Raw genomic sequence first — 70,777 nt, 5'->3', positions numbered from 1 at the left:
GTCTGGATTCTGTGTCCCACCCTCCAGGTCTCTGATTTGGAGTAGGACCCATTTCTAGCCACCTTATTTACTGGAAACTAACAGGGTATAGTGAGTAGGCGGAGAGTTGAGTCAAGCCACTGACATGCCAACGCAGGCACACTGTGCCTCTGACTGCAACCCTAGCCAGGGGCCCTCTCAGAGAAGTCAGCAGAGGTGGAGCTAAAGTAGAAACTCAGTCAACTTAACAATGTACCCACTACTGCTCAATAGTGCAAACACATGCACAGTCCCACTGGGCACATACTCCCTCCATACACATACATGCTCCCCCATCATGCATCCACAGATGCATGCCACACACGCTCTCCCACTGTGCACAAGTTCCTCCACTGCACATTCAAACACAGAGGCATGTGCATGTACACCTGTAACACTGACAGCCCTCCCCAGTCATTGGTGGACAGGACTGAACCTGAGGCTCTGGAGCTTAGTGAATGAGCCTCTACCGCGAGAGCTAAAAGCCAACTGGCTGTTAGCTAAGGCTGTCGAGCAGACTCGTGATCTCTCTCTCTAAGTGGTCTCCATGCCACTAGATGGGCCAGAACACCACACCCAGGAAATGTGTGGGTTACACATGCACAGCTCCTACGTCCATGTCTTCCCCCTCCCCCTACACAGCCTGGCCTTCTGCATCCATGGTCCCTTTGTGGCAATATGGTAATGGACTGACATTAAGGGAGCCAGCAGGGGGAGCAGCTTCACTTCTAAAGCTCCACATGAGCTCCACATTGTGTGGGTTTTTTTTTTTTAATCTTCTGTTTTAGTTCTCAAAAACTGATGGTTGTGGTTTTTTTCTGCCCTGGATTCTTTTGGAGTCGGATAAAGGTTCCATGGCAGCTGCCATCCCCCCAGCGTCGGGGATATTTGGCGTGGGCGAGGTGGCCTGCTGAGCGCTGGATAAAAGAGGCACTGGGAAATGTGGGCATGGAAGGGGGCTGGGGAATCACTAGGGATGGGGAGTAGGGAGCAGAGGCTCATTACTACCAGCGGACAAACAGGACAAACAGCTTTCCAAGGGCCTGAGCAGCACAAATTCCACCCTCAGGCAGATTGGCTTTCCCAGCCTCCTCTTGGCTGCTCCTGGTTTGAAGCTGGGGGGGATTGTGATGTTAATGTACCAACCCACACCTTGTACCAGGAGGCCTGAGCCCTCTTCCCACCCTGATACTCACCAGAAGGGGTTCCACCAGCAGAAGGGGGACAGAAAACGTGACTCCAGGGAAGCCGAAAAGCAGGGCCCAATCTTGCACTTTCCACCACCATGCATCAATGGGAGCTTGGAGGAGAGGGGATGAGAAAGGATCAGGCCCAAGTGTTCTGCGAAGCTAAGGGCCTTCTCTAACTTGTGCACAGGGCCTGGTTTTTCACAGCAGAGCCTGTAGAGCCCAGAAGAGGCCAGAGTCTGGCCACTTCCACAGCGAAACCTGACCCTCCGTTCACAGATGCATATAAAGATAGTTACAGCTGTGTGGTGATCTGTGACCCTCTCAGGGTGGGCTCTGCGTGTGGCTGCGAGTTGCCTCCTCACCAGGCTGGTGTGGACAAGCCCTGGCTGGTACCTTTGGCTGCCCCCTCTTTTTCACTCTCCGGTTTCCTTCACCTGGAAACCAGCTAGGGTTGCCAGTTTTGGTTTTACGTATTCCTGGAGGTTTCATCGTGTGACAATCTTGAATTAACAATTAATCTTCGATTCTTGGAGTCTCCAAGACAATCCTGGAGGGTTGGCAACTTAAAACCAAAGTCTGCTCACGTCTGGGTGGTGACATGCCCATCCAGATGTGCCTTCCTGGCTGGTTCAGAGAGGAGGTGACTGCCTTTTGATGTAGGCAAGACCTTGGGATTCCCAATGGTTTGTATTCATTTAGCATATGAAGGCTCTGCTCACCCCCCCACCCCCACCGCCAGCCCTCACCCCCCAGCCCTTCTCCGCTAGGAGCTGACTTTCCTCTTTGTTCATGCCTGTGGAACCCTGAAAGTCAAATCCCCTCAGGCCCCCTGCTCCTGATCAAGGTGGGTCTGAGGAGGCAGCATTTAGACTACACTGAGTTCCCAGAGGGACATGCATGCTGGACCCACTGCCTCATGCCCATAGGCCCAGTATTGAGGCCAGCAGCAGGATAAAGGGGATTGAGCTGCTGGAACACTGGGGAATTCATTATTGGAAGGGGGGCTGCTGCTTCTCACCCAGCTTGAGGGATAGGCTGGAGAGGGTATCTGGGGTTACCTTATCCATCCCTTACTCCGTAGTGGGAAGGACTCACCACTCCTTCTTACATGCAACTCTGTAACCAGAGGTAGCATCTATTTAAATGTGGCTTCAGCCACCCCACTGGGAGCACTGACCATCCAGCTTGAAAGGGGAGAATTGGGGTGGGAGCTGGATTGCACCATGGACCCTCTGCAGCCTCTGTCTATGTCTGAATGGCCCACAGCCTGGAGGGCTTGTAAGTTGGGAACACACAGGCTGGGGAGTCTGGCCCTGTCACACTCACTGTTTGTTGATCTGTGGTGGCAAGCCAGCCTCACTTTCCTCCAGACTACAGTGGCTGTCTGTGTCCCATCCCTGTCCCCAAGTCTGGCTTAGGAGCCTCCCAAATACTGCAGTTGGTGAGGCTCCCACTTGACACACACAGCCCTAGGAAGGCCCCTGACTCCCTCCTGCTAGGCCAGGACAAGCATTAGGGCTAATGGAGCTCAGAGTGGTAGTCTCTCCCTCATTTCCTGTCTCTCAGTCCCTCCTCCAGCCCTGGGCTTTGCCTAGGGAAGAGAGATCTCAGCTCAGAGTTTGGGGCTGCACGTTTCCAGCTCTGTCCTGCAGAGTGATACACTGGGGTTGTGAGGAGAGTCCAGTGGGGGCTGCACAGAAGAGAGTGACCCAGACACACTCCCCATAGCCCACGCAATCCTGCCCATCAGTTCCAGAACCACCTTCCCCTCCCCACCATCAGCCCCATGTCCTGCTCCTCACATGTACCATCCCTCACACCTGGGTCCTCCTAGTGCACAGGTTTGGCTTTCTGTGCTGATATATCTCCCTTCTTCCACACAGAATGCAGATCCGTGGGCTCTTCCTCCTCCTGGTGCTGATCCTCCTGGCTGCAGCCTCTGAGGCTGGTAAAAACAAGAAAGGTGAGGGGCAAACTCATGGCAGCTTAGGAAGAGAACTTGTCCCTCATCCTATACTCCATGGGGCTGGATATGGGTGGGGGCAGGGGATGTTCATGTCTCTGGCTGCAAGTGAGGGAGGGCAGGACTCCTGTCTCTGGGGCCAGCTGCTGTTCTGTATCCTTCGGAGTGACTGCCTGCTCCCTCCTCTGCCCTGCAGACAAGGTGAAGAAGAACGGCTCCGATTGTGAGGATTGGCGCTGGGGGCCTTGCACCCCAAACAGCAAAGACTGTGGTGTGGGCTACCGCGAGGGGACCTGCAAGGAGGAGACTAAGAGACTCAAGTGCAAGATCCCCTGCAACTGGAAGAAGGAGTTTGGAGGTGAGTGCACAGCCCCATTCCAGAGACTCACCAGGCTCAGAGGGCAACCAGGGACCACCAGCTTCCCATGGCTGTGGGAAACTGGCAGGACTTTTGTCCAAAAGCTGGAGTCTTTGTGGTTGTTGTCCCTTTAACATATAGGAGCCCCAATATTAGCCTTCTCAGGACCATACAAGCAGCTAGCCAGGAGCCCAAGTGTGGATCTATGACCTGACCTTCCACTGCCTTGCACCCAATGTGCTAATGTATCTGTGTGTCTCATAGAGCCTGCATGTCCCCGTATGCAATGGTCTGGCCTGGCCATTCCCACCTGGCAGAGGATTGCATGGTGGGACATGTAGTCTTTGCAGACCATACCTTTGTTAAAGGCTGGGATGGCCATGAGCTGCACAGTGGGTACTCCTGGGTTCAGCACGTCTGTGAGATAGGGTCTCTTTCCCTGCCGAAGGGAAAAGAGCAGTGCATTGTAGGTGCAATGCAATGGATGAAAGGCTAGACACAAGTCAGATTAGCTCTGCCATAGGAGCAATAGCCGTTGCTGAGCTCTCCACTTCCCAGAGAAGGTAGGCACCTGGCCAACACTGGGGATGGGTGAGGCCTAAATGAGCAGAGACTAATCCTAGCTGCAGGGTGCCAAATTCAACTGCTGCTATTGGACTCCATTTGGGAAGACCCTTGCAGAAAAGGTTCTGCAGGCCACATTAGGCCCTTGGTGACACCTAGGGATATCACGCTGTATGGGCCATTGATCTGACCCAGTGCATCAGGGGCAGGTTAGATACACCATAGTCTAATGCAGAATGGGGTTCACCAGACAGTCCGACCCAGTAGTACCACGCAACCGATCTTTGCTTTACACTTGCCCAGCTTGTGAGTCCTGCTTCCCTTTCCAGAAGTTCAGACCTGGGGACCATTCTTGCCAAGTCCCCTCCGAAACTATACTAACTGGTGCTGCAATCATCACTTGAGCTGGGGGATGGGGACTGGGGCGAATAGCCTTATCTGCCTTTGCCCTCCAGCTGCCTCACTGCAACTCACCATTTGGGTATCAGACTTTTGGAATGGCCTGTTCGTTGAGACGGACCCGTGAAAAACAGAGTTCAGGTGTCAAGTCCCCATGAGGGAGCATGAGAGCTATACAGATGCTATCAGGGTGTTGCATCCATGTGACATGGGGCAGTAGTGGCCCCACATTCTGCATGTGGCTGGTGGTATTCACTCAAGTGGGATGACCCAGTGTCTTGCAGGGCCGGAAGAGGCAGTGTGGTTGCTGGCTGGACTAATGTGAATGCAATATCAGGCTGTTAGATTGAGCAGCATGAACATAGTTTGGCCGCCAGCCCAACACTGTTCCTGCGGCTCCTAACGGGCAGCCATTTACTCTGGGCCCTGCATAGAACTAATGCCTCCAACCTCTCTTCCAGCTGACTGCAAGTACAAGTTTGAGAGTTGGGGCGGGTGCGATGCTGCCACAGGTCTAAAGGCCCGTTCAGGTACCCTGAAGAAAGCCCTGTACAATGCCGAGTGTCAGGAGACCATTCAAGTGACCAAGCCCTGTTCTCCCAAGACCAAGTCAAAATCCAAAGGTCAGTCCCCAACACTGGAAGTCCTTATTCCACCTCCGCGTGGGAAGAGCCGTTGTATGTCGGGTCCATGACACATTCAAGAGGAATGCAGCCATCCCAGCTGGGGATGCGATCCTGTTGGATCTCCCAAGCTAAACTGGGTCTGTCTGGATTGCACTTCCAAGGACAGCCCTACCACTGCAGAGTGGTGCTGGTGATTCATTAGGAAGGGCTCTGAGTCAGTCCTGATCCTGTGTGCTGGCAGGGTCTATGGAGCTCTCTGCAAATGCAAGAGTAATCTGTTGGAGGAAACAGAACACTCAGGTCCTGGATACATGGGCTCCTTAAGATCCTCGTTCTTTTCACAAGAGCTGGGTTTTTAACTCTACCCTGCTGAAATTCCTATTCAGATCATTACATTCCACAGGGCTCCAAATCCCATTACAGGAGTCTCTAGGTGAAATCCTGTCTCCAGTGGCAAAACTCCCATGGACTTCAGTAGAGCCAGGATTTCACCCTCTCTCGCTCCCTTTCTTAACTAGTGTGTTGCATCGCAGTGCACCCTACAGAGAGTTGCATTTCAATGGGGCTTAAGCAATTTCTGCTTATAAAACCTGAGAGGCATTTTGAGATCCTTCAAGGTGTGAAAGGCTCCCAGTCCCTTCTCACTGCTGGTCATTAAAGGGTCTTGATACAGTTTGCTTGTGCCCACTAGAGTCACAGCTGTAGCTGGGAACTGCCATCTCTGCTTGCCATCTACTTTTGAGTGCAAGATAGTGGTATATAGATTGAGCTGATTTCCCCAATGCCTGGGCAGGCCTCACTCTGACTGTGACCAGGACATGACCAGTTGTTGGATGTTCTCCCCTGCTATTGCCCTGCCAGCCGAACCTGGTCACTGCACCCCCAAAACACAACCCAGGTTAGTGCAAATAATACAGTGCCTCCTGGTATGTCAAAGGACAGGAGGTCTGGGTGATCCACCAGCAGACGGTAGCGTCACCTGGCTCTGGAGATGGCAAGCACTGTACACACTGAGCAGAGACTTTCCAGGCAAGTGCACTGACTAGCAGGGTTCACCCTCCCTTGGTCCTGGTTGGATTCACTGCAGCTGCCTGGCCTATGTGCCACTTCAGCCAAAACCCAAGCCAGTGGTGTGCAGGCAGCTTTGTACCAGGTCAGCTACAGACATGCTGAAGTGACCTCTTCAGATACAATGGGGTCATCCCACAGATGCACTAACTCATGTCTTGTTCCATTGTTTCAAACAGCCAGGAAAGGGAAGGGGAAGGACTAGAAGGGATGGGCCGACCCTCCCATCTCCTAGACACGGTGCCTGAACCCATCTGGACATACACCACTCGGCGCTGCAGCATGGTCCCTCCGCTCGGCGATGTTTTGCCAAATTCCATTCTTCCTCCTCCCCAACTTCATCCTTAACTGTGAAGCCTTTTTTAATCACTAGTTGTGTAGAGACCAAATCCGCCCTCGCCTGAAGGAGGTGCTGTTTACCTTCCCCATACCCGCTCTGTGCCACTGTTTGGCACCTTTATTTGGACCCCAGTGTTCCCTTTGCCTCTGTTTCCAGCTATTCAGTGCGATGTGTGTGGGGTGCTCTGGGCTGGGAGCAGCTAGAGCCCTTCACGGTTTTGTTGCAGCTAAGTGGCCTTTGGCACGTCTCTGGCAAGGTCATGACCTGTCTGATTCACAGTGGTGCTTTAAGGAAAAAGAAAAGCTAACCACTAAATTAGCAAGTAATCCGGTCACAGAAGGCAGGTATGATGAGAGCATGAAGGAATGAGCCCCAGTGCATGGCTGGGCTCATGTGCAATGGAAACATTTGGAGATGTGTCTTGTTATTTCTGGTTTCCTTGACTTCGCAAGAGGCATGATGTGTGCCTCCCAGCGGTGGTCTGCTGCGTGCCTTTAGCCTCCCCCACTTCACCTGCATTTGCTCACAAGTTGTTCACCTGAGGACTGGCCTCTTTGGTCAGGGTGACCCCTTCCTACTGCCTGCTTTTCCACCAGCAGGTGCAAACCCAAGAGTCCTGCAGCAACCAGGAAAGAATCTCCCCCACGTTCATGGGCCTTTCCCTTTTCTCTTCCTTTCCCTTCTATTTCTTCTAATCCATGTCTGTGCCGGGACACTGTGGCCTGTCCTTGTTTTCCACTCTCACACAGGTGTTGTGCCAGCCCTTGCCACTTCTGGAGTTTTTTTTTTCTTTTCCAATAAAAGTCTTTGAAAAAACAAACCCATCTCTAGTACACATTCTGCTTCTGTGCTGGGAACTCTGCCGTGGTGCTAACCAGGAGAGGCTGTGACATACTAGGTGCAGTGATGGTTATTGCTGGATCAGGCCAGTGGCTGCTGCCTAGCCTGGCTGGTTAGCCAGGGCTCCACTGAGGTGGTTGGGCCAGGACTCTGTTAAACTGAGCCTGACTTAGTTGAAGGAAATAAGCCAATAGTGAGGTAGGAAAGGGCAAGCAGAACAAGAATTTCAGATAGTCCGGCATCAAGCAGCTATAGCTACCTGTGGCACTGCAGATCTTGCTCTCTACCCATGGGAATGCTGGGAGCAAAGCTCCTACATGAGGTTAAACCTCCATGAGGGAAAGGTGCAGAAACCAGATAGTTACCAAGGGAGGCGGGCTTGGTTGCAGTTTACGGTGCCAGTCTATTACTTATTATGTTGGAGAAGGGTTGCATTTGAAAGGAGGCTTCCTGGCTTGGCTAAGCATTGGAACAAATCCCCCCCTTGGGGAGACGCATGAGCTGGCTGGAGTTTCCCCTGAGCTCCATTTGCTCAGGAACTCTTGAAGTCTTGAGATCATGACTGAAGGATGTCAGTGACTCAGGCAAAGGTTATGGGTCTATTACAGGAGTGGGTAGGTGACGTTCTGTGGCCTGTGAAGGGCAGGAGGTCAGACTAAATGATCATGCTGGTCTATGCATCTATGAATGCTGTCTGAGCTTTGTGCAAAGCTGGTAACCTCCCTGCACCCTGACAGGCCCTAAAAGCTTTCACAAGCCAGGTGACAGTCCAAGGTTCAGACTGGTTTTTCATAGGCACATGGAACAGTGAAGTCCCTTCTCTGATTGTCTAACCCCTGTTACAACTGGATGGAAACAGCTGGGTTAGGATGCTGGACTCCCACCTCCCCAGTCCTGCAGGTGATTAGTTACGGGACTAAAACACAAGATGGAGCCTACTACGAGCTATTCTGGTCACTGCATCTCCCAGCAGGAGGTGCTGCAGAGAATAAGGCAGGAGCACTTGTGGAGGAGCTCAGTTGTGCCGGTGCCAGTCTCCCACAGATGCTGTTTCAACCGGTGCTCTGATTCCTACAACGGAACACTGGACTAATCACCCAGGAATCCTGCTCCAGGGCCTGGGGAAATGCCTCAAAGTCACCATGGCTACGGCGCGTGGGGTAGGAGCCTGGCTATGAGGAAGCCACGGCTAGTCCAGGATTAGCCATTCCCAGCAAGCCTGGGAAAAGCAGCAGCTGAAGGGAAGTGACTGGAGGGGGTGGGTGGGACTTGCTGCCCAACTTGTTCCCGTGGCTGTTGTACACTGATTGAGGAGGACACACTGCTATGAGGATTGGTCTCTGCAGCCACTCAAGGCACGGCGAGGATGCAAATAGACTTAGGCTGCCAACAAGAGACTTAATGAGATGGTGTCAACCTCCAGAGAGATGGTGACTTCTCCCACTGCCCAAGGCCTGTGTTAGCCTCTGCGTGGCACAAGGCAGAGGGAGGCCTGCCAAGGACTTGGCATATGGCCAAGCCCCAAGGGGCTGCTTGTCAGACTTCCTGGCTCCTCTCTAGGAGCTCTGAACCCCGCTACAGGGTGGGTTGTGCTCTTCTCTCTCATGCTGCTGCCCAGGGAGTCAGAGACCCACCTGCCCCAAGAGGAGCGGCCCGCAATCTGCTCAAGCATGTCAGTCTGGCCTGCAGATGCCCAACAAGCTCCTGTCATGGTCCTTGGTTAGGCAGAATTTGGATGCCACATCCCCACCTTAAGAGAGCAATGAGTTAAATGCCATCAGCATCTTCTCTGCAGCTCCCTGATCTGCCGCCAGCTTTGTACTGAACTCAGAGGTACAGGACAGGAACCTGCTCCTCACTGTTTTAGTCTGTATCTAAGCACTCCAGCCTCCTACCGTCCCAATTCCCATTCAAAGGCAACACATCAGACGGGTAGCTGAGGAAACCAGGGGCCATTGGTACCAGTGTATCAAATGTTTCCCTTGTGCACATATTCTTTAAACCCACTCACCTCATTCCCCACCCAGTGTAGCTCTCTTAGCAATTATACTGCCCCATTGAAGAGGCTGGTGCCATCAGACATGGGGTTAGCTGAAGCCACTGCACCAGCCACTTGTGCTCACTGACATTCCTCAGCTATGGCAGAGTTATTGCTACCAGACCAGCACAGGGGTGGAGCTGAGTGAAACCAGCCCTAAGACCAATGAGAAGTTGCTTGGGCATATGCTGTGTATGGCATCCCCTAGGCAGAGTGTGCACTGGCCCCACAGGCCCCTCTGTGTTCCAGGCCCCCCCCACTCTTTGCAGCCCTGAGCCCAGACCTGACCTGCCCATGGTAGAGGTGTCAGGCCCTGTGACTGAGCAGCCCCAGAAAGCCTCTGAGCACAAACCACTGGAACAGGAAAGGACACATGTAACTGAATCAATTGACATTAATTTGCCTTAATGAAGCAGCTCATCTCCTTGCCAGCTATCCAACCAGAGCAAAGATCAGCTGCAACCCACTGGCCCATAAGCCAATTGCAAAGCCTGCCTCAGTCCAAATGCAGTTTTGTGTCTGTCACCAATAAAATAAAATGTACTACGAAGAGGGCATGTAGCTGCCTGAATTGCTGCAGCTGCAGCACAGACTGGTAGCCCAGAAACTCCACCCCTTGCCACCCCACCCCGCATGGTGATGAACAGCAAGACCACAGCTGCAGGCTTGGGCCAGCCTCACATGCAGCCCCTCCCAGCCCCTGCAAAAGGCGAGCATGAAACAAAGACGTAATAACATGGGGCACTGCTGCAGCAGACACATAGGGGCGAGGCCAGAGATGTCCTGGCCAGTAGGAGGTACTGAGGGAAGGAGATCAGGCTCTGTTCCAGGCAGTAGGGGCTGAAACAAAGGGGAAAGACCCTGCCCTAGAGTATAGAAGTTTGGCAACCGCCTTTCCCTGCTGGGTGGCCAAAGAGCCCATTGTGTAGGGACCAGAACCACCTCAGGCTTAGTGTTTCCTCTTTCGACCCTTCGTGTGCACCACTAACAGCATGTTGAAGGCTTTGCTGGCGAGGCCAGTGGGTCTGGGGACAGAGCCTCAACAATAGTTCACACCCAAGGTGCGTAAGGAGGCTGAACTCTGAAACCAGCTCCCTGAGAACAAATTACTCACTGAAAGGCCTTTGGTTTCAGGTTCGATTCCTTTATTCATTTAAGTGGGTTCCACTGGAGTTGTAAGGATTAAAAAAAAAAAAAATGCAAGGCATTTTGGGTAACACTATGCAAATTATCCTAAAGGCAGAGGCAGTGAGGCTGACGCTCTCGCAGGGCAAAACATCAGCCTTTGTCTAAGTTGCACAGTATTGCTGGGGTGGGGGAATGGAGACCCTCCATGTATTGACACACGGTAGTCCCGCCCAGCCAGTGATGGACATTACACACCTGTGTAATCCCTCCCCTGCCCCCCCCCCCGCCATGTAGGACAGTGCCTGTGCCCCACACAGCTGTCTGACTCTGCCCAAGAGGGACAGCGTTTGACTTTGGGAGAGGCTGAACAACAGCATTAATTGGTTTGGCCTGTACACAAATACGCTAGGATTTGGGCTGTACATTTACACTGAACCCCACATGCTGAGGACTCCATGACAACACTGATGAGAGGATTACATCCATTTACAAAGCTCCGTGGCCAGCTCCTTCTCACACCTCTGGGTGCTTGTCTACACCCAGGACAGTAGCCGTTGGGGAGGTCCACGTTGTCACGCCTTCCTGTCCCTTCCCCCATGGTCCAGAACCCCATAGGCGAAAGTGTCCCTTCTGCATCCACTAGAGGAACACACATGGTGACCAATATGACCTTAAGGGAGTCTTGGCCACACCAGGCAACTCCACGGCCTCTTCCCCACTTCCTTCTGATCCTTAGCAGCAGCATCTCCCCTCTGCAGGCTGCTCTGCACTGCTGTCCTCTGAGCAGCGCAGGCCCCAAGGACAATTATTTTTAACGCTGCCAGGCACAGTTCTCAGAGGTCACGTTCCCTCAGGGCTGTGGAGCTCAATCTCTCACACTGACATTTTTTTCTTTGCAGTATTAAGCTCTCTTGTTTTTCAGGGTGGCATTTGATTTTATGCTTATCACCTAGAAACAAGTCTTTCTCCGTGTGCCTCCTGCAGGGATGAGATGGAGTTCAGAAAGGGAACCCCAAGGATGAATCCCAGGAAAGACTTTCAGACCGGCAGATGGCTCAGGCTGTGGAGCACCACCCCAGGGGAAAGGGTGAGAACCCCACCCAGCCATGGGATGTTCAAAGCCGCTAGAGAATGCATGATCGGGAACAAGCCTGTCCTGGCCCTAGGGAGATGGTCTGGGTCATCTAACAGGCCTTTTCCATACAGTCCAAGTTGGTCCAAAAGGAATCAGCTGACACCTGATGTATGACAAGGTGGCTGATCTATATTTCTTTTTCTCTTGGGCAGTATGTGGTTTAAGACCCCGTTGAACCCCTCCTGACACCAGGAACTTTCTCTCCATGCACACTGCAAAGGCATCAAGATGCTCAAGGAGTGAAAGAAGGTATTTCAGTTACATCATGTCTCATTGTACAATGACACTTCACCCCACACACAGGTGTAATCAGCAGGACCCCATTTAGAAACTCCACGGTTTTACCTAGAGAACAAAGATAGCTGCCAATTCAGCCAACATCTCCAGAGGGGGGCGCAACATGGGGTTCAGGGTAACCATGGAATCTGTTGGTGGGGATACTCCTCTGGTGTTCCCTCTTCCTTGTTTTCTTCCAGTGCAGAGTCAGGGATTGTGTAGGAAGAGGAGCTGCTTTTTGATTTATGTATGTCTGAGGGCTCCTTAGATAATTCCTCAGGCTGAGAACAAGTGAAAGAGCTGCATCTTACAGCTGCTTTGGATTTTCTTCAGCACTGGGAGAAGGGCATCATGTGGACTCTCTGAACAGTCTGCATCTTTTGTGGGTGGGGAGCAGAGAACCCCCGAAAAGGATAGGCAAAGGAATGAGTCTTTGTAATCCTGCCAAGCAGAACCTCAGTGCCAACTTATCTAGCTGTGCCAATGTTCCTGTACTGGCACATGAGAAGGTGCTTAAAGGTCTTCTTGAAAGTAGCATTACAGAGGGCATAGCAGGCTGGGTTGATGGTGCTGTTGACGTAGCAGAGCCAGTACCCAATAGACCATACTGTCTCGGGTACGCAGGTCTCACAGAAGGTGTTAATAAGGACCATGACATTGTAAGGAGTCCATGTGAGAATGAAGGCAAGCAGGATGGCGAATATGGTTCTGGTGACTTTTTTCTCCCTGGCTGCCATCTGACGCTTCTTCCGCACCTGACTTCTGGCAATGCTAGCAAACTTTCTGGCGACATTGGCTGGGCGATTGTTTGAGAGAGTGTTAGCCGCTGTCTTAGCTGGGACAATCTCAATGGCTGTGACGCATTCAGTACCAGTTTGCTTGGTGACAATCTTAATCTTGGACCACTTGGAGGTTGGGTTAACCCGCGGGTGGGCAGGACTCTGCCCTGGCCCAGCTGGTAAGATTTCTGCCACCTGCTTCTCTTTTGTGGTCTGGGTGATGCTGACTGTGCTGGATTCATTGGAGGTCTCCTTCTCCTCTTGCTGACCTGCAGCCTCTGTCTGTGCTAAGGGTTGATCCTCCACTTTACCATTCCTCACCTCCTCCTTCACCTCCAGTGCCCTCTTGGGAGAGTTGTTGTTGTTCTGTTTGATCAGTGGGCTCTTAAAGAAGCTGAGTGGCTTAGTTTTCTTCTCCTTCTTGCCCTCGGGCTTGTGCCTCCTCACTCTGCTCCTGCTGGCCAGCGAGATGTGAATGTAAAGCACAGTCATGATGACCACTGGGAGGTAGAAAGCAGCGATGGCTGTGCCAAAGGTCACAGCTGGATTAGATAGGAACTGGATGTAGCATTCCCGCTCCGGGACTGTCCTCTCCCCAACAATGAACTGCCAGAACAAGATGGCAGGCGCCCAGAGAACAAAGGACAATAGCCAAGCTGCTGCAATCATCAGCCCTGCCATTTTGGTGGTCCTTCGAGCCGGGTAGGTCAGGGGCTTGGTAACACAGAAGTACCGGTCAAAACTGATTATGAGTAAATTCATGACAGAGGCGTTGCTCACCACATAGTCCAGTGCCAGCCAGAGGTCACACACCACGGCCCCCAGCGGCCAATAGCCTTTGATGATATAGACCGTGTAGAGGTTCATGGAGAAGACCCCGATGATCAGGTCAGCACAGGCCAGGCTGAAAAGGAAGTAGTTGTTCACAGTCTGGAGCTGGCGGTTCACTTTGATGGACAGCATGACCAGGATGTTCCCCACCACAGTGACCAGGCTGAGTGAGCCGGTTACCGTGGCAATGAAGACCAACTCCACTGTTTTGTAGTGGTTGGAAGGATGCTGCATGTCCCCTTCAGATCGGTTGCCATTGGTGAAGTTGTCATAGGTAAGGTTGGCCATCTTCATCTGCCAGGGCTGAACAGAGAGGTTATGCATGGATTCTGCAGTGGGGAGGGAGAGAAAGGAAGAATATTACACATAGGCACCCTTCTCCCTTCTGCCCTCCTGCTTCTGCAATTGTGGGCTCCTTTAACCAAGTTTCCTACGAGTTTAACCATATTTTTTTATGTATGTTGTCTCTGGTTTTGCAAAAAAGGATGGGACAGTTTTATCCAATTCTCCTTAATGTTCTCTCTCCTATCACCCCCAGACCTCTTCCCATATCCTCTAGCTCCACAGTGATACCCTTTTTGGCCCCGACTATTAGACTTTTTAAAACAATGGAGATTCGTCAGCAGAGCTGTATGAGAGGAGCCCAGGGCTGGAATAACAGGAGGCTCTGGGTTAGGACTGAGATGTATGAGCAGAGCTGTATGTGAACAGCCCAGGGCTGGAATAGCAGGGGGATGAATAATGGGAGAGGAGCAGGAATGCTGTAGGTCGGGACTGAGACATGTAGACAGGGCATCTTGGTTTTCATAGGCCTTTCTTCTTATTACATCTATATTAATGAGCCAGGGAAATGATGTAGACTTAAGTCAAGAGGAGGCCACATTTTGCTCACTTATATCCCTTACACTCCATTGGCTTTACTGGGATGGTACCAGTGTAACTAGCAGCAGAACAGGTCCAGTGCCCTTCTTGCATGCTGCACCCAGAGGAATGGAGTGAATTCAGGCCTCTTTCCCTAGCTCACAACCTGTAGAAAAGACTCTTGTTGCCTCTCCATTACTGAAGCTGTAGCTGAAAAGCAGCCACTGTGAGAGAGTGGAGGGAGAGTCTGTGCTGAGTGAGCAATTGCACAGCCTGAGCAGTCGTGTCTCTGTAAACCTCAGCATTTTCCCAGGCCAATGTTGTTTTAAGCTAATGCTTGAAAATCTCATTGTGCTGTACCATTCCGATTTGCCCCTGCAGCCCTCTCCCCAGGAGCTAGTCATGGCAGCAGTTTGTGTTCCAAAGCGGAACAGCCTTGGAAGCATCTCTTGGCTTTGTTTTTAATCATTGCACATGATTATGGAGACACAAAAAACTCCGAAGGGAAGCTCTAAAGAGTGAAGCCAAAGGAAGGGTCCAGCTAACAGAGCACCCAGCCCATACTCAAGGCATTTGCTATGGAAATCCTGCCCTCTTCTGTCTGCTTCTTGTACTGTGCTGGGTGACTCACCCTGAAAGGGCCCCTGTTCCCTGCAAGACCCTGATGGGGCTACATGGATTCCGTGGGAAAATGAAGCAGAGTGAGAATGGCTTGTTAGGGTGGGACGCTGCAGTAGCTCCTCTTTTGTGGCAAGGCAAAGCAGCACGTTCAGGTCTCCTTGTGCTTCCTGTCCTGCTGAAACACCATTTTCAGCCGGTGTTTTACCAGGTCTCAGGAGAACAATGGAAACTGATGGTGAATGCAGGAAGGAAATTTGGCCTTCTCTCTGAACAGCCCTGCTACCGTTCTGCCCAAGATTTTAAAAGGGAATTGGGTGCTTGTGAAAGGGGCCAACCCAACAGCCATGGAAGTGAACACAGACAGTGTTTATCTAAAGGACAGGTCCAGCCTGGGCAGCAGCTGAGCAACCTTCCTCTTCATCTCCCTGCTGGCCACTGATGTTCTTCAGCCCTCAGGAGCGGTGCAGTCCAGGGGGTTGTACAACCCTGTTCACTGTAACAATTCTAGTGGCCTTAAGCCAGCTCCTTGGCCAGGGCAATGGTGAGCACTGGACTGTCGTGTATACGTCACTGCCTCGGTTGTGACCCTGTCTCACGTGGAACAGTGTGGGGAGAGGGGGTACAGGGAAGAGAAAGAGGCTCATTAGGCCTGTGTGACCCCACTGCAGACCCAAACAAAATAATGGGCTATACCAGGGCCTGGCATCCTGGGAAAGCTTGTGCTGGGGTGTGGGAGAACTCACGTGGGTCTCCAACAGCAAATGGCTCCTTCTGGAAAGCAAGACCTGGAAGAGAGACAAGAGCAGACCCTTGATCAGGTAATGAGAGAGTGACCTGCAGCACTGAGAAGCCCCTTTAGGAGATTTGGCATCTGGGATGAGCTCTGAACATCAGCATGTATCCAGCAATATTCACTGTCCAACAAATGGCTGAGCACCTGCCCCTCCTAGGCGCACCCAGGCAGTAAGGTAGTCAGAGAGGCAGCTGATGTTCAGCAGGCTGAGTCTGTAAGAGGCCAGGCAGAGGGATGAGGCCTGCTGGGCAGGGATTCCTGGAGCTACAGTCCATGTGCAGTTTCTTGCCAGAGGGCTCAGTAGAGGAAGGCTGCAGGACTTGGATGAGAGATTCTTTAAAGTCTATCATAAAAAATATGTTAAGTAAAGCCCTGGGCCTAATGTAAGTGTCAAACTTGTCAAGCTGCATCCTTTCCCCTCTCTGAGACAGGGCAGGGTGAGAGCAGCAGAGTGCGACTGGAGTGCTGGTACTCCCACTGAATCGCCAGGCCCAGCTGAGCATCACAGCAAGTGATAGGTCTACACTGCAGCTGGGAAGGTCCTTCCCAGAACAGGTAGACAGACACTCATCTCCTCAAGTTAGTGCACTAAAAATAGCCCTGTGGCTCAGCATCCCAGGTGGTGGCTTGGGCTAGCCATCCAAGTACATACCCAAGGGTTTGGGCAGGACTGTACTCAAGTGCTTAGCCTGGGCTACCAGCTGTGCCATTGGGCCACCGGGCTATTTTTAGCACAGTAGCTTGAGCAGAGTTAATGTGTCTGCCTGTCTCCACTGGCAAGTCCCTCCCAGCTGCTGTGTACACATCCCCAAGGCAGGGTATTCACCAGGGGCTGGCTAGCCAGGCAGCATGCCAGCACTGGAGTGACAGACCAGACTGCCAGTGGCTCTGAGCGTGAGCCACTGCTGTGCCCTCAAGGGTCAAAACCTGTGTGAGCTGGAGTGGGTCTACCTGTCTCATGCTAGAAGTACAAGTGTTCTTTGATCGTCTGCCACATCCCTCTCCACATAGCACATCACCCCATGTGCTGCCTGATCCTCTCTCATCGAGGTCCACCTCAGCAGCTGCTCCTCACCATTGGTCTTCCCCATAACACTCCTGCCCCTCATGCCTACTGCCCCTTCTACGCCTTCTGACACCCACAGGTGAAGTCTAACAAGATGCCTCCCCCCAACAATCCTCAACATGCTCTTGTAACATGCAGGAAATGTGCAGAGTCCCAGCCACAGAGGGGGCTGAATGCAGGTCTCCCCATCCTCTCACTGCACAGACACAGGATACCCAACATAATACCAGGAGCCTTTCACTCCCACACTGCACTCCCTGTCCCCCAGGAGAAACCCAGGAATAGGGGTTGCACCTGGGCAGAGCTGCATTTAACCCCCTGGCCCTGCCACAGCATCTTGCTTGATGTCTGATTTTCAGTGTCTCATGAGCAAATAAGCCTGTCACTTGGGATACATCTACACTGCAGTCAGACACCCTCTGCTGGCCCGTGCCAGCTGCAGCCTGAGCACTGGGACACTCCCACCGTGCAGGGTTCTAGAACCCCACCTCCAGCCCAAGCCTGAGCGTCTACACTGGTATTAAACAGCCCCTTTGTCCGAGCCCCACGTGCCCGTGTTAGTGGGCATGGGCCAGCTGCTATTTTTCAATTGCAGTGCAGGCATACCCTGAGTGACTAACTCATATCTGCACCTGATCAATATCTCACTAAGGAGTGGATCCGCTGCAGTTTGATTAACCCAACCAAGATTCACCTTGGGCTGGGACTGTTGGCCTCTCACCCCACAGCTTACTGTCAAGACCCTCCATTCTCTCCAACAAGAGACAGAGGGATTATCTAGCCCTGCCCCCCCACTGGACAGCCTTGCATGCACAGGGATTATCCCTACCCCAGCAAATAAACATGTGCACACCCTAAGCCAATGCAGCTCACTCACTAGACATGGCTCTGCTTTCTGGGTCACACTGTCAGCCTGTAACTACAATTATTTAGTTTGGCTGCAGGCAGCTATTGCAGAATCTTAATGGGATCAAGAAATCCTTGGCACCTTTAACTCCCTTAGCAGCCCTTGCCACCTTCCCAGGGGAGTCACTGAGACATCAGGTCTCATTATGCCAGCTTGGTACCAGCAGGAAGGAGACCAAGCCACTGACAACCTGGGGCTATTTCCATCTCCTTCACTGAGCCATCAAGATCCCCATAATTACTGCATGAATAAACCAGGGGCAAGCGTGACTCTTTGAGGCCTGCCTGAGAAAGCAGCCAGCACCGTGACTCCACAGCCTGCACACAACTGTAAGTGAAACTCAGGAAACTCCATGCAAAGTGGCCTCCAGAGACCTGAGGGAAAGGAGTGACTGTGAGAGCTGCAAACCCTGGCAAAAGAAACCGTTCCTGTCTGATTCACACCCCAGCTTGGTCTGCTGAACCCAGCGAGTGTCACACCCTACCTGCCCTTGGCCACAGACAATGCATCGGTACTTCTAGAATGCAGTCCGGGCCAGACACTGTGGCAATGAGGCCATCTCCTCTCATGGTATTTCTAGCCGAGTTCTACAGAGCCACACATTCTGGAGAGTTCATTAAAGCAGCAGAACCTTTGGGGGCTTCTCTCTGTGTAGCTGATAAAAGCTCGACACACCCTGACTGAAGCCCACCTAACCTGCTCCAGAGGCCATTAAACCCATTTCCTGTTAGAGGCCTGATTCACTGGAGCCCACTGGGTGCTACTGGGAATCTGCAGGGGGAGAATGGGGCCCTAGATCTGGGGAACTAACTAGGCATTGAGATAGAAGAGCTTCAGTGTCATTAGCCATTACAGGATCCAGTCAGACACTAGAGAAAGCAAGGCAGGAGACTGAAGCGAGGTAGTCAAGGGAGAGGGCCCCATGAGACCTGACCTGAATTGCAGACAAATAAAACAATGTTTTACAGGAGCCTTCCCAATGCAAAGCGGAAAATCAGATTCAGCTGCTGTCCGCAGTGGAGGAGTGTTTGGGAACTCAAACCTCTGAGACCAGGAGTCACAAAGCCACTGGGCCAATGCTTGAAGGCACTTTGGGGCACAGGAATGCAGAGAGCACCTAGAGCCAAAAGGAATAGGGAGGGTAAAACCTCCACTACCAGATGGCCGCCTAGCGCAGCCCTGGGACAGGGGAGGGGGCACCGGAGTAGGCCCTCCCTATGGCTGGATGATGCTCTCTGAAGAGTCCCACTTCTTGGTTTTATGAAAGTTCATTGTGAAAGTGGTAGCAGGAAAGCAAGTGACCCCTGGACACCCTCACGCTACTGGGGCCTTCCCACTGGGTCTCTGAGCCAGCTGCAGCATGGAAGCAGCTCCCATACTCTACAGCTAATCCTGCCACGTGCCCCGGAGCCTTCGGCACCATGGATCACCGAGAGGCTGCCCCCGCCCTGCCCTCCACTAGATATAGATGGAGTCCTTGGAGGTGGCTCCATTCATCCATTGAATACGAAGCCCAAAGACCAGCGATGGGTTTCTCCTCTCCCCAACTGGGGCTGCCCCAGGGGATTTGATCCTAGCTCCTCTTACTCAGCATGACTTTGAGGCCACTACGGGAGGACCGAGACATGTCACAGGCCTGCATGCCATTTTGACAGATGCAAACTAGCAGTGCAGCCACAGTGCTTTGGGAGCCTGTGAACAGAGCAGTTGCTACAGCTCAGCCCAGGTCAGCAAGGACGCATTTTGAAGCCCTGTTGTAACAGTCACTTTACCCACTGCCTGCTAATGGTGAGAGTGGGGCATAGACTCAGGATTCCGCTTGACTCCTCACTGCTCCTAGAGACACAGCTAACCAGTTACCTCTGGGTTGCCAAATGACTATGATCAATCATTCTTCTCGATCAGCCCCTTTGACAATGATCCATGCACTGGCTTTGGCAAGTCTCCCTGCCTGAGTTTGACACCAGGGTCTAGTTCACGGTGACCAGCACCTAAGCAAGACTGACTGACGTCACATGAGCGCTCACGCTGAGCTGGCTGCCAGCCAAGTACCAGATCCAGGTCAAGGTCCTAATCTTCATCTGCAATGCCTTGAATGAGCCGGGGTTATCTCAGAGGCCATCTCTGTGTCCTTTGGAAAAAATACTACAGGAGACCAGGGCAAGCCTGCATCTCAGCACCTGCAGAGCACCCTGTAAGGCACAGCCAATTCCCAGGGCCTGGGAGCAAAGAGCAAATCAGGCCCCAACACAGAAGGGATCAATTGCTGACCCCTATGGATGGAAAGAACATGGGATGGTTCCTGAGGTGGGCTGTGTCTGTGGCCTTGGGAGCTATGCTATGTATGAATGAATGAATGAATGAATACTAGCTCTTCTCCAGTGGGATCCTATCCTCCAGGGGGTGTTTAATGCCGTCTGTTCATCTCTAGAGTGATTAAGTGCCCTGGGCCCCTCTGAAGACACTTGACCTGCAGTTTTGCAGGCTGGGCCCATGGGGAGGTAGGAAACTTGGCCCCTAGTGTAACAGAGAGACACACAAGGCTCCTTGTTAGGCTCTATTACAGCCCTGCAGACAAGTCTCCTGGGTGCAGGCAGAGTCAGGCAGAGACACACAGCTCCTGGGGTATCACACAGGCCAAGCAAAGTTACAAAGCCCCAAACTGAGCTCCTGTCTCAGCTTGGGCCACAGGTGCTTACCATGCATGGGCCCACTCCAGGTGTTTATCCATTCAACATCTCTGGAGTTCCATCTTCAGGCCAGCTCCCACATCAGCCCCTTCTGCCCTGGATCATTCGAGCAGCTTGGGCTTCAGCCCGAAGGAACTACAAGTCAGGCAGAGTTGGCTAGTTTATGGTGACATCCCTGAATAGCCTCAGCTGTCTAGTGGTTAACACACTGGCCTGGGCGACAGGAGTCTGGCTTCTTTCCTCAAGGGATGGGAGGAGGGACCAAATTCACTGGGTAAAGAGCAAAGCAAAAGCCCATCTTTAGCAAGGTCCATACAAATACATGTGAGCGTCTTCTATGGGCTGACTTGCATCTCGGCAAAACACACCATCGGACCTGCTGGTGGTGCACAAGTCCTGTCTTGTTCTGCTGTCAGTGACACCTCGATGATCCAGAGTTACTTCATTTAACTCAGTGGAGTTGTTGCGGATCTCCACCAGTGTAACAGAACAGAATTTGGTCCATTCTCTTTCCTTCTCTCCCTGTGACTGCCCCCGCCTCCCCCAAACAGGAAGAAGTACGAGAGCAGAGGATGGGAGAGTCAGTTTCAGTGCTACTCACCAGAGCCACAATCCCTCCAAACAGGTACTTCCCTATTACTCTCCACTCCCCAGACCTGTGAATGCCACTTACTGGGCATCTCCAATGTTACTGTCCAGACTGGCCTGCTGACTGCAGACTGAGGTTTGCGCATAGCATGTGGGGCGAAGGCAGCTGTTGTGCCTGCCCTGTTCGTGTGCTCGTCTCTGCACCTTGCCCTGCAGCCACCCTAGGACACATCAGCTGAATAACCGGCTGTGCTGCTTGAAAAGCTCTGAGGCTCAGGATGTGCTGGCTGGAGGCACAGGGCACCCAGGGGCCAAGTCCCCCCTGGACTGCCCTGTCAGATTTCCTAGCTGATATTCACTTTAAACGCAGACAATTTCTTTCTGTATCAAAGTCTCAGAGACGTTCATGCAGCAGGTGCTACTGGAAGGAGAGCTGGCGAGAGGGAGGGAGCTGAGGATCAGGGCTGGGTGATGGGAAATGGGCTGTGGAGGGGAGAGGTGGCCCCCCCCACTTTCATTTCCTTCTTTCCTCTGGTCTCATTCTCTGTCTCCATCTCTCTCTCTTTATGTCTCTTCCTCTGTCTGCTGCCTCCTCTCTGCTCACTAACACAGGAGTCAGAGGGAAGATGCAGCCTTGGCTCAGACCAAATGACATTTTGAAAGGGTTCATGGGGATGACAACCAGTGGGAGCCATAAACTTCCACGCCAATTGGAAGTGCTCCCTGCACTCCCTCTCACTCATCCGGTGCACTCAGCGGATGCTCTCCCAGACTCTCTCTCACCAACAAGCTGGAACAAACTCAATTTCTGTCCTCATGCCTCTCTTGGCTTTTCAGCTGTGATTTATGAGTTGTTTTCTATCCTGCTGACCTTATGCTACTGGGACTCCTTGCAGATAAGATCCATCTAGGTCTTTCTGTGGCCCCCACCACCACAGTACATGAGCACCTCACAGACCTGACGGGGAAGGCCTGTTATCCCCATTTTACAGATGGGAAATTGAGGCACAGAGAAATGGTGCCTTACCCGGAGAGTTTAGATTGTAAGCTCTCTGGGGCAGGGTGTTCTGTGTTTATCCAGCACCTGGCACAATGGGGCTCTGATCCCTGAATGGAGCCATCAGTGCTTTGGCAATACCAACAACAAGACATACAGGGAACCTGAGCTAAACCATGTCTTCAGAGTGCCAGTCCAGCACCTTAACCACAAACTGATTCCTCCTCCAGCTGTCTCGCCAGCTAAGAATTAATCCTCACATGCCTCAGCACGGGATCTTCAAGCTTAAAGGTCACATCCACCCCAATGCCAGGGCCAGTCCGAGGCTTGGGGAAAGGCTTGGAGGGGAGTGTTCATTCACCTGTAGATCCATATTCTCCACATCAGAAGAATGTTTTGCCCTTTTCTTGACACTAAAAAACACTTTGGAAGGGGCTTTAAAGGGGTTAGATCTGCATGGAGGAAGAGAGGTTTATTTCCACAGGGGCTGAACGCCGTAGACTGTCAGGAGGTCGGGGGTGGGAGAGGTGCAGATGAGCTGCTATTTAAACTTCTTCTCTTGTAACTTGTGTCAGAGATGCACAGAGCTTTGAGAAGGTGCCTCATTGTCAAGTAACTAATGCAAGCAGTCACTAGCCCCCTGGGAGGTGGGTAAGAATGTTTTAAAAGCCCACAGTATTATTATTTATCCTTCTGTACACAAAAAAGGAAATAAACACCGATATTCCATCCAGTGCAATTATCTCCTAGGCAGCAGCTGAACACTCTGTCCGGTGCGTTATGTGTGATCAAGAATGCATGGGCTTTTGTTTCAGTCCATATATGTAAAAGGAGTCAGGGGTCCAAAAACACCATATTATCCTACTTCTTACAATTGATTTCTCACTTCACTTTCTAATGCACATGAGCAAATCCATTGTGATCCTAGGAGATCATCTTGTCCATGAAAACATTGGCTCTATTTACATAAAATGAGTGCCATTGGATGGGTGACACTTCCTTCTGGGTGACTAACCCCTGGAACAAACTATCAAGGGAAGTGGTGGATTCTCCATTTCTTGATGTCTTCAAATCAGGACTGGCTGCCTTTCTAGAAGATCGGATTTATTCATACACAAATTACTGGGCTCAGTACAAAGGTAACTGTGGAGGAAGGTGAACTTCTATGGCCTGTGTTATTCAGGAGAACAGACTAAATGATCTAATGGTCCTTTCAAGCTTTAGAATCTATGAAGCATTCATTTTATTGCACATCAAACAACAGTGCATATGCCCATGGCATAACTTAATCCTGGGTAATCTGGCCCCATGACACCAGTTGTCATTGGACTACTGGATGAATATCCCTGCCAAAGTGTTTCATATTTGCCTCTGAGGTTCTACCACTGCTTAAAAAAAAAGCCACTGAAATTTTTCACTCTTCATTATCAGAAATGGCTGAGCTGTGTATGCTCTATTTTCAGCAAAAAATCACTCCCAGTCGGATAATAAACAGGCCAAATTTCAGCTAACAAAGAAAGAGATTAAGTTAGAAGCCTTTGAAAAATGACCCTTTAGAATTAAACTGTGTTGGAAACAGGTGTCACTGCACCTATCATTTTACAGCTCAGTAAACAAGGCTCAGAGAAATGAAGTGACTCCCCCAGGGTCACACTGCAAGCATGTGGCAAAGCCAGTACTAGAACCCAGTGCTGTAACTAGGTATTTTAGCGCATGGAACAAGCAAGAGCCCTGCATGGGACTACTTCTTTATCCTGCTCCTGTCCCACCCCACAATATCCACTCCCACTCGCTCCCACATTGTTTGTTGAATTTTTATCTTGCTCCCGCTATTATGGCAGTGGGTCTGGTGGGACACATTCAGTCCCTTTGCAGAGCTCTACCCGCTATTGTTTTTTTTCCCGGCCATCCCATTTTTCTGCCCTCGTCTCTGGCTTTGCACCCTGAGCAGCTGCCTCGTTCACCCCACCCTGGTTACCACCCTGCTAGAACCCAAGACATGTGATGTGTCAGCCGCTGTTCTAATCACTAGACAAAGCTGCCTTCCCTTGAAGTATTGCTAAAACTCAGCCCTGGTACCATGTTGCCACAGACTGAGAAGGAACCAGAGATGAGAGTCCTACCTTGCAGGCCCCCTTCATTTCTTTAGTCCTGGGCCCATCTGCACCCAGCCCTATGAATGCCCCCCAGTCTGACTCACAGCCCCCCTGCTATTCCAGCCCTGCCCTCCCTGGGCCCCTGAATGTTGCACATATCTCAATTCCAATTTGCAGCACCACGTGCTGTCCAGTACGAGACTCCCTCACATGCATCTCTGCCCAATGCAGCTTAACCCTGATTCACCTCACCCCTGCAATTCCAGTCCTGCTTTCTTCTGACCAGAGACAAACAGGTCTGCTAAACTGTGTGGTGGCTTTGTTTTGGGGCTAAGTGGAGAGCCATTCATTTCTGATCAGCGCAGGATGTGAAGCTAACTCCCTGAAGGTGTACAGCAAGCATACAGATTAAACATACTTCCACGTAATGTATCTGCTCAACAAAAATCATCACCAGAAATCAAGACAAACTCTAACAAATTTGTTGGAGGAACATGTACATATGGGAATGAGAGGGACTAGATAAACCAATTAGTTTCTCAAAGGCATCTGAGTGTAATCCTCTCCCAGAGGAGATCGGCTTCTGATCTAGGCTTATTAAGTCAAGACCTTTGGAGGAAGAGCAGAGCTTGAAAAGACGCTGAGCCCTATGGACTCCCTTCCACCCCAACAGAGGAGAGTCTGATGTATTTATTTAATTACAGTTTACATATACTGATCTGAACCTCTAAGTATATCACATGGGATAAAGGCACAAACCCATAGGTCATAAATCTTAATAAGCAGCCACCCTGACAACATTCCAAGTCACAGAAAACCCTCCCGTACATCCACACTTCCCCTCTAGGAAATGCTGGAAGAATGGGTAAGTCTTGTGACACAGTCTGAGAGGCTCTAAATATGGCTTATAGCAGGGGGTCAGTAACTGATGGCATGCATGCCAAAGGTGGCAAGCCGATTTTTGATGGCACGTGGTGGTGGGCTGAGCGGCTCAGCCCACCGCCATTCTGGGGTTCTGGCTGCAGCCCCATTGCCAGCTGGGGTCCTGGCCTCTGGCCCCACTCAGCGCCTGCTGCCGGCCTGGGGACCCATAGGGAACCCCAGGCTGGCAGTAGGCTGAGCAGGCCAGCAGCTGAGACCCCTGCTGGCAGAAGCTGGCAGCCGGAACCCCACAGTGGTGGTGGGCTGAGCTGCTCAGTTCACTGCCAGCCTGGGGTTCCATTCACTCAGCCAAGGGCAGGCTGAGCGGGGCCGGTGGTGGGCTGAATGGTTCAGTCCACTGACAGTCTGAGGTGCCAGCAGCACTCAGCAGGGTGCTGGTCTGGGGTTCCAGCTGCCAGCCCCGCTCAGCCTCCTGCCGGTCTGGGTGAGCAGAACCCCAGGCTGGGAGTGGGCTGAGGGGGGGCTGGTGGCCAGGATCCCGGCTGGCAGGAGCTGGCGGACGGAAACCCAGACCAGCAGCAAGCTGAGCAGGGTCTGGGATCCTTGTCTGGCATTCCAGCCACCAGCCCCGCTCAGCCTGCTGCCAGCCTGGGGTTCAGCTGCTGGCCCTGCTCAGCCCGCTGCTGGTCTGGGGTTCCATTCACTCAGCTGGCAGCAGGCTGAGCGGGGCTGGTGGCCAGGACCTCAAATCAGCAGCAGGCTGAGCAGCCCAGTCTGCTGCCAGTCTGAAGTCCTGGCTGCTGGCACCACTCAGCCCGCTGCTAGCCTGGGGCTCCATTCACCCAGACCGGCAGAAGGCTGAGCAGGGCCAGCGGCTGGGACTCCAACTGGCAAGGGGCTGGCAACCAGAACCCCAGATGTCAGGAGGCTGAGCCACCCCATGCCAGCCCTGCTCAGCCCACTGCCGGCTGAGTGAATGGAACCCCAGACCAGCAGCAGGCTGAGCAGAGCCAATGGCTGGACCCTAGACCAGCAGCAGGCTGAGCGGGGCCGGTGGCTGGAACCCCAGACAAGGATCCCAGGCAAGGATCACATGAAATTGATAAGCTCTGCATTTTAGTTTTATTTTAAATGAAGCTTCTTAAATATTTTAAAAACCTTATTTACTTTACATACAACAAAAGTTTATTTATATAATATAGACATAGAGAGAGACCTTCTACAAATGTTAAAATGTATTACTGGCACGCAAAACCTTAAATTACAGTGAACTTGGCACACCACTTCTGAAAGGTTGCCGACCCCTGGCTTATAGCAAATCAAAGCAGGAAGCAAATACTGGAGATCTGGACCCCTGACCAAGAACAATACCAGGGACCAGTTGCTGCCTTCTTAAATTGTGTCAGGGAGCTCTCAGAGACCAGCACCAGTCCATGGGCTGGTCTCTGAGGGTATGTCTACGCTACGAAATTAGGTCAATTTCATAGAAGTCATTTTTTTAGAAATCGATTTTGTACAGTCCATTGTGTGTGTCCCCACTTAAGACCATTAACTCAGCAGAGTGCGTCTACAGTACTGTGGGTAGCTATCCCACAGTTCCCGCAGTCTCCACCGCCCACTGGAATTCTGGGTTGAGCTCCCAATGCCTGATGAGGCAAAAACTTTGTCGCGGGTAGTTCTGGGTACATGTCATCAGCCCCCCCCGACCCCCCCATGAAAGTAACAACAGCAGACAATCATTTCACGCCTTTTTTCCAGGGTCCCGTCCACTGGACCCGCTCAGCCTGCTGCCTGCCTGGATGATCAGAACCCTAGGCAGGCAGCAGGCTGGTGGACAGAGCCCCAGACCAGCAGTGGGGTGAGCGGCTCAGCCCACTGCCAGTCTGGGGCTCCGTCCACTGTCTCCTGCCAGCCAGGGTCCCTCTCAGCTGGCAGACCTCAGTGAGGTCGATCAGGGGTGCCTGGACAGACATAGCTATCCTCCTCTTAGAGCACCGAATGAGAGTGACTCCAGGTCATTTTCTTCTTTAAGTTTCGTCTCATGGAGATTCAGTCCTGCCTGGAATATCATGTGAGCTGAAGGCATCTGCCTCAGGCTGCTCTCCCAGCTGGCAGCACTGTGCGGTCGCACCTACCCCAACCTGCCCCTTGCTTCCATGGTTCATGAAGCCTGGACAGTAGTAAGGAGCAGTTCAACTTGTGGAATGACAAATCCAGAATGAAGGATTGCACTCTATGGGCCACGTTAACATTAGCATTAGTCCCTATAAAAGGCTTCATGAAAATTCCCCCCCCCCAAACAAAAATGTTAATGTATCAGAACAGCTGAAAGGGTAAGGAACCTGAGACTATAACTTAAAGAGAGCTTCCATGTTATTTAACTCATAATTGATATAATTCAAAGTAAAATTTCACAGCGTGGTCTGTTCTAAGACTAAAAATGCAGGAAGGGGGGGTCAGAAAAAGGAACAGTGATCTGTTTCCATCCAATTTTGAACCCAGAACAGTTCATATGTCAGGTGAACGTGATACCCACTATACCACAGGATCACTAGCAAGGTATGATACTTTTGCCATTAAGCAAACACAGCAATTCTTTCCTGGCCTCTGCCACTGAATGCCTCCATACATTATGCTGTGCCCTATCAGTGCAGGAGGACTGCATGAGCTCAGAAAACATGTTACTGAGAGCGCATTTTTTTTTCACTTTCTAATCTGCAATAACCTCAGGGACAGAGATTATAGGGGGGAATGTAGAAACATTCTGGGGATGTAGGGACTGCATGGTCACCTGTGCTGCTGAGTGCTGCTGAGTTTGCCACGCTGGCCAAACAGGAAATGAAATTCAAAAGTTCCCGGGGCTTTTCCTGTATACCTGGCTAGTGCATCTGAGTTCAAAGAGCTGTCCAGAGCGGTCACAATGGAGCACTCTGGGATAGCTCCTGGAGGCCAATACCGTCAAATTGCGTCCACACTACCCCAAATTTGACCTGACGATGTCGATTTCAGCGCTAATACCCTCGTCAGGAGAAGAGTACAGAAATTGATTTTAAGAGCCCTTTAAGGTGAAAAAAATGGCTTCGTCGTGTGGATGGGTGCAGGGTTAAATCGATGTAGCGCTGCTAAATTCAACCTACACTCGTAGTGTAGACCAGGGCTGAGAAACACTGCACTAGAACTCCAGGTGGAAGCCTCTTCCTAAAAGTCTGGGGTTGGGCCCCTTGCCCTGACATCCACCACACCAGTGTCTCTGTACATCCCTTTCCTCAGACCCATGGCCCGGGCTCTCCAGAGAGAACACAGTTCTAGGATTCATTGTCCTGCATTAGTCCCAATTATCCCATGTGCTACTGACCAGGTGCATGATTCTAGCAGGGGGGCCCCCTTTCCGTGGGAGCTTAGCTCCAGCGTGTCTTTCTTTGGCCAATCACGCCCTAATGGCATTAGATCCAGCAGCCACTAGATGGCACTCTTGTTTCTGACAAAAATTAAACAATTCTTTGGCTGTGATAAAGTGAGGTTAAACGGTGGGGTTGAGTCAGTAGCTCTGGTCTGGTCAGCATAGTTCTGCTGTAGCTCTGATCTGATTAGTGTGGGAAATGCTAGAGCTCTGCCCCAACTCTAGCTCTGGGTCTGGGAAAGCTGCAGACTAAGCCCAGTAGAGCATCTATGCTGCAATTAAAAACCAGCGGCTGGCCTGTGCCAACTGACTCGGGCTCCTGGGGCTCGAGCTAAGGGGCTGTTTAATTGCTGTGTGGACGTTCAGGCTTGTGCAGCCCAAGCTCCGAGACCCTCTCACCTTGCAACGTCCTAGAGTCCAGGCTCCAGCTCCCAAGCCTGAACGTCTATGCCGCAATTAAAAGCCCTATAGCCTGAGCCCCATGAGCCTGAGTCAGCTGTCACAGGTCAGCCACGGGAGTTTAATTGCAGTGCAGAGGTAGGGTTTGATATTGACATATTTTGGCTGGTGATGAGGAGAAAGAACCTACACTTTTCCCACAGTGCTGATGCACTTCATGGCTTCACCAGAGCTATCTGACACAGCACGTGTGGGAAGGCCATGGGGGAATCTAGCTCTCTCTTTATCTATGTAGGCTTTTAACATCACTCGGACATTGGACAGTCACAGTAATGTAGGTAGATGAAGACAACCCCCGGTTAAGGGGACAGTGCTGATCTCGCCTCAAGGTAGAAGCTACCTGCCCTTGTCTTCACCAGGATTTTGCAGTGGGAGAGCTAATCCACATTAGTCATCCCGCAGTAAAAATACCCCTTGTTTAGCAATGAAGACAAAGCCAGAATGCCTGGGACACTCACTCCAACATGTGCAGCTGAAGAAAGTGTTTGTTGCCATTATAACATTGAGGGTTAAAGGTCGGGGGTTAATGAAAGGTCAGAACAAATCAGGTTTCATCTTTCAGTTAGAGAGAGGGACAAAGGAATTTGCCCAAAGCTGTAAAGGCTCCAGCAAGAGTCATTTCACCCTGGTTCTCAGACTTTTGCTGCTTATTTCTGTTCTCCTAGAAGTGCCAAGAGGGTAAAAAATCTAATGGGATTAGTTCTGTCATGTTAAACTGCAAATGCAATGCAGGTTTTAGCATTAGCACAAGCAGATAACTAAGTTCTGAGGAAAGCTGGGGGAGGGGAGAGGGAGAGGAAGAGAGCAAGAAAGGGGCGGGGAGAGAATGATAAATGGGTATTTATGTTTATGATGTGTGTGTGTGTGTATGTGTGTGTAACAGAGAGAGACTGAACTGGATGATGGTTTGTAGTGATAATAGCTTTATCTAATAGTCGTTAATTAGTTACTGAGTCATGGCACTGCTTTACATATAGTGAGGGATTGTTCTAGCTGACAGATTCACACCCCTGAGAGAGTGTGAAAATGTAGCTCTTAGATACCAGTAATAGGCACCTTGGCAATATGATAGATAGAAAGAATAAAGAATGTGGTTCTATTCCTAGCAAAGTGAATTGGCCAGGTTTCATACAGGCAGGGAGGGTTCTGTGCTTGATGGTGTCAGACACATGTGCCAGTGATCTCTGGATAATTAACACGTGCAAATAAATGGGAAGACAGAGAGGGAAAAGAAAAGGTGAATCAATAGTTCACCAGCATTTAATTGTATTTGCTAATTTAAAATGCAGTCACTCCTTTTGCCCTGTCAGGAATGCCCCGGACTTGGCAGTTTCATACTGGAAGGCGTCCCTTTTAACTCCTTACCCATCTATAAACAATAGATCAGTGAAAGAGTTGGTGGAATTACTCGTTGCAAATAATTTATAGCATGGGGTAGGGATTTTTTCATTGAGTAAATTATTCATGATTTTTTTCCTATTTATACGACCAATTCTGATAAGTGAAAACAAAATTACTGCACTACCAAGACTGAGCTGAAAGTCTCTGACAGTATTACCTGAAGCAATACACACACATGCTGTTTGTCATCAGTCCTTAAGAGTCCCATGCCTCCAAACCACATGGGCAATGCCAAGTATTCAGGTGATTGGAAAGTCTGTTTGTGGGCAGGCTGCAGGCAGGGAGACAGGTTGGTGGCACAGGTGGTCCATGAGGAAGGCTGGTTGAATGGTGGCAGGAGGGAGGGTTGAGACTTCTAGTTCCACTTGATTTATTTATTTTTCAGTTTTTAAAAATGCGCTCCTGAAAGTTGCCTACTGGCAACAATAGAACATATTTGCTAAAATCATATCAAATTAATTAATCAAAGCAAATGAATTAGTATTAATTTATTCCATTTCAGTGCTCAGAACGGTGCTAGGCACCTCTCTGCACAAGTAAACAGGCATGATCCTGTAGTCTAAGCAGACGGCTTTTCCCATCCTGCTCCTAACAGTGTTATGAGTTAAATGAAGGCTTATTATCGGTTGAATTAAAACCCCATTGAGATTGATAAGTGTGAACTCATCCTTCAGTTAAGCTACATTTAAGTATAAGCCACTGCCTTAGACAAAAGATGTGTGTAAAACCACCCAGAAGCTGTTGGCTGAGTACGGGTGGGGGAGATGAGAGAGGGCTAGGGAAGGAGGAACTGAGATCAGAAAAAGCATCAAAGAGTCCAAAGATGCATCTGACGAAGTGGGTATTCACCCACGATATCAGATCAGAAAGGAAGAGGCAAGAAAACCAAGTAGGAACCTGTAGATAGTGTGACCCTGGAAAAAGCTGAGACCTTTTTGGTCTGGTGTTGACTAATGGGGCTTGCCAGCTATAAGCTAAGAACCCATTCCTTAGTTCCTTCTGCATTCAGAGACACAGGCCTTTGTACATTCCTGTAAATAAGCAAGATGGCGTCAAAGAAAATCTCACAATCTATCAATGTTTACTTCCAGCCGGAACATCCCCAGGGCCCTGTACTTTTACTAGCTGCTTACTTCGAATAGGAGCACCACAGGTTCCACTTTCCAAAGAGAGAGCTTGTGAGCTGCTATTCCTGTTGACCCAAGATGGAGCAAATAATGGGGGTTCTTACAGAAATCACCAAGTGCCAACAGGATTTCAAACAAGCCCCAAAACAGGAGCTGAAGACATCACAAAAGGGTTTAAACCAGGAGTGGGCAAACTACAGCCCAGGGGCCACATCCAGCCCTTCAGTCGTTTTAATCTGGCCCTCAAGCTCCCACCGGGAAGCGGGGTCCAAGGCTTGCCCCACTCCAGGCAGTTCCCAGAAGCAGCGTCATGTCCCCCCTCTGCATGCTGTCCCCGCCCCAAGTGCCATCCCTGCAGTTCCCATTGGCCGGGAACTGTGGCCAATGAGAGCTGCAGGGGTGGCACCTGTGGACGAGGCAGCACGCAGAGCTGCCTGAACACACCTCCGTGCGTAGGAGCTGGGGCGGGAGGGACATGCCACTGCTTCTGGGAGCTGCTAGAGATAAGCACTACCTGGAGCCTGCAGCCCTGACCCTCTCCCACACCCCAACTCCCTGCCCTAGCCTTGATCCCCCTCCTGCCCTCTGAGCCCCTTGGTCCCAGCCCAGAGCACCCTCCTGCACCCCCCACCCCTCCTCCTCAGCCCCAGAGCGTGCACTCCCAGCTGGATCCCTCACTCCCTCCACCCCCGAACCTCCTTTCCCAGTCCAGAGCCCACTCCCACACCCTGAACTCCTCATTTCTAGCCCCACTCCAGAGCCCTCACCCCCTCCCGTACCCCAATCCCCAATTTTGTGAGCATTCATGACCCGCCATACAATTTCCATACCAAGATGTGGCCCTTGGGCCAAAAAGTTTACCCACTTCTAGTTTAAACCAAAGCCTGGAGGTTTTACAAAAGAACTAAAACTGCATCTGGAGGATCCCAGAGAGGCCTGAGGGTTGCTTTGCAGGCAGAGGTCAAATCTCTGTTAGAGCAACTACAAAGTGTCCAGACAGGTTGGGGAGCCCAGCTGCAACCCTCCCAGGCTAAAATGGCCAGACAGAAGAGAGGTGACCACCAACCTAAGTTCCATAGACCAAATGTTTTTCCATAAAATATTGGAAACCAGGCAAGCTGTAGCCAACTTGGAATTTGCTATCAGAGATGAGCTGCAGCAAGGACTTAAGAACTGAAAATTCAGCACCTGAAGGAAATCAAAGGGTCACAGAACACCATGGTGAGAAATTGAGCCAGCCAGGGGACTTGGATAAGGCTAGACACTTACAACAGTTTTCTACCCTACTTGTAACCCAGAGAGATCCAAAGGGGAGAGACTGGGCTGTCTCAGCTCAAATACTGCAAAAGCCCACTATCTTGGAGGGGGAAACTCCTTGGGAAGCTTATTTGGATCAATTCAACTTTATAGCTCAAATAAATGACCGGGAGGAGGGACAGACAGGGGGCATACTAGCAGCCAACTTTGGTGGCCCAGCTCTGATGGTGCTGCAGAACTTACCGCCAGAAAAGGGATGAGTTCTCCAAACCTGGTGCAAGCCCTGAACATCTGCTTTGTAGCTTAGCTGCCCAGGACACAGCTGAGAGCTAGAAGGAGAGGGAAAGAAGAAATCCCTCCTTAACTATAGAGACATATGTTCCTGGCATATCCAGGTACATCCATCCAGCCTTCCAGGATAGGCTGGTGGCAATGGACTGATCTATAGATGTTCAGTTGGACTTGGATTTGCAGCTCAAAAGCAGTGAAAGGAGGCCAAAGACACCCAAGGAGACTGGAATTTACCACAGAACTTTAATCTTTCCTTGAGGCCACGCACTAGAAGAGCAAGCAGCTACTAGTGAGGATGATGGAAGCTGATTGTCATAACACCTGGAAGTATAGTTAAATGCTGGTACTGTTAGAAAACTGGCTACAAAAAAAATTTGCAATAAATTTAAGTCAGGCCAAGACAGACTGTCATAAGTGTCCAGTTAAAGCATCTCTCCCAGTTCAGGAAGTGGGGGAACACCAAGTTGAAGGAGCAAAGCGTTGCAGAGGTACAAGGATCAGCCTGACTGTTTTTGTTTAGATTTGGGCAGCTAAAGGACAATAACAGGAGTTTGGCTATTGAGGGCATAACAGGATATGTCATGTGTATAGGGATAGTGGACAGTGGCTCAAACATAACAGTTATTAGACCAGACACACTATAAAGGCTAGGGAACAAGGAGTCCAAAATGGTCTGAATGGAGACAGTGACTGGGTTAAGGGCATCCATCCAAAAAGTCGGAAAATTGGGTTTGAAGATTGGACCTCTGAAATTCAAGCAAGAAATCTGGATGGCTGAAATAATGGATAAGCTAATAATTGGCTGGGGTTTCATTATAGCTAATAATTGTGGAATCAGTGCTAGGAAAGGTGTCTTAGAAATACAATATGTGAAAATTCCCTTGAAAGATATGGCCCAGGTGAGACAATGGTTTGTAGGCAACTGGTATGCAGTGAACTAATTGTCTTGTCCATGGGGGCAGAAATCACTATAACAGCAACCTACTGTGGTAGCTCTCCAGAAAGGGAAAGATGCCAAGTAATTGAAATCTGTCTTGAGACCAAGAGTCTTGGGGGAATCTTAGCTGAATCAGGAACAGATTCTTGTTCCTTGGCTGAATGTTAGTGACAGGCAGCACATAGTAAAAGAAGGGAAACCATTTCAATGGTCTGCAGGGTATGATTTTATATTTTCATAGGTGAAAAAGGCTCTTGTGACTTAATCTGTCTTGGGTTGTCCATGTTTCAAAACCCTTTCGTACTGGACACAGATGCAGTGCTTCCAGTTAGGGGGACAGGATGTCAACGTGACTGCCCCCTGAATCTAAGAGTATAGCTGTGGAATTTGAGTCTAGAAAAGTTGTTTCAGAGGTGAATCCCCTAGTCAGACAGAATAGGTAGATTATGCCTCAGACAGCAAATTTCTCAGAAACAATACATTAGAATATAAGAACAGCCATATTGGTCAGACCAAAGGTCCATCTTGCCCAGTATCCTGTCTTCTGACGGTGGCCAATGACAAGTGCCCCAGAGGGAATGAACAGAACAGCTAATTATCAAGTGATCCATCCCCAGTCGCCCATTCCCAGCTTTTGGCAAACATATGCTAGGGATACCATCCCTGCCCATCCTGGCTAACAGCCATTGATAGACCTATCCTCCATGAATTTATCTAGTTATTTTTTTAACCCTGTTATAGTCTTGACCTTCACAACATCTGCTGGCAAAGAGTTCCACAGGTTGACTGTGGGTTGTGTGAAAAAATACTTCTTTTTGTGTTCCTCTGGCTGATTGAAAGGGATACCTCCCTGGCATTTGACAGGAAGTCCTGGAAGAGAAAAGCCCCAGATTTGGGTGATAAAAATTGTTTATGTTGTTGATGTGAAACTATCCTGACAGAAAGACACTGTAAATATGTAACCATGTATTATTTTTAATTTGTTAAATTATTTATTTTCTTTCTATTTGGGATGGGTTGTTGTTGGGTGTCACTATTTTAGACCTCATCGGGATGATAAGCAAAAGGCGTGTGTGAACCCACTCAGGAGCTCTTGGCTGAGTATTGTTTTGGGTAGGGGTGTGTGTGTGTGTGTGTGAAGAAAGATCTCAGAAACTGAGAACAGAGGAGAACCAGAAGAGAGAGAGAGACGGCCTGAGGGCTTGGATATACTTGCGAGTTAGAGCCCATTAAAGCAGCCCCAGGCACCCTAGCTTACTACCCATCCACACTGGTAAGGCATGTAGAGTGCTCTGACTCCACGGCTAGAGTGCTCCTGGTACTCCACCTCAGCGAGAAGATTAACGCTTGGTGCGCATTGGCTGAAACACCTGGGCATCAGTGTGAACGAGGTGTGGCATTACTCCACTCTGATCAGCCTCCGGAAACATCCCATAATCCCCTTATGTCAAGTGGCCACTCTTGTCATTGTTTTTTAATCACTGCAGGAATGCAGATATGCCATTTGAAAGCTCAGTTTCTGACATCCGGCATGCTTATCTGCTTAGAGACAAAGCAATCATTACTGTGGAATGCTTTGTGTGAGAGAGAGGGGTGGGGGAGTTGGAGGGGTCTGCTGCTGTCTGAACTTACAAGACAGCATGCGGACATGCTCTCAACCCCCAAAACCCCGCTGTCTCTCCCCCCATATACACACAACATACTCCCTGTCACACTCCCCCCCCAATTTGAAAAGCATGTTGCAGCCATTTGCATGCTGGGATAGCTATCACAATGCACTGCTCTCTGTGGCTGTTGCAAGAGCTGCTAATGTGGCCACCCCAGTGCGCCTGCAGCTGGCAGTATGGACAGATTACAGCGCTTTCCCTACTGTGCTCTCTGAAGGCTGGTTTAACTCAAAGTGTTCTACATCTGCAAGTGTAGCCATGCCCTGAGAAGCTGAAAGCATGGTGGCTGACCCTGGATGAAACCTGGAAAGAGGTTTACGAGCCCGGTGAGCAGGCTAAAAGTGTGCTCTTTCTGTTGTGAGCAAAAGAAGTTGTTTCCTGCTATTTGATCCCTCTGCACTCAGGATGTCGTGCATTCTTTGTAAATAAACACAACTGCATCAAAGAAATACCTAATTATCACCAATTTCTGCATCCAGCTGGAACACCTCAAACCTTGACTGGTCACTTGAGTCGCAAATGGGCAAAAACAGTAACACACAGTAGGTTTGCTGCAACCTCCCCACCCCTGCCCTGCCCATTCTAGCTGTGTTTGTCTTTATGGCTAACTTGATCATCCTTTATATTAAGGTTTCTTTGTTATACGAATATGAGAGACATGAACAGCCTGCATTAGAGATGGTTAACAAGCACATCAGTAGAAGGTATTATAGGTTACAAGCCACTGTTATAAATAATTTATTGCCCTGTTGGAGCATATAATCTATAACAATTGATTAACCAGCTATTAAAACATCTATTATTCATTTATTAAACCTTTGCAAACTATTTATAAATGGACCCTTAATATAAAGTGTGACACAACTTAAATGGCAACAAATACAAACCTCAGCCTAACCTTTCTTTTGCTCTAGTTCCCTCTGCCTCAGATAGAATCTCAAACTCTTTTATACTCCTGGGTTGAAGCTATAGGACCACCTGTTCTAGGGCAGTTCAGCAGAAATAGGTCTGCCCTCTGAGCAGCAGGTTACAGGTTCCTGCCTTGAAGATTTATATTAGACATAGCACAATGAGTAGGGATAATAGGAAAGGGGGGGCAGGGAGGCAAGGATGAGGGTGACATCAACATGGTATGTGGTAATTTGGATTAGTAATGCTCCCTGCATGGAGCTTCTGTTCCAAGGTGTTTTCAGGAGTTAGTACTTGCTATTATAGCTAGAAATGAACCTGGAGGAGAGATTGGAATGAGGAGAGTGACGTGGTTGGTGGATGATAAATGCGAGCAAATTCCAAATGTAGGGGGCGCCACAAACAGATTCATCCCCAGCATGCGGCTGTTAAGCAGAACAAATAATGTCACCCTCTAAAGACTGAACTGATGACCTTTAACTGAGCCAATAATGGCGACAAAGAGCAATTATCTTTGAAAACTCTTGGATGACAATGACGGGAGAGATTCCAGAGGACAGGAAAAGGGCAAATATCATGCCAGGGTATGTCTACACTGGAAACTTCAAAACGCCTCCGCAGGAACACTCCCATGGCAGTGCTTTGAAGTGCGAGTGTGTGCAAGCATTGGGAGAGCTCGCCCCCAGCATTCCTGGTAATCCACCTCCACGAGAGAATTAGCGCCAAGCGCTGGGAGCCGTGCCTGTCTACACTAGTGTTTTAAAGCGCTCAGGCTGCGCTCAGGGGGGAGATTTTTCAAGTTAGAGCAAGCAAGTTAGAGCACTATAAAATGTAAGTGTAGACAAGCCCCCAGTCTATATAAAAAGGGAAACAAGGACAACCCGGGGAATTACAGACCAGTCAGTTTAACTTCAGTACCGGGAAAGATAATGAAGCAAATAATCAAGCAATCAATTTGCAAACACCTAGAAGATAATAAGGTGATAAGTAACAGTCAGCTTGGATTTGTCAAAACAGATAGTGTCAAAGCAACATAATAGCTTTCTTTGACAGGATAACAAGCCTTGTGGATGGGGGAAGCGGTAGCTGTGGTATATTTTGACTTTAGTAAGGCTTTTGATACTGTCTCGCATGATCTTCTCATAAACAAACTATGGAAATACAACTTAGATGAAGCTACTATAAAGTGGGTGCATAACTGGTTGGAAAAACCATTCCCCAAAAGTAGCTATCAGTGGTTCACAGTCAAGGTGGAAAGGCATATCACGTCTATGAGTCTATAAGAGGGATCAGCCTTGAGTCCAGTTCTGTTCAATATCTTCATAAATTATGCAGATAATGGCATAGAAAGTACATTTATAAAGTTTGTGAATGATACCAAGCTGGGAGGGGTGGCAAGGCCTTTGAAGGATAGGATTAAAATTCAAAATGATCTGGAGAAACTAGAGAAATGGTCTGAAGTAAATAGGATGAAATTCAATAAGGACAAATGCAAAGTACTCCACTTAGGAAGGAACAATCAGTTGCACACATACAAAATGGGAAATGACTGCCTAGGAAGAAATACTGCGGAAAGGGATTTGGGGGTCATAGCAGATCACAAGCTAAATATGAGTCAACAGTGCAACACTGCTGCAAAATAAAGCAAACATCGTTCTGAGATATATTAGCAGAAGTGTTGTAAGCAAGACACAAGAAGTAATTCTTCCACTTTACTCTGTGCTGATTAGGCCTCAGCTGGAGTATTGTGTCCAGTTCAGGGAGCTACATTTCAGTAGGGTGACCGTATGTCCCATTTTGGCCCTTTTTTAGGCCCTGTCCTGTCTGACTGTTTTGACAAAATTGGGCATTTGTCCTGTTTGCTCTTGCCAACTGATCATCAGCCCCATACACGGGGTGAGGGAAGGGGAGGCTCAGACCTGCCCTGCACAAAGGAGTGGGGAGGATGTTGTGGGGGAGAGTCACGGGCTGGCAGCAGGGGGGCTCAGAGGGCCAGCCCCACGTGTAAGGGAGTGAGAGGGTCATGGGTGGGCAGTAGGGGAGCTCAGGCTGTCCCTGGGTGCCAGTGGGGAGAGGGACCTCAGGCTGGCCCCAGACAGGAAGCAGGGAGGTCTCAGACCAGCCCCGTGCACAGGGGGGGAAGCAGGTTGCAGGATGGAGAGGGAGCACAGGAGGCAGGGGACTCAGAGGACCAACCCCGCAGGCAGGCAGCGAGGGGTTTGGACCAGCCCCGGGCACTAGTGGGGAGGGGGATCTCAGGCTGGGCCTGGGCAGGAGGCAGGGAGGCATGAGGCTGGCCCCACGCGTGGGAGGGCAGAGCAGCGGAAAGGGGCTGGGACCAGCCTGAGGGTGTCCTGTTTTCCCTTTGGGAAAATGTCATCACTCTACATTTCAGGAAAGATGTGGACAAACTGGAGAAAGTCCAGAGAAGAGCAACAAAAGTGATTAAAGGTCTAGAAAACATGACCTGTGAGGGAAGATTGAAAAAAATGGGTTGTTTAATCTGGAGAGGAGAAAGTGGGGGGATGGGGGCTTGATAACAGTTTTCAAGTATGTAAATGGCTGCTACAAGGAGGGGGGTGAAAAATTGTTCTCCTTAACCTCTGAGGATAGGACAAAAAGCTATGAGTGTAAAGGCTAGTCTACACTGGCAATGCTAAAGCGCTGCTGCAGCAGTGATTTAATGTGCCTTGTGTGGTCATGGTGCAGCAGCTCTCCCAGCACTCTAAAAACCCACCTCAGTGAGGGGTGTAGCTACCAGGACTGGGAGTGCAGCTACCAGCACTGGGGCACCGTCTACACGGGCACTTTACAGTGCTGCAACTTGCTGCGCTTAGAAGTGTGTTTTTTCATACCCCTGAGAGAGAAAGTTGCAGTGCTGTTAATTGCCAGTGTAGACAAGCCCTAAATAGAAGCAAAGGAGGTTAAGGTTGGACATTAGAAAATACTTCCTGTCAGGGTGATTAAGCATTGGAACAAATTGCCTAGGGAGGTTTTTAAGAACAAGTTAGACAAACACTTGCCAGGAATGGTCTAGTTATTACTTAGCCCTGTCTTGAGTGCAGGAGACTGGATTAGATGACCTGTTGAGGTCCCTTCCAGTCCTACACATGTATGATTCTATGAAACTGGAACCCCATCTGACCCTTGGGAAAGCAAATTCCAGAGTCCAGGGCCCATTCCATGATCTCACCCTAAATACCCTGTCACAGCACACAGACATTCCAGTTTAATGACTACTACTACTGGCACATCCGATCCCAGCTCTCACATCAGTGTGTATAGCAGTCGACGTGGACTCAGGATGCAAGGAGCCAAACAACGTAGTGCTTTAGTGGTCATTACCAACTCTTGGTCTTCAACATAGATCAAATAAGAAGCCAGAGCAGTCTCAGAAGCACTTGAGCAACGTGATTCTTTATGCCTAGCATCAAGAGGCTACAGTCTGCACCAGCTATAGCTGCTTCCAAGTGGTCCTCAAGGACTGTGTGACAATTTAATGAATGCACAAACTTCAAGCCATGAAGAGCAGCTGTTTTTGTGTTGCTTTTCTTAGGACCAGGCATGCAATTTCTTTCCTTTAACAATATACAAAGCGATATGGGGCCTGGCATCAGAAAACCCAGTTAAGTCTCCAGATGCTGAGCTCTTGTGGATAATTATAACTTTAAAATGGGCCCTGCAAAAGTATGCCCATGAATAACATCAATACCTTAAATATCAACTCCATCCTTTTCTAGAGGGTTATTGCAAAGAAATTGAACTTTCAGGCTATTCAGCTAGAAAGATCATAGTGTGGGAAATAGCCACTGCAGAAGAATCCCCAAAAGTTTTACAGATTTGAAAAAAAATCACCAAAAGTGATTTCTTGCAAATATGTTACTGTTTCATTCCCTAGTGGCTCCTGCTGGCTACAGCAATGAGCTCTCCAGCAATGGTCAACGAAGGCATGCTGGCACAGACTCCGGGCGTCTCAGCAGCAACAGCTTAAGCGTGCTGGGAACCCTATTGCTAGGCAGCATGAACATTAGCTCTCCTGCAGTGGTGCACTCTGGAAGCTGGCAAGGAAGTGTGAAAATAATGAGATGCCAAATTGCCAGCATAAGTAGAAGCACAAAAGAAAATAGTTGTGAATATTTCCAGCTCCATTACCTAGTAGAATAAAGATGCTTTTTCTAAAAAGAGATCCTGCTTTCCCCGGACTTATTTTTCCCAGTTTCTCAGCTGTTTGGCAGACTCCAGGGATGGCTGAATGAGACACTTCAGGTCTCTGGTCTTGACCTTTCCAGGATTTAGCAGCTTCTCTCACCCGGAGATCCAACTAGTTTCTTTTATGAGTTAATGTAGCAGCTATGAAGCTATTTCTTACTATGGAGCATAAAAGCTAGTATTACTTATTTATTATTTGCATTATGGTAACTCCAAGAGACCCCAGTCAGGGATCAGGGTCTCCTTCCACTAGGCACTGAACACACATATAACAAAAAGATGGATCCAGAGCTAGACAGTTTCAGGAACTCTCTACATTTGGAAAATGATCTATTGCTAACCAATGGCTGTCAACAACAGGACTTCCCCATTCCTCTCCTCCCCTACAACCTGTTAACAGAGATGGGATCAAACTGTTTTCAGCACCACTCCAGTAATCATGATATAGACCATGTCCCTCTAAAACTCAAGCATGCTTTCTGTACAGCTACTAAAAATGGATTGATCCCATCCAGACAGGAGTCAAAACATTCTCATTACCAGTGCAGGGGGCCTAAGCAATATCAACACAGGTCGTTTTCCAAGTGTGGAGAGCTCTTTAAAGTAGGGCCCCACATTTTGCGAAATAAGCAAGTGCAGGATTGGCAGTGAGATTCACCTTACCCAGAACAGTACTCCCAAATCTATGTTTCACTTTTTTAAAACTATATTTCTAGAATTTACTGTTTCAGATAAAATCTTGAAAATGTCCCCCAGTGTAGCCAATGCACTAAAATTTTCCTGTGTTTGAAGAGAGCCTAAAAGAATACTCCAAGAAATGTGAATTGCTATGGCCATATCAATGAGCATTAACTCTTGGTAACCTAAAGATGTCATTGTTAACTATTTCACTGGTGAACACTGTTGCAAAACATCAAAACAATGTGTTTATTTTACAAATCTAAACTGCTTCCCACCCACCTCCTGTGCCAAAAGACCCAGTGATTCCAAATCCAGCTACCAAACCCTTTTCTGACAGCTTCTATTGTGCAGTTAGGCATTGTCAATACAAAACTCTGTTGCAATGTGAAAACTGCAAATGTGGGGATATCAAATAAATTGAATTTAATATCATTATTGATAAGACATAGCCTACTATTCTGGCTGGATTATTCATTATCATATTTAATTCACTTTTTAAAAAACTTAATTTTGTAATGTACATGAAGAAGCCACACAATTTCCACTCTCCTGCACCAGAGTGCCACATTATCCAAGAACTTTAACATGAAATTTAGATCCAGTTTGATGTGGACTTCACAGGAGTTTACCTTAAAGTAAAAACTTTCCAGAAGAATGTTTTCATGTCTCCTCTGATCGAAGAACCCTTTAATGCCAACTAACAAGGGGGTTATAGGAATGTCCCATGTCTGGTAGGTACATTCTGTCATCAAAGAATATCATGTGAGAATATCTTAAATGAAAGCCAGGATCACACACTGGTCAATACCATTGTGAAATGTATATACCAATACTTTGTATGGATAGTTTAAAATCTGTTATCAAGGCCGAATTGACAAACAGGTTTTCTATGAGGCAAGGGATGTTTATTCACCTGTCTCTCTGTTGAGATGCAGATTAAGAATTGTAAATTAAAACAATGAATACCCATTTACATGCAAAGTCAATCGGGAGATGTGAAATCAACACAGAAGAAGCACACAGAAAAATAAGCCCTGGGTCCTTATCCTGACTGAGGGCTTGTCTACATCAGAAAGTTGCAGCGCTGGTGAGGGAGTTACAGCGCTGCAACTTAGGAGGTGTACACATCTGCAGGGCACCACCAGCGCTGCAACTCCCTGTTTGCAGCGCTGGCCGTACTCCCGTTTTGTCTTGGGTGTAGAGGATCCAGCGCTGGTGATCCAGCGCTGGTAATCAACTATAGACACTTACCAGCGCTTTTCTTGACCTCCGTGGAATAAGCAGGTATCCCAGCATACCTGAGGAAGCCTCTGGTAATCAAGCTGGTCTCCTTTCCCGGTTCCCCGTTCCCCGAACCCCGAGCAAGCAGGTCTCCTTCCCTGCGGTTTGCAGGGGGGTTCGGGGAACGCAAGAGCAAACCGCGGCGAAGCTGGTCTCCTTCCCCGGTTTGCTCTCGCGTTCCCCGAACCCCTGTGCAAGCAAGTCTCCTTCCCTGCGGTTTGCAGGGTGGTTCGGGGAACGCGAGAGCAAACCGCAGCGAAGCTGGTCTCCTTTCCCGGTTTGCTCTCTCGTTCCCCGAACCCCCGAGCAAGCAGGTCTCCTTCCCTGCGATTTGCAGGGTGGTTCGGGGAATGCGAGAGCAAACCGCGGCGAAGCTGGTCTCCTTTCCCGTTTTGCTCTCTCGTTCCCCGAACCCCCAAGCAAGCAGGTCTCCTTCCCTGAGGTTTGCTGGGTGGTTCCGGGAACGCGAGAGCAAACCGCGGCGAAGCTGGTCTCCTTTCCCGGTTTGCTCTCTCGTTCCCCGAACCCCCAAGCAAGCAGGTCTCCTTCCCTGAGGTTTGCTGGGTGGTTCCGGGAACGCGAGAGCAAACCGCGGCGAAGCTGGTCTCCTTTCCCGGTTTGCTCTCTCGTTCCCCGAACCCCCGAGCAAGCAGGTCTCCTTCCCTGAGGTTTGCTGGGTGGTTCCGGGAACGCAAGAGCAAACCGCAGCGAAGCTGGTCTCCTTTCCCGGTTTGCTCTCGCGTTCCCCGAACCCCCCTTGAAGCCGCCCAACAGCGCTGCAGTGTGGCCACATCTAACACCACTTGCAGCGCTGGTTGCTGTAAGTGTGGCCACTCTGCAGCGCTGGCCCTATACAGCTGTACTAATACAGCTGTAACAACCAGCGCTGCAAAATTTTAAATGTAGACATGGCCTGATATAGACAATGAACTTTCTAGATATAAGTAAAAGGAAAAGAAGACACCACTTTATCCTGCACCAGCAAGTAAATGAGCAATGCATTTACATTCATGAAAATGAGATCTCAGCCAACCTTTGTTGAAACTCTGCAGAGGATATTGTGGGGTGAGGTAAACTCCTTTAGACGGGAGGATAGCCTGTTAAGGTTAGTCTCCAGAAAGCATGTTATGATTTTGTTTTATATGTAACCTTTTAGTTCCATTATTCTTACTCACTGTCTCTTGAAACCTTGTTAATAACTTATCCTTGTTTTCACTATCAGTATATCTAAGTGCTGTGATATTAAGCAAGAGACTGATCTCAGTTGAATCATATAAGCTGGTGTGTACATTATTTGCTTGGGCACAGCATACTAGGTATTTCTGTGAGTGTTCAGTGGATTAGGGGCTCGTTCAAAGGGACTCAGGGACCGGGGTATACCTATTGTTAATCTGCAAACAAAGTGCTAGCATATCCCAGAGGAGAGTGCTTGGGTAACAGGCTGGTGGTGCCAGGAAGCTGACACCCAGCTAAGCATAAACAAATGTCCCTCACGCTGGAGACAGGGGGCTAATAAAGTGACTCAGAGTCCTTGGTACCCCAAGAACCAACACATCCCATACATAGGATGAAATTTACCCCTGTGCAGAGGACAAGCAAAAAGCCAATGCACCACTTTAGTCTCTCTCTCAAATCTAAGTAGTGCACAGATCCTTTGCATGGGGCAGATTTCATCCAGATAGATCCTGTGGGAATCTCTGATCAGTGTGTGGCTGCACAATTTGAAGAGAAGAGTTGAGTCAATCTGAGCAGAGCAGGAATGGTGTAGGACAGGATGGAGTCACAGAGTATAGGTAAAGAGTGATTATGTTGCGAACAGGACTCTTATTTGCAGGACCTCCATTAGTGACCTCTGGGCTGTCATTGCAATAGGGCTTTGTATCCATAGCAGCACCATTTAGGGGACTTTGACAGTATAGTCAACTTCATCTTCATGGCAAAGTAAAGTGAGATGAGTGTATGATGAGCCATCACTCAAGTTCAAGCCTCTGAGCTTCATTAGAGTTCAAGTGGGTGCATTATGCTACCATTAGAGGTGTAAACACTGGCACAAAGTCAAGGCCACTGAATACAAGTTTCTCCACCAGAGGCTCCTCACAAAGGGCAATTCTCCAAATGCCACTATTTTAAATGAACCAGGATTTTATATGAATATATTTAATAAATTAATACTGTGGCCCATGATCAGTTATACTGATGTGACAAACTGAAGGGTGTGTGTGTGTGAAGGGTATGTGCACAGATGGTGTCTGGGGGAAAGAGAAGGCTTGTGCACATGGTGTTTGGGTGTATCAGTGTGGGCAAGTGCAGACTCTTGCCTTGTTTTGTATTTGTTACCTCCAGCTGTCATTATTCCCTTCTCAATAGGAGAGGCAGAACTTCTGCAGGAGGGAGCAGACCAGGGTAACTGAAATGAGATATACTGGGGACTCTTCAGGAAAGAATGCACTGCTTTATGCACCCACATTAATGTCTGATTATACCGCCACTCTGCCATGAGCAAAATCATGGCATGGAGCAGCAGCATAGCCTGTTACTACTTGTCACCAAGCTTCTGGCCCAGAGTCATGGGAGATGGCCAAGTAGTAATACACCTATGAAATGCCTAAACCCTGCTTTTAAATTCAGTAAATGAATTACTCTGAACATATGCTGGCTGGCAAGTGCAAATGAGAGGCAGTATGCACAGTGAGTTAATCCAGTAACTAAAGGTTTAAATGGAGTTCATGTGAATTAACGTGCTCCCAAAGGCCAGAAATGCCTGGAATCGGTCAAGAGTGCTACTTTGTTGCAACTAATTAATGCATTAATTACATAATAAGCAATAATGCTACAATCATCCAGCCTACACCTGGTTAGCAACCTGGGCAGAAGAGCTTGAGGATTCCTGCTGTTTCTCAACTGGTGGTCTGAACTCTTTGAAAGTCAAACAATTTTAGAGGAACACCAAAGAGGTGATTTATGATTCTTCAACCCAGAACAAGGACTGAGGCCCAGATCCTCAAAGGGATTAGGCACCTAACTTCCATTGAAACCAATGGAAGTTAGGTAGGGTGACCAGATAGCAAGTGTGAAAAATCGGGGCGGGAGGTCATGGTGGTGGTAATAGGTACCTATATAAGACAAAGCCCCACATATCAGGATTGTCCCTATAAAATTGGGAGTTAAGTGCCTAAACCCCTTTGAAGATCTGGGTCTGAGCCCTGAGATAAGATGTGAAGACTGATTAATTAATGCTTGTACAGCATAACATAAGAACATAAGAACAGCTGTACCGGGTCAGACCAAAGGTTCATCTAGCCCAGTATCTGTCTACTGACAGTGGCCAATGCCAGGTGCCCCAGAGGGAGTGAACCTAACAGGCAATGATCAAGTGATCTCTCTCCTGCCATCCATCTCCATCCTCTGACGAACAGAGGCTAGGGACACCATTCCTTACCCATCCTGGCTAATAGCCATTTATGGACTTCACCACCATGAATTTATCCAGTTCTCTTTTAAACGCTGTTATAGTCCCAGCCTTCACAACCTCCTCAGGTGAGGAGTTCCACAAGTTGACTGTGCGCTGCGTGAAGAAGAATTTCCTTTTATTTGTTTTAAACCTGCTGCCTATAAAGCACTTTGAATGCACAAAGCTCTATATGACCAGTGAATGTTGCTACAGTTTAAGTGCACACAGGTCTGGATGAAGGAAATCCTTGATGTATCTGCTAGAAAACAGGGAAAATAGAGGGATTTGTATGTTTATTCTAGTTTCTAGTGGTGTGAGGGGGTAAGCACAAAGAGCCATAACTAGAGAACTCCCTGACTGGGAAGTCCCTCTATATTATCCTGGTCCTCTCTGGTAACTGTTGAGGACCAGGAACTCTGTAACCACTCCACAGCAGCCATGATAGGGACTTTCATTATCATCCATATTTCCATTCTCAGAACTTTCTGAAAAATGCTCCTGTAGACTAAACATTGTAGACTTGGTTTCAGAATCCACTCACAATAGTTCCCTCACAAACGAACACACAGCTGATTTTGAGCTATTGGAGAGTGAAGAATGCACTTTTCCAGTATTTCATTATGCTCACCAGGAACTCAAATATGGCTGGATAAAAAAAATCCTCTAAGTGTTACATCTAAATCGTCCCTATGGAGGAATCATGGAGAGAAGGAGATAAACCCTAAGAAGGCATAAGTGATTTGAAAAAATCACTTCTGAATGTGCTCAAGAGGTACCTGCTAAGGTTATAGCAGAACCTACCAACACTCCACTCACTTTGTGACAGTCAACGTTGGAGCTCCCACCTGTTTTGCCCAAGAAGTTACTATTTCCAGACTGTGTTAGGGAAAATCTCAGGGAGCAAATTAGTGCATGTCACACTGACAGCACAATACTACAAAAGGTGCCCCAATTTTCTGACCCTGGGTAAAAGTACCAGTTGGCCATGTGAGATAAAATCCTACTGTGTACTTGCATGTGGCTAGCTAAACTTAATTTACCCATATGCAAGCTCAAAATGGCATTTTGTGTGTGGGCATCTGGCAGCATGCATACAAAGACGGCACATTTAAATTATAGCTTACATTTCTAGCTACTCCTGTTGCTGATGCTCTCAACTGCTTTCTTTTTAGAGGTGCTGCTTTCCTGTTAACCCAGCCTGGCAGAAAAAATAGCAGGACTTGTGTCATAAACAGATAGCTAAGGGTTAATGTCTCTTTCACCTGGAAAGAAGTAACCTGAAACACCTGACCAGAGGACCAATCAGGAAACAAGACTTTTTCAAATCTGAGTGGAGGGAAGTTTGTGTCTGAGTCCTTTGTTCTGATCTTCTGCCTGTCTCTCTCTCGGCTATGGGAGGATTTCTGTCTCTTGCTTTCTAATTTTCTGTTTCCCAGTTGTAAGTACAAAAAAGATAAGACAGTGATTTATATGTTTTTTTCTTTTGTATTTACATGGTATAGTTGCTGGAATGTTTTGAATTGTATTCTTTTTGAATAAGGCTGTTTATTCATATTTCTTTTAAGCAATTGACCCTGTATTTGTCACCTTAATATAGAGAGACCATTTTTATGTATTTTTTTTTCTTTTTACATAAAGCTTTCTCTTTAAGACCTGTTGGAGTTTTTCTTCAGTGGGGGACTCCAGGGAATTGAGTCTGTGCTCACCAGGGAATTGGTGGGAGGAAGAAGTCAGGGGGAAATCTGTGTGTGTTAGATTTACTAGCCTGACTTTGCATACCCTCTGGGTGAAGAGGGAAGTACTTCTGTTTCCAGGACTGGAAATAGAGAGGGTGGAATCCCTCTGTTTAGATTCACGGAGCTTGCTTCTGTGTATCTCTCCAGGAACACCTGGAGGGGGGAAGGGAAAAGGTTTATTTCCCTTTGTTGTGAGACTCAAGGGATTTGGGTCTTGGGGTCCCAGGGAAGGTTTTTGGGGGGACCAGAGTGCCCCAAAACACTCTAATTTTTTGGGTGGTGGCAGCTTTACCAGGTCCAAGCTGGTAACTAAGCTTGGAGGTTTTCATGCTAACCCCCATATTTTGGATGTTAAGGTCCAAATCTGGGAATAGATTATGACAATTTGCCAATCCCATTCACTTCAGTGACCCTAGATTACTACTCCTAAAATCTCCAGACATCTCAGTGAGAGAGGAACTCCAGAGCATAGTTAGCACAATTTCAGTGTCAACATGCAGAGGATCTTTGTATCTTTCCCACATTTGGGGAGCGGAGCAGATAGGGTGTTTACTGTCTTGTTAAAAACTAGGAAATTAAATGCAAAAACGCTCTCTCTCTCTCTTTCTCTCAGGTACCCATATGGGTCCCAACAGTGTGTATTACTAGAATCTTGTCAGGACAGGTTTAAACACAAACACACTGCCCCTTCTGCAATGCCCATAATAAATGGATTATGCCAGTACTAAATCATTTCTGTTAGGCTCTCTTGTATTAAAACAACATACTAATCTATGGAGGTGGTCATGTGCCTAACATGAGAGAACAATCTATCCCATTGTGATAATAACCTTTACCCTTCCCCATCCATCCATCCTCCACCCCAATATTTTCCCCACAACCTACTCATCTAAAATTTATATTGCATTCTTTTTCAGGCATGGACAGTAATTTTTGATGAGGTCTGTAAAGTTCCCATCATGCCTTTGTGCACCATGAAATAATAATAATAATGGAATGCAAAAGTTAAGTGTTTCATAGTAATATTAACTCACCCACACTGCACATAATACTTTTGATTAATAGTTATGCTATTAAATGTCACCTGAATCTGTACAGTATGAACTAGGTAATGTTACTATGGCTTTGATTTAGCAAAGTGCTTCAAGTAAGTGCTTAGGTGCTCTGCTGACCTGTGCCTCATGAGAGCTTTTATTTCTTCACTCCCTCATTTTCTGCATCTAAATGTATAACCTTAACATTGCTTTAAATGTAAATACATTTGGCCAGAGAAAATTGCCCTACTTTTGTGCGTGGGCTTTCCAGGTAGGCAGAATAAATGTCCTGCAATTTCTACTCCCTCTGAGGGATTGTCTAGATTGATGTTAATGGGGAAGGGGAATGGTGACGTTGTTACAAGCACCATTTCAGATAGTATATGCCACAGAGTTTTGTTGGGATAACAGTTGTGCTCTGCCTAGGATGGAGTCCATGCTACTAGCATATAGGGTGACTAGATGTCCTGATTTTAAAGGGACAGTCCCAATTTTTGGGTCTTTTTCTTATATAGGTTCCTATTACCCCCACCCACTATCTCAATTTTTCACATTTGCTGTCTGGTCACCCTACTAACACATGAACAGCATTCTATTTGAAGCTCTAACTTAATAGCCAGAAGCACCACCCTTCACTTTTAAATATATCTTTCTCATACAACTGGATACATACATGTTCCAGGTTTTGGTATTGACTGGTTCCACCAGGCCAGAACTGGTATTGTCTGGTTCTGCCAGAAACTGAAACATGGATGGCCAGGCCTAGTGATTGGTGCAGTGGCAGTCAGCCTAAGAACCAGAGCCAGTGATCAACACTGGAATCAGGAGTCAATAGCAGACTAGGCCTGGCAAACTAGGTGGGAACAAGCTAAGGCCTGCGGTACCTGTCACCACTATCAAGCAGGGGAGTGTACCACGCCATGAAGTGACATGACATTAGGCAGATTGAGTGCCTGTTTCCCCAGGGAGCAGTAGCTCAGTGGTTTGAGCATTGGCCTGCTAAACTCAGCATTGTGAGTTCAATCTAGAGCAAAATCAGTACTTGGTCCTGCTAATGAAGGCAGGGGGCTAGACTCAATGACCTTTCAGGGTCCCTTCCAGTTCTATGAAATGGGTATATCTCCATTTATTATTATATTATCTGCTCTGAGAGTCACTAAACCAACTCCTGACTTGTGGATTGGCTAGTGCCTAGCACAGAAATGATTCATCCCCACATGTGGCTTAATCAGGCTCTAGTTCAGAGATGATTCATCACCTCACAGGTTCTCTGGGAATGGACATGACTCACAATGTGGGAATGGGTACTGGCTGGTTCTCTGGAATGGATGTGTCTCCCTCCCATGCAGGAACTGGTATTAGCTGGTTCTATGGGAATGGATGCCATTAGTTGGTGTTGAGCTAATATGAAGTGTGCCAGTAAAAACAACAACATAGTTTTTCAGCTTTTTGGTAAAAGCGCAGTCTGTGACTGCTAGTCCACACTGGAAACCTCTGTCTTGGCATGTCACTGGTCAGGTTAGGAAGGACTATGAATAACTGAAGAGGTTCCTAAACTGAATTGCAGAGAGAGGTGGCTGATGCTGGGTCCTCATTTCCAGCTGCCAAAATTAAAAAAAAAACAACCCTAAAAATACAGTATGGTTGCCAACTCTTGCAATTTTATCATGAGTTTCCCAATATCTGGTGTTTTACTTAAATCCCCAGCTCCAGGAAACTATCTAACCAGCCTAGGGTATGTCTATACTGGAATAAAACACTAGTGTCTGGCCCATTTCAGCTAACAGGGCTATAAAATTACAGTATAGATCTTCGGGCTCAGGCTGAAGTCCAAGTGCTGGGACTCCCCTGAGTGGGGAGGGTCCCAGAGCTCAGGCTCCAGCCAAAGCCCAAATGTCTACCCTGCAATTTTCTAGCCCCACAGCCTGAGCCAGCTGATGCAGGCTAGCTGTGGGTGTTCTACTGCAGTGTAGATGTACCCTTAGATACTTGTATGTCCACTATTGCTGCAGTATCCAAGCACTTTACAAGTTCTAATGGACTTATCCTCAGAGCACCACCAGGAAGTACTATTACCCCCCTTCAACAGACAGCAAAAGGTGGCACAGAGAGGCTAAGGCTCAGATCTTCAAAGATGTTTAGGCTCCAAAGTTCCATTGATTTCAGTGAAAGTTAAGAGTCTAAATGCCCTTGTGGAGCTGTGCCTAGGTGACCTCACAGGGTCCCATTGGCAGTCTGTGAAAGAGGAGCGTCTTGAGCCCAGCTCCCCCAACTGGGGGCTGACCCATGACATTTTTCATTTGGGGTTGGCAGTACAAGATTCAGTACTTTCCTATCATCATTTGCCCCAGGGAAGTCATCTGGTCCCCAGTGGGAAGATAGATGCTCTGAACCCTAGTGAAAGTGGGAGGAGAGGTGGTCTCAGCACAGCTGTGACTCATAGACTCATAGACTCATAGGTCAGAAGGGACCAATATGATCATCTAGTCTGACCTCCTGCACAAGGCAGGCCACAGAACGCCTACCCATCCACTTTTATAACAACCCCTAACCCAGGACTGAGTTATTGAAATCCTCAAAACTGGTTTGAAGACCTCAAACTGCAGAGAATCCACCAGCAAGCGACCCATGCCCCATGCTGCAGAGGAAGGCAAAAAACCTCCAGGGCCCCTGCCAATCCGCCCTGGAGGAAAATTCCTTCCCGACCCCAAATATGGCGATCAGCTAAACCCTGAGCATGTGGGCAAGACTCACCCACCAGCACTGTGAACGGAAGAGGAGGTGGGGCTCACACAATGGTGAATGAGAGGGAGACAGCCATACAACAATCTCTCCCTTAAGGTGCCACAAAAAGATTTGAGAACCCCTGAATCATTGGAATGGAAAGAGATCAGCTAGGAGATCACCTTATCTATGTGCATCATCCTCTGCTAAATCACTGCTTATACCCCTCCGGTGTGCCAAGAAGAATGAGTGGTTCCTTTGCATAAACCTGGATTGAAAGGAACCACCTCCCTTCCCTTCTCCTGAGCAGGAGACCCCGCTTGCTAGGTATATCATCCCTCTGCTAGGAAATCAGCGGGAGCAATTTTCATTTTAAGAGGAGTCTCTTTTGAGACAGGTTCCTGCTGGGAAAGAGTCTTTTAGAAATGGAAGCATCACATCAAACAATATCTCCAGAAAGCTCAGGGCTGCTGATGTCACAACACCTACTGGTGCCCATTCTGATGTCACCCACTTCCACATTCCAGGTGGGATGCAGTTGAAAGGAACAATACAAGAAACGAATGTTGTTTAAAGTGACCGTGAATGAGAATTCCAATCCATTCACACATCATAGTCTAGTCCCACCTTGTCAGTCACCCCACCCCACTGATTTACACCTTCAAACCTAAGGAAGACAGGAATTACCTAGCATGGGCCCAGTGGGTAAAATTGAAGTAACGAGATGAAATTAAGCAGAAGAAACGTGAAGTGAATGGGGACCGGGGAGCCAAACTGTGAGATTGGTCATCTCCTAAGGAGAGTCAGGCCGGCCTCTTCGTTCGTGGGGACATTAAAAACTGACAGGCACCGCCAGGGAAAATGGACTTAAAGGAACAATGGGTGCCCTGCAAGGGGGTGGGAAGGACTAGATGGTATCTAATACATATTTCCCAGCTGTTCTCTCTACAATACTTCAGTGGTAGATTCACGCATTCCTGCTCTTTAATATCACACCAGTGTGACAGAATAATGCATGATCCACACCAGCTCATGATTACACATCCCAGATTGCCCAGTCTTTGTGTATACACACACACACACACATACCCCTAAACCCTTGGCCAATAACCGCCTAGCTCTTTGTATTTGCTCTAGGCTCCCCTTCCATCCTGTTTTGTTGTCTCCATCAGAGTGTCAGCTCTTCCGGACAGCGACCATATCTATCTAATTTGTACAGCGCCCAGCACATTGTAACAAAGGTGTTGCCTAGGGCACTTGCTCTCCGGCTTAGGGAACAGGAACGATCCTGGGTTTGCTTGATAATGACACGGCCCCGTGTCCTCCCGACCCTGATTTATGCCCTTTGGGCCCCTGAGTCACTCGCTAACTGTAACGGAGTCAGGGCTGCCGGCTCCACCGCCCAGACTGCTCCTTAGCGGTGCCCGCGGCCAGACGCCCAGCGAAAGCAGAGCTACACCGAGCCCAGGGCTGAGTAGGCTCTGGTGCAGCAGAGGGGAAGCGTCCCCGTGTCCCCAGAGCTTCCCCCCGCGCCCGGGGAACCGAGACTTGGGGGCCAGCCAGGGGAGTGCCACGTGTTTTGCTGGGGTGCTGTTAGAAGGGGAGAGTCTCCAGCGGGCGATTGCCCATGAGGCCGCGGGCGGTGGGGAAGGCGAGGGGACCAGTGCCAGCCGCTGGGGCCGAAGTGCGGGGTCCCCTAGGCGAGAACTGCCTCCTGCGCTCGGTACCCGTCTAGTGCGGCTGTAGCCTGGATCCGAATTAGGTGCTACCGATAGTGGCCCTTTCCTGAGAGCCGCTTCCCCGAGCGATCCGAATCTCACTGGCCCGGTGCGGGCTCTGCCCCGAGCGGCGGGGCCGGCTGGTCCCCCGCCTCCCCTCAGCAGCTGGAGAGGTTCGCGCGGCTCTAGCCCGCTCCCTCTGCCTTCCCCCCGCTTCCCAGATGTTGCCAAGTGACAGCGGGAGAAGGGCAGAAAAGCCATTTTTAGGCAAATGGAGTCCGGGAAAGTTGACAGAGAGACGGCGCGTCCCCAGCCCGCCGCGGGGAACCCTGCCCGTCCCTTCCCCGACCCCGGCACCTCAGTCCCCTTCTTGGGACGAGCCTAGAAAAGCGGGGAAATGTCAGAGCCCGGGCCTGCCAGCTGCCTCGAGATCCCCGCTGCGTGCAGGGACCTGGATCCCAGCCCGATCGCCTCCCTCGCCGCTCCCGCCTCCTTCCCGTCTAACTGCAGCCCAAAGTAGCGGGCACGTCCTTGCCTAGGAGCAGAGGGCGCTTGGGGAGTGGGCGGCGGGCCGCGGGGGGGGGGGAGAGAATCACTCCCCACTATCTAATCTGCGCTCCCCCCCCCGCATTCCTGCAAACTCCTTGGCCAAGGGCACCCCGGGCGCCCGCTCCGGCCACTGTCGTAAGCAGAAGCCAGGCGGAGGGATGAACAGAGACGCCCCCTTGCCCGGGGCAAAGGCCAGCAACGCCCGGGCCGGGGATCGCTCTGTGCATCCCGGCTCCCCGCACTCGCAGGCTAGGGGAGGAGCCGCTCACTCACCGGGCGCCCCCCACGGCGTTGGCGCTCCGGCGCCCGTGCTGTTCTCAAAGCCCATGGTGCATCTTCCCGCCCGCCGGGAACCGCTCGCGGCTGGAGGGCTGGGGCCGGCCGAGGGAGAGCGAACGATCCCCGGACGCCGGAGTCCGCTTCACGGGAGGCTCCCTCCCTCGGGCATTTCCCTCTGGGCAGCTGGGGCTGCGCCGCGAAGGCGAAGAGAGCCGGAGCCAGGCCGGCGTGGCGTGGCCAGCGCTCCTGTCGGGGCCGCCCCGCGCCCAGCCCTGCACAGATGTGCCGCCCTCTCGCGCTGACTAGCGCGCGCCCACTTTTCTCCCCCGTGCAAAAAACAAACAACAAAAAAAAAGGAAAGAAAGAACAAGCAGCGAGGCAGCCCCGGAACCATGATGTAATGGAGCCTCAGCCAATCACGGCGGGGCTGCGAGCGCTACTTTCCCCTCTCAGCCGGCCTGAGGGGCCTGGGGCTCGCCGCTGGCACATCACGGGGGGGGGGGGGCGGGGCAGGGCGGCGGGAGCTCAGGGTCATGCCCCCCATTACTTGCCTTTGCCTGAGGCACCGGCCCCCGGCGCACGGTGGAGGGCAGGGCACAGGCCGCCCTGGCTCCAGGGTGAATGGCCTCGCTCGGGGCGCTGTGGCCGGGGCGGGGCGGGGACTCTGTTCAACCTCTGCCCCCAGCCCGCCCTCCGCCTGGCGCAGGGGGAGCCCCCCCGGCCCGTTCCACGAGCTCCGTGCCCAGGGACACAGCCGAGGGGCGGGGGCCGCCCCTGCAGCAGGGCGCGCGGCTGTTGCCCGCAGGGGGTTGGTTGTGCACTGTCCAGGCCACACAGGGGCCAGGTACCCACCAGCTGTCGGGCCGCGAGGCCCGGCCGGGCTTTCAGCGCCGGACAGCTCCCGGGCTGGGGCGGCGTCGAAGGGACGTGCGGGAGGGGCAGACAGGGAGAGGGGCGCCGATCGCAGAGCCCCAGTGCGGGCCCGGCCTTTGCAAGCACAGAGCCTGAGGCTCCAGTCTCTGAGCAGACGGGCCGGCACTGGGGACCGTGTGCGCTGCCCTCAGGGCGCCCAGAGAGCGGCGGCCCAGGGCCCAGCATCTGCCTAGCCCTGCTGGGGAGGGAGTGGGAGCGGCTCTCTCGGATCCGGACAGAGACAGCCTTGCCTCACCCCCCGGCAGAGGGCTTGGGCTCCATTACGGAGACATCTGGCCAAGGGCTAATGAGATTAGCTCCCTAACGAAGGATTAATTGCGTCTTGGCCGCCTGCTTCCTAAACCCCGTGCTCCCGGCTCCCCCTTGGGACAGTGAGCTCGGACTCCCGCTGCGCAGCTCACTGAACAGGAAGGGGGACCCCAGAGCGCAGGCCTGTGCTCAGGTAGACTCCGCTCCGGGGCACTTTCAGGGGCTAATCCCTCCCCCGGTGATCTCCCAGTGGCCGGGAACGGGCTAGGTGTGTGATCGCCTCCGCTCTGGGGTGGGTAGTGGCCGGTTCACATGGCCCAGTTAGATCCCCAGACTGCCGGGCCCACGGAGCCGGAGGGGGCTGCGGGGCGTGGGAGGAGGTTAGGGGAGCGGACTCTGATGGCAGGGCGATTCTCAGCGCCCTGGGACAGGAAGCCGCTTCAGGGGCAGCCTCTGTCCTGCCTGCTCCCCCCTGCCCCGCACCCGAGGTTCAGCCCAGAGCGCACTGACGGGGGAGAGAGGTAACCTCGCCAGTGGCTGGCTTTCCATGAAAGGAGTGACTCCTGGCAGACTCCGCAGTCTGCTCGCGGATCGCTCTCCCCGAGCCAGAGGCACCCAGATGCACAAACTGGCGGCACACAATAAGGAGTCGATGAGTTGAACATATCGTCTTATGTCACCGCTCACCTAAAGCCCATTCTGCTCTAATCGCTGGGAAGCGTTCCCAGCTGATTGGACCTGATTGCGCCTCCAGGTCAAGGGGTTTAGGGAATGGAAACCCGCCTGTTACACAGTTTAGAGCCACGAACCTGCCTCTTCAGGCCAGGGGAGGGTTTTCTAAATTTCTCTACCATCTCCCCTTCTCTAGCCAACCACTTTGGCTCTCTGCTAGAATATGCAGAAGGAATATGCAAGTGGAGAAGAGAGGGGGAGATTCAGATCAATTTCCAGCACAGTTTAATTGAGCAATGAAGGTGGAGAGTTCATCTCCTAAGCTGAAGTGTACCCCTGAGCTTGAGGATGCGCTGGAACCCCACTGGAACAGAACCCCTGCACTGTAACCGGACTCTATAGAGAAGACAAGCACCACAAGGGAGCCCTGCAGAGAACATTTGCGCCCCAAGAGAATCCTGCATTAGAACATCTGCGCCTCAACAGAACCGGCACAGAACTCTTGCACCGGAAGAGAATCTGCACAGCGCCCTTGTACTGCAAGATAAACTCAGGTAGAACCCTTGCACTGCAATAGAACCCAAATCCTGTAAAAGAACCTCCCGTAGAAACCGCCCGCTGCAACAGAGCCCCACGCAAGACCCAAGCATTGCAACAGAACTGCAGGAGATCCCTGCGCTACACCAGAACCCCCGTGTTCCAACAGAACTCAGCACAGCAGCCTTGCCATGCACCAGAACCCCACAACTGCAACAGAACCTCTCAAAAGATCCCTGCCCTGCACCAGAACCCCACCACTGCAACAGAACCTCTCAAAATATCCCTGCCCTGCACCAGAACCCCGCTCCAAGAACGTTATTTTTTAATCATGGCCTCCCTCGCTTTTCTCAGGTTATGCGCTCCTGTGCTGATTCCTCAAATGCTCCGTCAGTGTAACCGATCAGGCAGCAGAGAGATCAGTGATGCTATAATAATCATAAAAAAAGCACAGAAAAAGAAAAGAAATCACAAAAGAAGCAGCTGTTCACATTTCAGCAGCTGACACATTGATTTGAAACCCTATAATTGCACCTGACGATAATTTCAAATATTTATGGGAAAAATTTTCCTCCCCACTCTCCACTTTGCCTTCTATTTCAGAAAATATCGGTGGGGATTCCACCCTCCCCAAATATTTCAATTCTAAAGTCAAAAGTTTTCCTGGATGTTTCAAATAAGTTATTCAGAAGTGTTCAAAGTCACTACTGCATCTTCCCTCTAGTCTGGCTGAAAAGCTACCGCTCTCAGTTCAGCACCAAGGACAGAGGTACGCACGGGAGGTAGGTGGGGGCGCTGAGCTTGTATGGCTCAGGGACCGACACGTGGGATCACTGCGGACAGGCATTTCTAGAATTTTGAATGCTGCGGATAGGAAGGAAAGTTGCTAGCAGAAAAACCTAGGGAAGTGGTTCCATAGGAAGAGGCCTCGCGATCACAGACAACCCTATGCTCCCCAGTTTAGCCATTGGGAGACGGTCCTTCTTGGAAATCCACTCCAATCCCTGAAGCCTGCAGCTCTTTAAAAAGAGCTTCATACAATCTAACTGATCGATGTAGTTCATTTACATCTAGCGCTAGTGTTCTGCATCCTCTGCTGCATGTGAGAAAGGAGACCATGGCTCTTTCTGCCATGTAGGATTAGGGATAGGCTACAGCGAACGCCTGGAAGTCCCCGATTCATATCCCGTCACTACAGGGAGGGCAGGGCTGGGTAGGTTTCTTGCCTCTGCTGGAGTGCATTTTCCTCGCTTCATACTGATAAACCAGCATTGCCACAGAGGATTTATCCAAATCCAGCGAGCAAGATGTTTGCTTTTGAAATGGAGCAGGCTGCCCAGGAGGGCAGGGATTTTTCAAAGACAAGACTCCCCTCAAAAAATTGTAAACAATAACTCCTTTCTTGCCCCCTCATACACTCGCTTTCAAACCCTCGGTATAGTTTCCCAGGGACAAAGCATCAAAACACAGTTTCATAACATCTGATTTACCCCATAGTGCTGCCGTCTCTCGTGCAGCTATGAGAGTGGTTTTGTTAGGGAGGAAAAACAAATAAAGAGATTTATCAATCCCTCCCTCTCCCCACATTCCTTTCCCCGCTGGCGCACACACGCACATACACCCATCAACCCACACCCCTTTCTCCCTCCTCTTTGTCTCCACATACACGTACGCACACTGTCTGAATACATCCACCCTTTTCTGCACCCTTTGTCTCTCCCCCGCATGCACAACCCCCACTACCTACCTCTGGGACAGAGGAGTTATCACAGGCTAAGGGAGAAAATTCTGTGGAAGCCCTTTGTTAAAATATTGGCAGTATTTCATAGTCTCAGGATTGCAGGAGAAACAGGGGCCCAGCCTGCAGAGCCCCCTCCTTGGAATCTCCTGCCCTGAGAATGGGGGAGATTTCTGAGTCACAGCAAAGATAATGTTGCATTGTAATTTAGACAATTTTCTTTGCTGACACAGTTCCAAGGCTGGAAGTTTCAATGCATCACTCGGCACCCTGAAAAGGTCAAGCAGGCAAGTCACTTGCATAAATTCCCATTGTGCTGTTCCCCATCAGCACCAAGAGGATCCTCCTCCTCTGGCTACTGCAGGGGCCACAGACAAGCTCACCACCAGTTAGTTCCTGGAACTTCTCAGTTAGTGCTAGTTGCAAGGCTTTTTGCAGGTACCTTCTCTCCTGCCTCAACTGGAATGATCAGAATGGAATTATTTCCTAGTGCTAGGGCCAGGTTCTCAGCTGGTGCAAACCAGCATAGCCCCTTCAGTGGAGTTATGCTGACTTATATGATAAAGATCTGGCCCACAGTTTTTAAGCTTGTGTCAGAAAGCTACTGCCTCTCCTCTCTCCCCCCCAGTAACCCATACCCAGCTAAGGGGACAAGCCACATATTAGCCTGTTGTAGTGGCTGGTGGGATGGCTAAGAGGAAGCCAAACAGTCAGGGTTTGTGTTGCCAGGCCTTATCCAGCAGGATCTCAGACCACATCTACACTACAAACTATGGTCAATGCAAGTTTTGTTGGCATAAAGCCGCTGCAGTTAGTACATTGCTTGTGCGCATGTGCACTTGGCTCCTTGTGTGGGCATTGCACATGCTCACCAGCCGTGCCTGTGTTGATGCACAGTGCAGTGAACCATGGGCAAGTATCCCAGTGGGCAACCTGCCGCCATCCAGCGCACTAGCTTTTGAGAAGTTTTGGCAATGCATGGTGGGGCTGAAGCGAGTTGTGCCGGGGTAACTGGGAGTAAGGGGTCAACTTGCTAGTGTGCAACTGTTTCCATTCCATAATGTCATCTATACCACATAATTTTCACACCTTTTCTCAAAATTCCACAAACCCACACAGTCCACCTCACTGTCTGCCACCTCTGACAGAAGTATGGAGCCTGCACAGCTCTGCGCTATTGTCAAAAACATTGTAAGCACAGGATGCACAATCCTGTATTTGCAGAACCTCAAGAAGAACCAGATCAGTAGGGAACATGGCAATTTCTTGGTGGACTAATTGCTGTAGGCCATAGCAAGAACCAATTCAAGCTTTTTGGGGGCATTGATGAAGGAGCTGCAAATGGTGGAGTGCCACTTTTGAGTCCAAGAAACAAGCACTGACTGAAGGAACTGCATTGTAATGCAGGCGTAGGATGATGAGCAGTGGCTGCAGAACTTTTGGAACACAAAGCCACATTCCTGGATCTGTGTGCCAAGCTCACCCCAGCCCTCTAGCACAGGGACACCAAAATGAGAGCTGCACAGACAGTGGAGAAATGAGTGGCAATCCAGTGTGGAAAGCATTTTGGAGTTGGAAAATCCACTGCAAGGGCCATCATCATGAAAGTGTGCAAAAATGTGAAAGTGAAATCGCTTCCTGGCACACAGGATTGTGGCTTTCGGCACTATGCAGGCTCTAGTGGATGTATTTGCAGAAATGTGGTTCCTGAATGGCATTGGGGTGATAGACAACACGCATACCTCTATTTTGGCACTAGACCACCTTGCCACAGAGTACATCAACAGAGTGGGCTACTTTTCTATGGTTTTGCAAGCACTGGTGGATCACCGGGGATGCTTCACCAACATCAGTGTGGATTGGTCAGTGGAGGTGCCTGACACTCGCATCTTTAAGAACACAGGACTGTTTAGAAAGCTACAAGTAGCTTCTTTCCCAGCTGGTAGATTACCACTGGAAATGTTGAAATGCCAATGGTGATCCATGGGACCCAGCCTATCCCCTGTTCCCCCGGCTCAAGAAGCCGTACACTGGCCAACTTTACAGCACCAAGGAAAGATTCCACTACCCACTGAGCAGGTGCAGAATTATATTTGAATGTGCTTTTGATCAATTGGAGGGATGCTGGCATTGTTGACTCACAAGATTGGATCTGAATGAGCAACATATCCCAATGGTTATAGTTGCCTGCTGTGTCCTGCATAATATCTGTGAAGCAAATGGAGGAAAGTTTCTGCTGGGAGGGAGGGCAGAGGTGGAGTGGCTGTCTACTCAGTCTGAACAGCCAGACACAAGGGATATTAGAAGAGCTCAACATGGAGCTGTACAGTTTAGAGAGGGGCTTGCCAAGAGCACTTTAACTATGAGCCACAGTAACGCATTGTGGTGCACTGTGCTCTACTTGCCCCTGATGTTTTGGGGTCTCTTTGGACTTGTGTGGTGTTTGATGTACATCTATGATGCTAGCACTGTCAATGCAACTCTTAATTTTGCAATGCTTGCTGTACATTTATGGTGATTTCACTGTTTGTTACTGCTCCTATGAGCCATGTTACATTGTACAGTACCAAGTAATGGGTGCTTTCAGAACTGCTCGGCACTCTGAAGCATATGTTGTCAACTAATAAAGATTAATTATGTTCCTAATAATAGAATTTTATTCAGTAGCAAAACTAGTGAAAAGAAAAAATCCGGGCAATTTTAAAGCAAATACATTAAAAACTTAATAAATTAATATACACTTTTGAAGGGGAAAGAACATTCATATTCATTTTAGCTACACCTACACTAACCATGGATTTCACGGGTCCATGCATGTGAAGCTGTAGTTGTCTTTAATGTCCCCAGGGTGGAGTGGTAGGGGGAGGTCAGCGACCCCTGATGCCACATGGAATATTGCATGGGGGGTAGGGAGGTGCTTCAGTGGAGTCCTTCAAGGACTCCAGAGGGAGGTGAGCCCAAGATTGTTGAACCTGTAGGTCCCCAAGAGTTAGCAGCATCTCTGTCTGCTGCCAGAGAAGCCCTGTTATGTCCTGGTGCATCTCCCTCTCCTTTTCCTGCTGGGACTCTGGGGCTTTCTCCTCTCCACTCTTTCCTTCTCCAAGCTGTCTGCAACATTCACCTGCCAGGACCTATGCTCATGGTCTAAGTCAGCACTGGCTTGCAGGATCTCATTAAACATGTTATCCGAGTCCTTTTCTTTCTCCTCCTTGTCTGGCCCAGGCATTCCACGGGTGTGAAGGGGGACCCCCTTAAGGCTGCAGTGGCAGCAGCTGCAGATAAAACACACAGAGGTACCATTATCAGTCTACTCACAATGTAAAGCAAAACTTAAGATTCAGAACTCCCTTCCCTTTCTCCATCTAACTTTTAAACAAGATGTGTTCATTGACACTTCTGCTTGGGAGATCTTGTGCACAACACCACTCACAGCACCAGCTCTGGTGAGTGTGGGCTGCCTGGATGAGGGAAATGAGGAAAGAAATTGCTTGGTTGCATGAAACTATGAGTGTAGGGCAATGGCACTGAGTACTGGCACCATTTTCTGCAGGCAGTGGTGATTGTAGCTGATATCGCATTCCTGAGAGTAACAACAGCACAGATGCTGGTGGTGACCCAAAGCCTCCTTATGCTGCTAGTCTGTGTGCTGCACGGTGCCTGCCAAAGTTATCACTGACTGGTGTGCAAAACTGTCCTACTGCAGAGGAAGAAATAAGGCTGCCATCCCTAGAAACCTCCAGGAGAGCATTGCAGAGAACCTCCATGACAGTTTCATCAAGATCTCTCAAGAGGATTCAAGAGACATCCCTGTGTACATAAACAAATTGCTCTGCACGGCCCCCCTTGCCTAACTCTACAAGGGTATGAAAAGCAGAGAACAGCTCTACCTCTCTTTGTTGTAACATTATCTCTTCTAGTATAAGTAAATTAATGAAAAATCCATCACTGAGTCCTGCTGAAGTTGGGGATGCCATCACTGTAATGAGAAATACATTTACACACGTACCAGAGAATGCTTCCCCTGCATCGGGCTCATCCATGCTCGACTGCCAAGACTGATTGGCCTGCAGTGAAATCTCACAAAGGTCCTGGCTCGCAGCACAGCTGGACCTCCTGTTTGCATGTCTCCCGTCCTCCTCCTCTTTCTCCTCCATCTTCACCTCATCCTCACTGTTCCAGCCAGGGGCCTGTGGCTCGGGTTCCTTGGAGGTATCAACAATGGTTTGTTGGGTGGTTGTCGGGTCTCTGCCAAGTATGGCATGCAGCTCTTTTTAAAAGCAGCAGGTCTCTGGGTCAGCACTAGATTGAGTGTTGACCTCCCTCGTCTTCTGATATGTCTTCCCTTCCACATGGCACTGCTGCTGATACCTGCATCCTCCATGCAATCTGTTCCTAGATGTCAACATTTCTACAGCTGGTCCATAGCTGTGCCTTTACAGCCTCTTCTCCACAGAGGCCTAGGAGATCCAATATCTTCTCTCTACTCCAAGCCAGAGTGCAGCTGGAATGTGTAGCCTGCATGGGCACTTGGGCAGTTGCACACAACAATGGAAGCTGCTAGGTGTGCTCGCCAAGTTGGACAATCAGGAAAGGGCACTTCAAAAATTCACAGAGTTTTAAAGAGGGGCGGTAGTGAGCCCTGCAGTCTACATAACCCCTGAGCACTGGAGTTCACAACTGTGACCAGAGCCAGGGCCAGCTCCAGCATTTTTGCCACCCCAAGCAGAAAAAAAAAAGCTGCAATTGGCAGCACTTCGGTGGGAGCTCTACTGCCTCCACTTCATCCTTTGGCAGCAATTCGGCAGTGGGTCCTTCCCTCCAAGAGGGACTAAGGGATCCACCGCTGAATTGCTACCAAAGAGCTGGACGTGCTGCCGCTTTCCGTTGGCTGCCCCAAGCGCCTGCTTGCTGCGCTGGTGCCTGGAGCCAGCCCTGACCAGAGTGCTCAGTGTCAGGCATTGTGGGACAGCTGCTGGAGGACTGTTAGGGTTGACAGAGGTAATGCAGTGTCTATACATGTGCTGTGTCAACTTCATTACACTGAGCATGGCTCAGTGCTGCTTGGAGATGTGGTGTTACTATGTCGGCATAACAGGGTGCTTACATTGGGCAGGGGGAGACAAATTTAAGTGTAGACACATGCAGAGTTAGTTTGACTCAAATCAGATTATGTTAACCTAACTTTGTAGTGTGGACCAGGCCTCAGGCTCAGCAATGCATACACGGTTAGATTAACATGAGCAAATTACAAGAGCTAAACACCTCTGGGAAGAAAGATCTATCATGAGCTACCTAAAAGAAGACATTCTGTCTCTGAAGATGGATTGTTTGTGGGATGAGGTGGGGACAAGAGATGCAGTCAAGGCAGGTCACTGGGGAAGCCAGCCAAGTAGCAGACAGTATGCCCTTTTTACCTGGAATAACTAAATTTCTGCATAGGCCAGATCTGGTTGTAGTATAGGCTGGGCTACTGTCCTGTTGGACTGGGGTTAATATAGGTTTGCATGACAAAAGACAAAATCCACTGACTAACAGTTACATTATCCTGACACTCCACCAGCCTTTTACAGGTCACCAAAGTCTTCAGTCAATCAATTTCCTCCTCCACATCAACAAAAACTCCAGAGAAAACTTCAAGAAGTTTAGGAGGAAGGCAGCAGGCTGAGGAACTAGCTCAACATGTTCTGCTTCAAAGACAACTAGATTACAAAGAAGTTGTCTTATTTGACCGGGCTCCTGTTTAAAGCCTGGGCTCCCCATGGATAGACATCAGACTGTAATGAACAGCAAGGAATCTTCTTCCAGGGCTGATCAATCACAAAGATCAAAAAGTTTAATCAGATTAGAAGGAAAAGTCTGTACTTTTAAACTTTTAACTCTAGTTTTATTCAACCTCATTAGTCAAAAGAGCTCAGGTTTGCAAAAGTAAAAAGTCTCCCCATGTGTAATCTTAGGAGAAATGGCTGTTGCTTCACTTACTTAGGAATGTTAATGTACTTGTTGCTGTTTCACCACCTGTTACTAAGTCACATCGGTCACATTCTTCTTCACTCAGAATAGAAAATGACATTTCTTTCTCTCATAAGTGATTTGGATGGATGAACTGGCCAACAAGAAGTAGTGATTAGCTACATCTCTCTCTCCCAAGCTCCTGGCAATCTGGATTGTTGCCCATTCAGCCTCACCCTGAGATGCTAAGACATTCCTGAAACATTCATATTTTGCCACATCCTGGGGATGGAATCTTCCACTAACTTAAGTAGAACTGAATCCTAAATCCAAGAAAACTCCATGGAAATGTAATGGCTACACAGGCCCATTAAATGATGGACTTTGTAGACCCACCAGTGTTAAATGTGGAACAGTGACTTACCTGCATCTTTTCTGTAGTAATTTATTACTATTTTCCAGGACAGAATAGACTCTTCTTACAATTATCAAGACCACACTCATCTTCTGAGTTTGTAGATCTACTGGGTGGGACCATTTTTTGTGTTGTAAATTGGAATAGGAGCATGTAAGAAGTTTTATTTAGTCCATTTTTGTAGTCAGTTGCATAGGGCATTAAAGTCTAATCTTCTTGAGACAGGGTTCTTGGCACCTTATTACTTTGTAGTTCAGTGCTATATAAACAATATAACAAATACCAATAATTATCTTTACAACTCCCAGACTCTGCTTGTACTCAGCCTCTTGGGCCTTGTGCTGAACTTGACAATTTTCTCCCTGTACTTGTGTGTATTAGAATATATCTAACAGTTCATCAACAACTGGTTTCACTGCAGACTTAATACCTCTCTGAAAAGAGGGTACTCTGCCTTGAAAACAAAGGCTTGTAACATGCCCAGCCACTGGCTATCCTGGGTGAGTTACACAACCGTGCCTGACAGTTCATCCAGCTGCAGTTAAAGGAAGAACATTTAATGTTGTAAGAAAGAAAGAGTAGAAAGTAGCCATGGAGCTGGCTGTGTTTCATGTAACTGTGTGTCTCTGTTCTCTTTCTTCAGTCATCACATTTCTATCAGCTATTTTCAGATGGCTTCCTTTTTACAGTCTTTCCCATAAGCTTCACTATAACTCTGTCTGACCAGTAATTTCTTCTACTCCATTATCTGTTGCAAGAATCCACCGAGATCCTCTTGCTCTCAATCTCCTCTGTTCCCAAATCATTTTATACTCCTGGAAATCTACAAATCCATTTTGCCCTTTGAACACTTTACCCAGTGGTGTATAGGCTCCTGAAGATCCTGAGGTTAAGTGGGCTAAAAGGCAGATGACCATTTTTTATGCTGTTTCTTCATTGCCACTTGCCATCCATAATCATCTCTCCAGAAGATGAATAGTCTTGTGGTTAAGGCATTTGAACTGGGATTAAGCAAGAGATTAATAGAGACCATTATGATCATTTAGTTGGACCTCCAGCATAACACAGGACATTGAATTTCACCCAGTAATTCCTGCATAAATCCCAATGACTGTATTAGCAGATAGCTTTTAGAAAGCCAGTCAGCCTGGGTTGAGTTCCCAGATCGAGTGCACTTTCCTTGTGACCTTAAGCCTGTCTGTGCCTTAGTTCCTCATGTGTGAAATGAAGAGACACCTTCCTTTCTCATGCCCTGTCTGTCTGATTGCCAGGGACTATCTCTCACTATGGAGACCCACATAGCACAGTGGACGGTGGACCTCGATCATGTCTGGGGTCTCTAGTTACTACCCTGATACACACATAAACAAGGGTCACATAACCAGAAACCAGCCGTCAGCTGATGGTGAATTACAAAGAGATTCTGGTGAAAACGGTCCTCAGCCTGCTTCCCTTGGCATGGTAACTTCACGCAGGTGGCATGGCTGCCTCCTACTACCAGCCCTTTTAACCTGAAGAAACATCATCCATCGCTCTCCTGATTTAAACGACCAAAGCCATAAATGAGAGTGTAATTCGCGGTGTCACCTGCCTGAGATAGCCTTGCTTTCCCGCTCCTGTTTGGGAAGCATCTTTCTCACCGCCTTTGCATGCAGCCTCATAGCCCCCCCCCCATACCCCAGGCTCTTTGCTCCTCACCAAGCGCTCCAGCTCCTTTCTCCGCAGTGAAATCTCTTTGGCTCGCCTTCCCCCCACCCCCCACCATGAGTGCGCTGGGCTAGGGGGGCAGCGCGGCAGCGCCAATCTGAGAAGAGCCTGGTTCCGCCCCGAGGTGTCAGGCGCAGGAGGTGGCTGGGAGGAGGCATGGGGGGCAGGAGTGCAGCCCAGGGAAGGAGGTGATGGGGGAAGCGGGAGGTCCAGGCCCACACGGAGCCCTTCTCAGCCTCCCCCCGCCCCACCCGACTGGAGCAAGCTGCCGAGCTTTATTATTCAGACCCGGCCGGGCTGACAAGATGGGTATTTCCATTGCGAATGGCTCGTAATCCCCCCTGGAGTCAGCCCGGCGCGAAATGCTCGTCCAGCCAGCAGCCGCAAAAGTAGGAGGAGAGGGGGGAGCCAGAGACTCCAGCCTGTCCCGGCGCTCCCCGAAGGGAGAGCGGCCCCGAGCTACCGGTGGGCTGGAGCCGCTGCCAGGCAAAGGGACGGAGACTGGGGTAGCCCAGCCCCTGGAGCTGCGCCCTGCCCTGCAGCCTGGGGGCGGATCGCCCAGCTGCGGTCCCTTCCCCGCACCCAGCGTGGCCCCGAGCAATGGGGGGAGGGGCTGCGACCCGCCACAGCTGTAACCAGAGGCAACACCCGCCTCCCTCCGGATAAAGCCCGAGCGGGAGCGGAGCTGCGGGAACATTGACACGGGGATTAGGCCGGGAGCGCGGCTAAGCAGCTGTTTACACTCTGGAGCAGGACGCGGGCTGCTGCCTTCCGGAGCCAGGAGGCGCGGCCAGGTGTGAGCGCAAAGCCCCGGCCTCCCCCGACCCCACATGGGCACCTGACAGCCCCGGCTTCCCAGTCCAGCAGGTGACACCGCCCCCTCATTAGCGCTTAGGAAACGAGCCCTGGCCTGAGTGGGGACCCACTTATGTGGGTGTAAAGCAGGGAGTGGTGCCCGCGCCTGGGAGAGGAGAATCCGACCCCCCCCGCGAACCCACCCCAGGGAGGGAGGGCGGTGGGAGCAGGGTGGCTGCACGGCTAGAGGAGAAGGAAGGGTTAAAACGCTCGGCCTGGCCCCTGCAGCGCTGTCCCGGCACCCGAGGGTGGTGCTCCGAGCACAGCCACACGCCGGTGGTTTGATCGCAGCGCGCAGAGACCCAACGATTCAGCTCAGCTGCCCCCCAGCCTCCCGGGCTGCTCGGAAAGACAAGACAGTGGACCGGGGGTTTCATTCGTTTGTAATATAGCGCCAGGGAAAACTGCCAGCCAGAGCGCTCCGGGGAACGGACTCCTGTGTGTAGCCACAGAGCAGGTGCAACCCAACACCAGGAGTGTACACCGGCCCCCCAAGGGCCCGCCCCAGCCTGGCCTGAGGGACCACGGCCCGGGGAAGGGAGAGAGCTCAGCCTCCGTGGCCCATTCAGTCCTTGGTTTCTCTGCCGAGGCTGCCGCCAGAGAGGCGCATTGGCTGTGAAGGGGAGTATTGCGAGATCTGTGGAAATGCATCCACAAATGTAATTCACACAAGCCCTTGAGCAGCCATAACAAGCGACCAAGGCTTGTCTGATGTTTATCGTAGGGCTACATGAATACTGGGCAGAAGGCCCCCGCTGCTGTAAAAGATTGCACAGGGATCCCCAGAGTTGTGCACTGTAGGGGCCTGGTTGACAAATTTGGCTGTCAAAAGACAGAGGCTTAATTATCCCATTTCAAGCTCTGAGCTGATTTAGGTGCCTGCACACAGACTTAGGTGCTTAGTGCTAGGCGCCCACGTTTGGAAATTAGGCCTGGCTTGTAATGCTAGCGTTTGTCAATATTAGACAACTAGCAGCTATTCATCAGTCAGACAAAGGAACACTGAAACATGTTTAGAGCACCGACTGGGGAATGTTATAAACAACAGCTCTCTAAGCAAAACCATAGATGAACCGTTAGGCTATGCTACATTTAAAGTGCCCTTCTCCAATATTGTTTAGAGGAGTTACCATTTCTGAATACAGCCAGAAAAATAGCCGAGTCTTTCTTGATCTGATTTAGAAGCTTTTAGAGAGACAGTCTGAATCCAATTCAGAATGGTGCAGCCATAGCTCTTCCCTGATCTGTTAGCAACTAGTATGATCAAATCTGCCGGTTCATTCCCTGAACAGTGCCTCACAAAAGGGCCAAAGAAGTGGCATTTCACACTGAGCCCCAGGATCATGCAAGCATCTCCTCCTTGCCAAAGTAGACTGATGGCCATGAATTCATGAGGAATAAGTGAGCTAGCAAGAGAATTTATTCCTCCTGTTAGAATTAAATACAATATTCCACCCCACATCCTGGTGCATTGCACTCTCTTCAAGTCAGTACTCATCTGCTTTGGGGATTTTAAAAGACAGCTGCTGCTATTTTAAGGTTGCACTCAATTTTGTCACATTTACCATATAAGCACGACTTGGAATATTTCAATATAATTGTTTTGCTGCATTCTCCATTTTTGCAACTCTTATTTTTTTTCTGGTTAATGGAGGGGTTAAGTGTCTCTGAATCACTCCTTTTATACTTATTGTTCAACAAACCCCAACACTTCAAAATGTATGCTGGGGCTGCTTTATTGGTATGCCATTAATGTGTCGCTTCCCATGCTGCAGCGGAGGAGGATCAGAACTCCCTAGTAATCTATGAAATATTGGGTCAATTACAGCCTCAATTAGGGACATTAATGCCCACCCACACTGGAGGAAACACCCGTTCTAACAGTGATTCCCAGCTTTCCCAGTCAACTCTACCAGTCCAGTAGATTAAGACCTTGACTGCACCAGCCAGTGCCTGCCCTTAAGTTCCAAACCTCATCCAACCATCATAAGACTCTTTGAGGGTTATGAACATACACAGGTGAATGGTCACAGGACCCCAGTGGAGCCCTGCATGGAGGCTTATCACTAAAGCAGGGAGGTGGAACATACAGAAACAGTAACAGAAACCAGAGAATCACTGTTCTAGAGCCTATGTGAGCCGAGCTGGGGAGACAAAAATATTGCTTAGGCTACAGTGACAACAAATTCTCATTCGCAACCCCAATCAGGCAACAACAGTCTTGGCACAGCTCCCTCTTTCAGCATCAGCCAAAGAGCTTGGACTCTGCTGATTTGAGGCAGTGTGAGCATAATTACAATGTACACAGTAATGTCAATAGAGGCAAAAGCAGGTCCTTACGGGAGAGTTACTCAGAAATCTAATCAAGTAATCAGCCGTGCAGTGCTTGGGAACCAGGGCACTGTAGGGAAGTGAATGAAGAACAGAATTCACCTTGGGGAAAAAAACTGCACATTTCCATAATGTTCCATGTCTGATGACAATGAAGAACAAGTGGTTACACAAGTTTCTAACTACAAACCAAACCTTGGGAATATGCTTGGAATGTGACCTCCTCTCTTTAGTGATTTTCAGCCAAATCGTGTCCCTTGTCTTGGGAACCTGTGGAAGGAAAGAGGAAGTAGAGGAAAATCCCCCTTGTGCTAGGGAAAGGGCACACAGATCCTATACAGCTGCGCCATAGTTATTGTCTGGCCAGAAGTAACATGCATCTCAATGACAGGAACAAACTAAAGGGCCAGATCCTCACTTGGTCTAAATTAGCCAAGTTCCATTGAAGTCAGTGTACTGAAGTCAATAGAGTGCAGCGATGTGCACCAGCTGAGCATCTTCCCAAAATGTTGTTTGATAGTAAAAGCCACCAGTGGGGATCTGCGGGTGCGGAGACAAAAATAAGCTTAGAATGACCCAGAGCGGGGGTCCCAAACTTCACAGGCAATTGTCCCTCAGACTGAGAGCTCAGCTGCACCAGCCAAGACTTGCTAGCTCACAGTCAGTAGCACACACACTGTCCCGTTTGTGCTGCTTCAAGCCCAAATCTTAATGTCAAGAGGCCCAAACTCCTTTGGGGGCAGGATGCGGTTTAGAGAGCAAGCAATTACATGAGGCAGGCAATGGCAGTGTAACAGGGCCCAGCTCAGAAGCTTATCATTCAGGTAGTGAAGGGGAATCTAGAGTATCTGTCACTCAAGCCTTCAGTACCAGCACTATGCATAAACCAGCAACTAAGCCCCATTGACCCAGAGAACCATGGTGCAAAGTGTTGTGTCCTGTGGGGGAAATGAACCCCAGGCAGGGGGCTAGCCCAAACCACATGCACTACCTGAGTCCCACTCAAGCTCTGTTTTGAAGGCATAAATAGGACCTTAGTTGTGCATAGGCATTGCACTAGCCTTCTGCACAGGAGGTGAATTTCCAAGTCATGCCATTAGCTGTTACATTTGCTTGCAGCACCCTGGACAGAGAATTTAGAAGCATCACCTGTAATTAGGAAGAATTAATAAATGAACCAGCAGTCATGTCTCTTTTCCACCTCTCTTGTTCATATTTAATTCACTA

The 70,777-nt window shown here is 49.6% G+C and overlaps 2 protein-coding genes across 6 annotated transcripts in view; one reads left to right on the top strand and one right to left on the bottom strand.

Moving 5' to 3' along the window:
- The window catches only part of MDK (midkine), a 15,822-nt gene extending 8,483 nt beyond the window's left edge, over nucleotides 1-7,339 (top strand). The window contains exons 2-5 of the mRNA XM_030559925.1: nucleotides 3,092-3,171; nucleotides 3,368-3,529; nucleotides 4,954-5,115; nucleotides 6,366-7,339. Of these exons, the coding sequence (XP_030415785.1) occupies nucleotides 3,093-3,171; nucleotides 3,368-3,529; nucleotides 4,954-5,115; nucleotides 6,366-6,391 (429 nt within the window). The 5' untranslated portion in view covers nucleotide 3,092 and the 3' untranslated portion in view covers nucleotides 6,392-7,339. The remainder of the gene's footprint in view (nucleotides 1-3,091; nucleotides 3,172-3,367; nucleotides 3,530-4,953; nucleotides 5,116-6,365) is intronic.
- A 3,206-nt stretch (nucleotides 7,340-10,545) lies between these two features.
- CHRM4 (cholinergic receptor muscarinic 4) lies at nucleotides 10,546-69,822 on the bottom strand. 5 transcript variants are annotated; one of them, XM_030559919.1, is made up of 3 exons: nucleotides 54,159-54,446; nucleotides 15,779-15,820; nucleotides 10,546-13,882 (listed from the first exon to the last, which is right to left on the bottom strand). In XM_030559919.1, the coding sequence occupies exons 1-3, from the start codon at nucleotides 54,211-54,213 to the stop codon at nucleotides 12,411-12,413; spliced, it is 1,569 nt and encodes a 522-aa protein (XP_030415779.1). In that variant the 5' UTR covers nucleotides 54,214-54,446; the 3' UTR covers nucleotides 10,546-12,410. The 5 variants fall into 5 exon arrangements, with proteins under 5 accessions (XP_030415779.1, XP_030415782.1, XP_030415784.1 ...); XM_030559922.1 differs by lacking the exon at nucleotides 54,159-54,446 and adding an exon at nucleotides 20,501-20,576; XM_030559924.1 differs by lacking the exons at nucleotides 15,779-15,820; nucleotides 54,159-54,446 and adding an exon at nucleotides 69,746-69,822.
- Between the last annotated feature and the right edge of the window lie 955 nt (nucleotides 69,823-70,777).

This window comes from Gopherus evgoodei, chromosome 4 (assembly GCF_007399415.2).
Source record: "Gopherus evgoodei ecotype Sinaloan lineage chromosome 4, rGopEvg1_v1.p, whole genome shotgun sequence".
Lineage (NCBI taxonomy): Eukaryota > Metazoa > Chordata > Testudines > Testudinidae > Gopherus > Gopherus evgoodei.
This window is presented reverse-complemented; position numbering and strand designations above follow the sequence as displayed.

Excerpts from the sequence above, each read along its gene's own strand:
- CHRM4 (XM_030559919.1), bottom strand. The coding sequence starts at position 54,213 with ATGGGCTTTGAGAACAGCACGGGCGCCGGAGCGCCAACGCCGTGGGGG. Across the intron at positions 15,821-54,158 it reads AACGCCGTGGGGGGCGCCCG|GTCTTGCTTTCCAGAAGGAG; the intron begins GTGAGTGAGCGG and ends TCTCTCTTCCAG. Across the intron at positions 13,883-15,778 it reads ATTTGCTGTTGGAGACCCAC|AATCCATGCATAACCTCTCT; the intron begins GTGAGTTCTCCC and ends TCCCCACTGCAG.